The sequence below is a fragment of the Magallana gigas genome, chromosome 4 (genome assembly GCF_963853765.1).
Source record: "Magallana gigas chromosome 4, xbMagGiga1.1, whole genome shotgun sequence".
Lineage (NCBI taxonomy): Eukaryota > Metazoa > Mollusca > Bivalvia > Ostreida > Ostreidae > Magallana > Magallana gigas.
The window spans coordinates 4,887,167-4,959,255 of record NC_088856.1 but is presented as its reverse complement, the minus strand read 5'-3'; the positions used below and the strand labels follow the sequence as shown (position 1 = coordinate 4,959,255).

Below are 72,089 nucleotides of genomic sequence, written 5' to 3'. Positions count from 1 at the left end.
TTGCCAAATATAATTAGTTTTGCAAAGTATTAGAAGTTATATTTAACACATTTTCTTAGTTTTGGGGTGAGAAATAAAGGTAATGACATGCTCTATTCGACAGTTATACATACTAGTTTTACACAAATCTCCCTGATAACCAACATCACACCCAGTTAAACAGGTCCCGTTGGTATTGGAACACAGGTCTACGTCACGACAGTGTCCGCATGTTTCACTGCAGTTTTCACCAAATGATCCTTTATCACAAGCTGGTAAATGAGAAAAATGTTATATTATATAAATAGTGCCTGTTTGGGAGGGTAATAGTTGAAATTGACACCCCGAGGAAACCATTGTCAACCGACGCGAAGATTTTGAGGAAACCATTGTCAACCGACGCGAAGCGGAGGTTGATAATAATTTTTTTGAGATGTGTCGATTTCAACAGTTACTCTCCCAAACAGGCACTATTTTTTTTATTATACTGAATGTCTTTATTTTAGAGAACTTTTACTGCTTTTATATAGAAATGACGTGATTGTACGGTGAACCGTTCGCGCATAATTTACGCGCATGTAACAATTCGTTTTATTATACTTTCATGTTAAATACTGAAATCTGATTGGTTTAGACGCAGTTGATAATCTGTTCTATTACCCTCAGCCTTAGCAACACACTTAGCAACGGGTAACACAACGAATTGTTACATGCGCGTTAATTATGCATCTACTGTTTGCCGTAAAATTCACGTCATTTCTATATAAAAGCAATATAAAAATTCTCTTAAATTAAAGGTGTTATTTACTCAGGGTTTGAGTTCTCAAATTTCGATTGTTATAAAGTTCAATGTAATGAGTAAAATTTGTTCTAAAGGGTGTTATTTACTCAGGGTTTGAGTTCTCAAATTTCGATTGTTATAAAGTTCAATGTAATGAGTAAAATTTGTTCTAAACACAAAAAGTATTTATGAAATGAATTATTATTGACAAAACATTCAATAGTTTTACTTTATTATGAAATTAGGCTCAAACAAAAATTGACTTTTAGTCAAACAGAGGAAATTCGGACTAAATTTTGCAGATTTTGTTTTCTGCTAAAAGTTTTTTGGCAGTAGTCTAATATTAAAAGTTAGGATTTTATATTTAAGTGTAAGTAATTTTGCATATTTTCCGTTAGTTTTACCTCACTTATTCATAAAAATAATCTTATGGCACGAATAATAAAAATATTGAAAAATGCTTAAAAACGATAAAAGACACCATATCTCAAAATTTTGATCATTGACCTCATATAAATTTTATGCCAACAGAATAAGGTCAATATAAGTAGTTCAATACCATAAATGTTTTTGTATTATCATCATTCAATTTTTTGTAAAATTGAATCAAAAATGGGTAGGGATTTGAAAAATGATAGAGGAAATTCGGACTGAATTATTTTTAAAAATTTATGCTAAAATCTTAATGTTGTGTACTTATTTAGTGCCACTGCCATTCATAAAGTGTATCTTATTTTTTAAAGTGTTTAATTATTTGTAATATTTTTTTAATTAAGAAAATCTCAATCGTAGTGTAAAATTTTATGGAATTTTTCTTGATTTTTCAATAAATATTCAATGGCCATTAACTCAAAAAGTAGGTCATTGACCTACTTTTCTGAAAGTGAAAAATAACAATACAAGCAAAGGTCTATAACACACAATAGATGGTTTTTCATTATCATCAGTGGATTTTTTTTTCATTCTGAGTAAACGTCATCCTTAAGACATTCTCTATAATAAAATAAATAGTGCCTATTTGTGAGATTAACAGTTGAAATTGACAGCCCTCAAAAGCCATTGTCAACATCCGCTTCGCGTCGGTTGACAATGGTTTCCTCGGGGTGTCAATTTCAACTGTTACCCTCCTAAACAGGCACTATTTATATAGTGTTACCCGTTGCTAAGTGTGTTGCTAACACTGAGTGTAATAGAACGGATTATCAACTGCGTCTAAACAAGTCAGATTTCAGTATTTAACATGAAAGTGTGACAAATCGGATTATACCAATAATAGAAAATAGTGGGGTTCAGGGATTTGCCATGGTGATAACCTTTTTTCCCCTTGGGCATAAAGATGGACTGTGTCGATGCTACATAAACAACGGCAGTCGGCAGAATCAGTTGTTGTGATATCTGCAGCCATGCTGAGAAGTCTCTGAAGGAGCTGAATAAGCCGATCTTCTGAGAGACTGCTACAATAAGGCTGAATAAACCTTATACTGTAAGAAAGAAAAGGCTACATAAGGCTGAATAAGCCTTATAGTATAGGTTGCTCCAGTTGATTAACCACCGTAGCTTTGACACTTGGCAATAAAGGCTGAATAAGCCTGTACAGCATGTCAAAGTGAGCTGGGAATATCAACTGGTTATACACCTTGGGTCAGTAGCCTGGACCGTTTGTAAAGACAATCGTCTATAGGCATTGGTTAGAGGGTAGCTCAGTTGGGACCATTGGTTAGGTACATTGGTTTCAGATAAATAAGGGGACTTGTGGTTGATTATATATGGACTTAGGTAAATCACTGGGAAAATTATATTTGATTAATATGCAAGTCGTCGTAAATATCTTGATTAAGTAAATTTATTAAAGTAATCGTCCTAAATATATGGATTTGGTTTGTTTCTTTCAGGTCTTTGAGTAAATGGTATGAAATAAGGTGTTCTGCAGAATCCCGGGTGTAACCGTGTACGTGTCCACATAAACATAATAGTTACCGCTCGGCAGGACACACGTTCCAAAAGTATAATAAAGTAAAACACCATCTAAACGCTTGGTCGCATATCTTATAAATATTACTTTAAAATGATTATGCACGCTAATGACTAAGTAGTCGTTTTCGTTGTCAAACTTGTCAATTGGATTCATTTCAATAAAATATGTTCAAACAATTTTTAAAATTTATTTGTTTTAACTCGAGTCAAAGCATCGGAAATCGCCGATGGTCACATTAGTCTCTCTCTCTCTCTCTCTCTCTCTCTCTCTCTCTCTCTCTCTACATGTATATAACACACAGCTTCTTTTTACTTTCATATTATTTAAATGACTGTCTGGTAGCGGCCGATCATCATTACATAGTATACATACAACATACAAAATCTTCTTTACCATATTGGCATTCGGATCCATTCCATCCGGGGTTACACCCAGAATCACAAGAACCATTAAATCTGTTACAACCATCACAGGTGTCGTTACATCTGTCAGCACAATCTGGTCCAAAGAATCCGTACTGACAGGCTAAAATTTTAATGAAGAAAGAAAAGAACTGTATAACTCTAAACATAGAATGAAGCCCTGTAACCAACAAATTGAAGTATGCATGAAGTATGTATAAGACTAGAGCAGAGCTCGTTGCAAGCAATGAGGAGGTCTTCCGTTACAACTTCAAGTCAAGAAAGGATTGTCAATCAGTCTTAATAAAACCATCTACCGTCTCCTTACAGTTGTCAGGGTCTGAAAATTATTGATAGGAAGTCATTTTCACACTACCTTAACTACTGACCAATTAGGGCTTTAGAAAATCAATTTGAACTCTTTAAAATTAGTTCATGCCTATTTTCTTTATATTAATGTAACCCCAGACTGCAGAGTATTGAAGAGTTAGACCTCTCGTAAAAGAGATAAAGGTATGTCTGTGATAAGTTGGGGATATATTTAGACAAGAAAAGTATTGACTGCGGCTTTAAAACACAATTACGCACAGGAAGCTATTCCCTATAAGCAAATTGAAAGCGGGTATGCATGTCTTCATGTGAAGCTTTTAACTGTCATATTACGCAATATCCAACAATACTATATTACAATTAGATTGCTAAGATAATGAAGGACAAGTTTTCCAGCGACATCATTATGGTAGCATGTATCGTTTTTAAGCTATACAGCAAAGACTTTCCAGGCGTCTGGATCCCTTATTTAAGGGACCAGTCCCTTTTTTCTGGTCTTGAATAAAAGCCCTTTAATTTATGCACAACTTTTGTTCTATATGCATTTAAAAATATTTAAAACTTAAAAGTTAGAAATCAAAAACATGAGTAAAAATAAGCAATTTTTAAAACATAGATTTCGAATAATTCAAGTTGTAAAATTGGAAAAAATTAAAATAAAAAATTCAGAGGACAACATTCAAAGTGTCAATTTTAAAGATTTCTAACTTTGGATTATTTGGTACAGAAACGAACGCCCCTAAAATATTTTAAAAAGGTCAATAACTCGAACCCGGAAGTTACGATTTCTCATCTTTTTGTGACTTAAAAACTAAATCTAATTTACAATATAATACACCCTGAAAATTTGAATGAAATCGGATGACAAACAAAAAAGTTAAAAAGTTTAAAAACGTCTAGAAGAAGAATAACACTAATGCAGAATTACCATCAGAATCAGTACAAGTATCAAGAATAAATGACATAGCCATGTCGTTCTTGGTCTTCAAGGTGTAGTGGTTCACATTCATGCAGTTGTGTATATGTGTGTGTTGAGGGGGGGGGGGGGTGTTGTATTTGTGCTATGTGATATCATTGATTTAACATTAAAAACTAAACTAAAAAAGAAACTATCATAATAATTTGTCCATCAGTTGTAGTGAAGTTGGTCGATCATTAAATATGTCGCGTCGATTTGCATTGTAATGAAGTCAATACATCATATACGCACATGTGTGACACCTGTGTCCCGTATAACCAGCGCTACATCCAGTCAGGCATGTCCCATTGGTGTTGATGCATTTGTTGACGTCACGGCATTGTCCACAACTCTCACTGCAGCCCAAGCCATACCAGCCACTGTCACAAGCTAATAAGTGAATCATTAGTTAAATTGTTTAGGGGATTTTTTCAACAAACATATGATATGTGCAGTTTGTACAAATTTGTTTGATGCAAATTAATACAAAGAGGAGTGGGCAAAAGAGAGAAAAAGAAGAGGGATATTGCTGAAGCAAAGTCCACAACTTTCACTGATGCCCAAGTCATTCTATACACTGTCACAATCTAATATTTTGAATCAAAAATTAGACTTAACTTTTTTGTTGTTTTATTACGTTAGCATCTAGATACACATGCAAACATTGTTTATTTAAATTACCCTTTAACGAAATTTTAATAAAATGTGTGGGAAAAAATATGAATACGTAATGTCTGGAAAACAGATATAACTGTTCGAGTATTTCATTGGTGAGAAATTAATCACTTTTTGATTTTCTTAAAGAAATATTTTAACATCAGATTGTAACACCTTACAATACTTTCCTTGGTTGCGACTGCATAAAAAGCTGAAGAAGAGGTACTGTGAGCAAGATCACAAATGATACCACCATCCCCCAAAGAAAATATTTTAGCTCAGTATTTCTCTATTTGAAAGTAATAGATACACCGTTTCTCTTATTGTGATCTTACTTGACCAAATTACCAAAATTACCTAAATTATCTTTCAGTCAGCTTTTAGCTTTTTAATATTTTTCATTATAATATATGGCCTAGACAGGAATTATGCATTTTAAAACAATGACCTTGATCTGACCTTGGGTCAACTTCATGACACGACCTCAAATCATAAGCAATCTTTGTGTGAAGTAGAAACTTCCAATGTTTTTTAATAAGGGAGATATAATTCAGACACGAACCTTGCACTTTTCCCTCCAGTGACCTTGAACCTGTCCAAATGACCTTGGGTGAAATCATGACATACCTTCAGGGGATAAGCAATCTTTGTGTGAAGTAAGAACGTCCAATGTTTCTCAATAAGAAAGATATGGACTGGCAAGTTTGCACAGGCAGACGGACAGACAAACGGATGAATTGACAGACGGACGAATAGACGGACGGACGGACGTGCAGACGGACGGATGGGTGGACAGACAGACAAGGTGATTCCTATACACCCATCAATCATAGTTTGTAGGGGGTATAAATACATGAATAATTACAAAATTTGTATATCTTAACTTCTTTAAAGAAGTGTCAATATTAAACATCGTACATGTATGTTAGATAAATAAACAAGTTTTTATTGGCAGTGAAATAATCATATTAACGAAAATAATATCTAAGCATTTTGAATTGGTTTTTTTTTATATTCATGTATAACGCATATAAAGTATACTAGTACATGTATTAGAGGGATGAATGATTGAATATTTACAATAGCACATCAATTACCTAATGTACACAAGTAACCTTGGAACCCCGGTTTGCAGCCCTGACAGGTGCCCGTCTCTATGTGGCAGTAACAATTGGTATCCGGACAGGCGTTAGAACAGTTAGTCCCGTAAAACCCACTAGGACATCCTATGAAAAGAAAAAACTTGCCAGCATTTCTAACAAATTGCAGTCTTGTTAAAACATTAAAAAATATGAAGTTATCAATTATTCCCAATATAGTCTATAAATAGACTATAGTAGTATAATAAGGTTAGGTGTAATGTAATGTAATGTAGTGTAATATAAAGGGTCGGGTGTAGTATAATAAGGTTAAGTTGGTGGCCCAGTGTAAAAGGGTTTAGTGTTGGGTGTAGTGTAATACAGCTAAATGGACGGGAATAGGTGTAATAGGATTAAGGGTCGGATGTAGTGCAGTAAGGTTAAGGGTCGGGCGTAGTGTCATAGGGCAGGGTCGGGCGTAGTGTAATAGGGTTTAGTGTCGGGTGTAGTGTATTAAGCTTAAGGATTGGGCATGGTGTAATAAGGTTAAGTGTGGAGAGTAGTGTGATAGAGTTAAATGTCGGGTGTAGTGTAATATAATTAAAGGGTTGGGTGTAGTGTATTAGGGTTAAAGGTTTGGCATGGTGTAATAGGATTTAGAGTCGGGCCTAGTGTAATAGGATAAAAAAGGTCGGGGTGTAGTGTTATAGGGTTGAATGTCAGGGTAGTGTAGTACGATGAAGAGTCCGGATGTAGTGCAATAAGGTTAAGGGACAGGTGCAGTGTAGTAGGGCAGGGTTAAGGATCAAGTGTAGTTTTATAGGGTTAATGGTCTGGCGTAGTTCAATAAGGTTCAGCGTCGGGCATATTTTAATAGGGTTAAAGGTTGGGCGTAGTGTAATAGCGTTAAGGGTTGGGCGTTGTGTAATAATGTGATGGGTCGGGGGAAGCCTAAAAAGGTTAAAGGTCGGGCGTAATGTAATAACGTTAAGGGTCGGGCGTAGTGAAATTTGATATTCGATATTTGATATAACTCATCGGAAGTAGAATTAGATTGCTTATTTAACATTGTATAGTTAAAATATATCAGATCGTGTACTGATATATTCATTCCATGTAAAATATACAAAATAAGGGGAAAAATAATTTTTAAATGCTTCCGGTGACGACCGGAAGTGACGACGAATCAATCAAAATAAGGTAAACACAGATACACATTTTAAGCTTTTATCCAACAAAGTTTGGTTGTTCAAGTCGTCACCGTATTTGAGGTCTCGTGGAGTCATTTTTTTTTGTCTCTTGACAAGGAAGTGGACAAAACGGAAATTCTCAGTGAAAATAAAAGTTAGAATTTCATGAACATAAGACAATTGTATTGTTTATCAATTTTACTAAAATTGTCAAAAAAATAGTTAAACTTTCAAACAGCTTGATTTCTTTGAACCCTTCCGGTCGACAAAATGAAAGTGGTTTAACACATTTTCTATCTTTCTTAGTCTGATGTGTTGATCGCTTGACTTTCTGACATATTAATTGTGGGTAAAACAGTTATCTAAAAAAGGCCATCTGAGATATTTGAGATATCTCACCGGAAGTAGAATTTTTTTTATTTATTTAACATTGGAAATATGACATAAGTAAGGATTAATACTTATACTTTAATTCTATATGAAATAAAATTAATGCAAAAAATTTTTTTTAGAGTGCTTCCGGTGACGACCGGAAGTTATGACGAACAAAACAAAATAGTTTGAAGACATCTACAGCTATAGATCTATAATCCTACAAAGTCTGAATGCCCAAGTCCTAATCATTTTTGAGATCTCAATGTCACAAGATATTTGACGCAGGACAGGAAACGGAAGACAGGAAATGAACTTTGGAAAAAATGAAATCAATTCCTGAGGATAAAGTTATGTTCAATCAATCATGCAAATTTCAAGAAAATCTGTCGACCCATCTCTGAGAAATTTTGTAGACAAAAAATGGGAAACAAAATTCGTACCCAATTTTCGAGCCAAAGTGAGCTCCTGAGAATGGCGCCACTGGCGTAAAACAAAAACAATAGGCTCAACTTCAGACTATGGTCTACCTATCCTGATAATTTCATATTCATGTCTCTGATAGTTTCAGAGTTTTAGTGTGCACAAAATAGGTCGTAATAAATGGCAAATAAATCGGTACCGGAAGTGATGACAAGAAAATTATCAAAAATGTATTAAGTTCATATCAAGTCTAATCATCTGTGAAAAAATGGTGGAAATCGGTCGAATAGTTTTCGAGAAATCGTCTGCACAAAATTTGTGGAAAAAAAAATAATGATAAGAAACAGTACGAAAACTATAAGGTCTTCCGTTGGAAACGGAAGACCTTAACTAGATCTCGTTACGAGTAACAAGTAGGTCTTCCGTCCGATTTTTTTTTATAATACGAAGAAACATCAATACTCTCTACCAAATCTGAAATCTTTTTGAGACTAGGTTTTTTGTCTCGGGACCGGAAACGGACGAACGGAAGTCATTGATGGAAATAAAAGCTGGTATTTTTGTAAATTTGCCTAGTGTACATCACTGTTTTTCAGGCTAGATGAATCACCCAGGAAAGTCTGTTAAACCTGTTGTTCAAAACATGAATTGTTTGAACCCTTCCGGTGAGTACTGGAAGTGACGGTTGACAAAATAAAACCCATTTAAAACATCTTCAATCAATTCTCTATCATTCAAAAAAGGTTCGTGTTTCAATCACTTACTGTGACTAAAATCTCGCGGGTATCAAATTTGTAAAAAGGAAAGCTACCTAAGGTATTTGATTTATCTCACTTAAGTAGAATAGGTTTGCTTATATGACAATGTATAGTTAACATAGATAAGATTTTATACTGATATAATCATTCCTTGTAAAATAAATAAAATAAGGGAAATAATTTTTTAAGCACTTCCGGTGACGACCGGAAGTTGAGACGAATGAAACAAAATAATGTAAACACGTACACATACTTTAGACTATCATCCCACAAAGTTGTTCAAGTCATCACCGATTTTTGAGATCTCTTGGAGTCAAGATTTTTTGTCTAGGGACAAGAAACGGACAAACGGAAGTGCTCAGTGAAAATAAAAGTTATTATTTCTAAAACACTGGATAACTGTACTTTATTGTTTACGAATTTAACTAAAATTGTCAAACAAAAACAGTTGAAAATTTCAAACGACTTGGTCTGTTTAAACCCTTCTAGTGAGAACCGGAAGTGACGATTGACAAAATGGAAACGGTTAAACGCATTTTCCATCAAATGTCTGTCATCAATGTAAGTTTGGTGTCATAATCACTTGCACTTTTTAAGATCTCGCGAGTAAACCATTTGTTTAAAAAAGAATATCTGAGATCTCACTAGAAGTAGAATGTTTTTGTTTATTTAACATCGGATAGATGTTATATGTAATAATTTATACTTATATTTCAATTCTATGTTAAAATAAATTAAATTTGTAAAAAAAAAATTGAAGTGCTTCCGGTGACAACCGGAAGTTATGACGAACAAAACAAAATAGTTTAAAGACATCTACAAATATAGGTCTATAATCCTACAAAGTCTGAAGTTCTTATCATTTTTTTAGATCTCGATGTCACAAGCTTTTTGTCGCAGGACAGGAAATGGACGACTGGAAACAAATTTTGAAAAAAAAAAATATAGAAAACTTCCAGATATTATCATTTTTTATTATCCCTGCAAGTTTAAAGAATATCTATCGAGCTACTTTTTAGAAATCTTGTAGACAATAAATCGGGGGAAAATTTTAAAAATTCCTACCCAATTTTACCACCCAAGCGAGCTCCAAGTAATGGCACCATGGCGTAAAACAACATAATAGTGCACAACTTCAAACCATAGTTTACCTATCCTAAAAATTTCTTATTCATATCTCTTATATTTTCTGAGAACAGCTCTGCACAAAATAGGTCGTAAAAAATAGAAAATCGGCCGTAACTCGGTACCGGAAGTGACGATTTCAAAATTTCAAAATACGTCTAGAATTATGACCTCTGGCAATCATCTGTGAAAAAATTGTCAAAATCTGCCGAACAGTTTCTGAGAAATCGCTTGCACAAAATTTGTGGAAAAAAATAATAATAAGAAACAGTACGAATACAATCAGGTCTTCCGTTGGAAACGGAAGACCTTAATAATAATAAGAAACAGTACGAAAACTATAATTATAATAATAAATCAACTTCCATAGCATTATGATTCCAGGTTGAGTTCTAGAAATAAGGAACACTCACCATACACCTCCACTTCACAGAGGGCAATGCTAACAAAGTAATAGTAGCCATCAGGGTAGGTAACTCCTGATCGTCTTTCGTTGTAGTAGATGACGTACTGTCCATGTACAGGACAGGTGGTGGTGAAGACAGTAGGCATGGTTTCTACTGTAGAGTTGTCGTCTTTGTAACACAGTGTTCCCTGTAGTCTGTCTGTTGTATTGGAGACGTACACCGAAAATCCAAGGATGAACTTTGTCAATACAAAACGAAAATCTACAAAGTAATTACTATCAAAGATGAGCTGATAAAGAAGCTTGCTTATCTAGGCAACATCATTACTTCTCTGAGGAGTCGTTATTTTAAAAGAAGAGGATTAAACACGCCCTGTAGACCCCCCCCCCAAAAAAAAAAAAAAAAAAAAAGAAAAAAAGAAAAAAAGAAAAAAAAAAGAACAAAATTATTTTGGAATAATTGTGTATGAGTACTTTTAAACGATAAGCAGTGAAATAAACAACACGTTTGCATGTATTTAGTCCTTTATATGTGCATCAATACCTTATGTCTTACTATCGCCTTCCCATACCTATTTTTTTCGCCTCGTGAAATAGTTGCTGTCTTGGGGGACAATAAACTTGTTATTGTCCTCTTAGCAAGTAAATAGGTATATAACATAACATTTTTTAATAAGTTTTCTCGTTATGTCACAAATGAGATAATTTTAATACTATGCCCTGAACATTGCTGAATTACACCGGAAATAGTTATATTGCCCTCCCGGAAAAAAAGTTATATTTCACAGGAAACGGTTATATTGCCCTACCGAAACTGTGTTATATATATATATATATATATATATATATATATATATATATATATATATATATATATATATATATATATATATATATATATATATATATATATGATTGGAAAGTGAATGATGATGGAATGACAAAACGACGGAATGACGGAACAGGGTAACACTATGTGTCCCAGGCCATTTCATGGCCGGGGCCTGAAAATCATAATCAAATATATTTGTAAATGAAAGCGATGAAAATATGACAAATCATTGATATTTAAACAAAGATTGTTTAACGAGCTACAGTGTTTAAACAATGCACGACAGTGTAAAGAAATGAACAAATAAACAAGCAAAATAACTGTTTAACTAGTATAGTCAAATCGGGAAACGAGCTTTTACAAACACAAAAGGGTAATTCTTAAATATAGTAGTCAGTGGATATAAATATAATTTGAGTTTTTAAAGAAATGTAATCAAAGGGTTAATATAGTAGAAGAATATGTGACTATACTCCGTAGATCATTATCCGTCCCGAAGTAGATGTTGATGTGATGGATGCTGTAGATGCTGGTCAGGTTCACCCACCAGGTGGCGTTTTTTGCAGTATATGATACAGCACATTGACCTCCAGGTCCACTCAGGTCTGACTTACGTCCGTCTACAGCGTTACTGGCGTCAAATCTGTCGACTCCTGGTGCAGGGTACAGGTGGTACGCTGGTTTGTTGAGGGCGACATTAACTGTGAAGAAAAACACACAGTGTACTCAGAGTGTGATCCTCGTGATGTATATCAACTCATTGTGCAATGGTAAAGTATATATAATTGTACATAAAAAATAAATTACGACATCGGGAAATAAAGTATTATTTATGATAAATATGCCGCCATGCATGTACGAGGGTTGTTCGGAAATTATTGACACATTTTCTCTTATTCTTTTAATAAAAAAGATAAACTCTTGAAATTTCACCTAAGCGTAAATCAATGTGAAAAGTTTCCTGTCCATGGCATGAAAAGATCATTCATAGTAAGCTGACCAACGGGCCTTCGTCCAGTGACCCGGTGTAACGAAGAATTTTGACCCGGGTTGAAAATTGACCCGGGGGTATATTTTCAACGTTGAATATTGAGACCAAAGGTGTTGAATAAAGACCCTAATCTGTTGAAAATTGACCCGCATCGTGGAATTTTGATCATGAAACCGGTTCAAAATTCAACAGCAAAGAAGCACAAATTAACAAATCAATATTTACAACTTGAGTCTATTTGATTAAAAATTATCAGTTTTTACGTATTTATTCTTTAGATTTACATGTTTATTTATGGTTCAAGGTGGGGAATCATTTTTTAAATTAACGAATCATTTCTTTAAATATGTAATAACTATTTTATTCAAAATCCAATAAACCCCTAGCGTATAATGCTGTTTTGTCTGATATCTATATTTAAAACAATGTTTTTCAGAATATTTGTGTACATGGTTAGACGTTAAACTATTCAATACACTGGTAAAACTCCTTTTCTTTAATTAGCTGGACAAGTGTACAAATATAAATAATTTTTTAAAAATTACAATACGTCATGTTGTTTAATTTGGTTTTACATTCATCCAGTTAATTGAAAATTTAATACTGTTCATTGTAAATTTTTTGGGTGGGTGTAAATACAAAATCTACAGTATGTCGATTTGTGATTTTTGTGTTTGCACCCACTCAGTTTGTTGAAACTGTGATTATCTGAATTTTTCATTCACATCCATCCAGGCAATAACAGTGTACAGAATGATGAGACGCTAACATGTATTGTTATACACCTGTAAAACAGTTACTATATAACTCTATACGAAAAAAAGTCCGGCATTTCGACTGTTTGACTGGAACTGTTAGACTGGAACTGTTAAAATCGACTGTTAAAAAAGACTGTTGACCGGTGACGTCACATTCCGCGAAAACGTTTTATTGATTAGAAGGGTATAACAAAACAGTTGTTGACTGTGTCTCGGGCAACAGCCTGCGGCCTTGGGCAACAGTTTGCGAGCCGGTCCGACAGATCAACTGTTGCCCTCTACCCCAGTCAACAACTGTATACTCTTTCATGAATAATACTGTTTTAACTATATATCTTGATAGCCGATATTATTTTAGTGTTGTATTTTTTCTGTTATGATAGGCACCTACATTATTAATTAAATTTAAACGTTTTTTATTGAAATTTAAATCGATTGGATAACAACATAGTCTATGTAAACCCTTTGAAACATACAAAGCCAAGAAGTGGTGATATAAAATAACCTATGGGCATAGTATATATTATTATTTGTTTACAGAATATTTTTTAATATCGTGTATATAAGACAAGAAATACTTGGATATTAAATAATCATCTGAACATTTACCATATATAATTGTAAGACATAATGTTAAAAAATTATGTTATTTTATCATCAAAATATACAGTTTGATATAATAGTCTGTTCTCCATTATTATACTTTTTCCCATCTTCATTATACATTTATGCTTATTTACTAATTATCTACTACTTATCTATTCATTTATACAATGTACCTCTGACTTTTGAACTGTATATAATGATTGACCTCATATACCATTCATGGTGTGAGCGAAATAAACTGAACTGAACTGGTAGACATGTTCACTCACCAACATTAACAAAACTATCACCTTCAATTATACTTGCAGAGATACAAACCTCAAAAATCAGAACTACTATAATGTATATGAATAATAGTTAATATGAAAAGGTACACTTTTTTAGTTGATTAAAAACCGCTTCTCTTTGTTGAGTGTATTTTGGACATCCCAAAAAATCATAATTCCTGCAGATTCAAACCCACAGTATAAACATCGACTCTCATCAATTAACAAATCCTTAAATAAGTAAGTTTTTTTTATTTAGATTACTAGCTTTATTACGTAGCTGACGTAAAATAATAATTTATTTCCTATTGCCCCAAACTGAAGTGTTTGTAAGCTATTGGTATATTTTGTTTTGAAGTTTTGATGGATAAAGTTTATGGAATTTTCGTTTGTGCATGAAAATTATTCCAACATTTACATGAAGACGGAACAAAGCTATTGTAATAAACAGTACGATATAGTGGTAGACAGGAAAAAAGGTCACTCAACCTAAGATGATATGCATGTTCAGTTGGAAAAAAATTAATTGAATTAAATCTTGTGCTAAACCATTTAAAATTTTGTAGAATAGAATTAGTTTATGTTTATCCCTTCGAGATTGTAAGGTTTTCAAACCAAGTTCACTATATAAAATGGTGTTTAAGCACGCAATTCGGAGTTTTCCATGATAAGTTGCCCCTCACAACATCACCCCATTCCAATCTAGGTCGGATAAAAGCCGAATTTTATCAAGTGTTTCTCTATCAATTGTATACTTGAGTAATCTCAATCTATTCTTTTTGAATGCCTTTTCATATATAACATTACAACCGTACTCCCCCTGTACATGTAGATGCAAGCCTACTTGTTAAAATTCGTTTATTGTAGTATAATTTTTTATAGCCCGTTCCATTCCGAAGAAAACGGGTATCTCCTTACCTTTATTTACATAGTATTGTAATAATAAATGGATATCATATTTTCAGTCTCAAAATTAAATAATTAATCGGACATATCAACCAACAATAAATCAGCCATGTCCGCATATGTATCAGACTGAATGCAAATTTTAAAACTGAAACTTTCAAAGATGTTCATGATTGTACATTTAAACCGTGTAGAGTAAGTTCCAGTTCAGATCAAAGCTCTGAAGTTAGGGTCAATTCTCAACAGGATCAATTTTCAACGTGTCGAATTCATCAAAGTTTAGTAAAAAACATTTCACACCGTTGAAAAATGACCCCGGGTATAAATTTCTCGATCTTGGTCTCAATTTTCAACGTTGAAAAATGACCCCTCGGGTCAATATTCAACGTTGAAAAATGACCCCCGGGTCAATTTTCAACCCGGGTCAATATTCTTCGTTACACCGGCGCAACCGCAAACTTTTTGCAACGTCATTTTATCGCTTCTTATTGCTCCCGTGTTTTAAACACCTTATAAACAAACGGAAATAATAATCATTCTTTTTATTTCTCATCTTTTGTTTTCATTTCAAGATGTCATCATTTACATTTTCTCTCATTCTTGTTTTTTTTTTGGGGGGGGGGTCGAGTTATTTTTACCCGAAAGTCTAATTACTGTGAATGTCTCCTGTAGTCATTTTTTATATATATTTTAAAATTGTTGACAACGGTTAGTGTGTCAAAAGTACTTGATAATTAATCCCTAAGGCCTAATTCTAGTTAAACAATCAGTGAAAAAAAATATGATGAACTGAAGCTCTATACCTTGTCTTGTCATCGTATAGTTATTTTTCGCAATTGCGTGGCCTTAAAAGGTCTTCTACTGATATTTCCACCAGTTTGATGGTATTTAATGCGCCGCCATGACGTCAAAATTCAATGTAAAGTCGTTCTCAGATTTCTATTGTTTGGTAAATATGTGTGTACCATATTCATATTTCAACTCGAACATCAGTGAAACTTAATTAAAAGTTAGTCGCCAAGAATAGCAAAATGAACAAATTTAATTTGATTTCTTTAATCATTAACTGTAATTCTACGGACTCTTATAAAATAGATGTTAAAGTTGTTAAATCTCCAAGTTTATGGCTGCGCCGGGTACCCCGACCACCGACTTGTTTATATATCGTTGTAAACAAAATATTAAATATTCTTTTTATATTACTTTGTTTTATTATTTGTTGGCGTTTCTTCAGTGACTATACCAATTTTCACTAAAATTCGTCAATTAGAAAAGAAAATATTCGAGTTGTCTCAATAATTTCCGAACAACCCTCGTATATCATGACTGTACTGTCATGCGATTATAGAAACTCAATATTTAGAGTGAATCGCAATACGGCGTGAAAATGAACAAATTTGTACTTCTAAATTAATTTTTGGGATGTACATGCATATTAAGTCATTGTGCGATGAGAGGTTTACTCAGTTATATAATGAACTATACATGCATACATATTTTTATCTGTTTAGACTGATCTTTTCGTTTACAAATTTAAATGTTAACCCTTTATATATGCTAAACATTTTTGTTGGTCGATTTACTACTCCTTGTTACTGGTCTGACCTGACCGTTTGCTTTCTGTGCGGTTGTTAAGTAAAACAAAACCACACAAGCGAGTAGGCAAAGAAAAAACAAAACAACCATTACCCTCTAAAAAACAATTTTAAAAAGACTCAAGAACATACAGTTGTCCGTCGTTAAAATACTAAAATTAACTATCGTGTCGAGATACAAGTAGGCACCGGCACGATAAAAAACCCCCACAGTATGATCCATGGCCAGATAACCGAGATTTAAATGATCTTTAATTAAAACAATCAGTTGTATCTATTGATATACCTGTATATGAAAATAGAGTTGAAGGCAAACTTTGAAATAATTTAATGGGATCTTTCATACTCTTTTTTAAGATCGGCGCCATTTACCAAAAGTATCCCTCTAGTCAGGTGCTCTATCAACTTTGCTGAGGCGTGTTGAACAGAGCGAGCGCTTGAGCTCGCTCGCCAAAATTCACTTTACTTTGACGAGGGCTCTCTTTCTGCTGAACACGCTTCTGGTGCCGGTATTTGTACCGGTCTGGTCGTCACAAAACATTTGTCTATACAAGTTAACAGTTGAAGTCTATCCGATTATTTCACACGTGAAACATTCTAAGTCCAGTCACGTACACTAACATGCATACTTACGTGATTATTGTTAGAATGAACTTGTACGTTAAGTTTACTCACCATACGCCTGGGAGACTGCCAGCAGACAGAACCACACAGTGAGGACATCGAGGAGATACACAGATTGTCCGGACAGGGACATTATGGTAGAATGTTGTTAATCTGATCAAATTAGATTGCTATATTGTCCAACAGACATAACCAATAGAAAAGATCAAGCCGTCTGAGATTACAGAGATAAACAGATTATATGTATATAGCAACTGTTCAACAGAGAGGAGTTCTGGGTTTATGAGGTAGATAAGGCGCAGACTCTTTGGTCACGTGACAAGGAAGTAAAACAGAGTATATATAGCTCACTATAATAATCATCGACTAGCATGTCGGAAGTAGTTAAAAATTATAAGATTTTCCTTTCTAAAATGATATTGCATGAAGTTTTGATTTTCGTATTCAAATTCGATTTAATGCATACATATACATGTACATTTAAATTGTAAAAAATCTAACCATTCATAAAATCCATATTTACTTTTTTATATAATTATAGGACTTTATATATTAATGTGATTTGATGACAAGTTAATAAAACATCTGTGTTTTAAGCACAAATTTTTGGTGTCCATCTTACAACTCATCTATTTTGGTAATAATTTCGATGTATCTCTAGTTATTTCAATGGGTAGACTTAAAAGAAAATATATGCCTAGGAAGAACAAGTAAACAATGGTCCTTCAACTTCGTTTTGAAAACATTGATTGGTATAACTTTTTTATAAAAATACCAAGTTTGACAAAGATTACATACATGTAGACGGAATAACGCCTTACAGTTGCTCAGTACCAGAAACTGATAAGAACGTTTAAGACACAACCAACGATAGGAATTTGCAGGTCTCACAACATGGCTGAGGCAAAATAATTCCCGAATTCCCCTTTGTTGTTTTGGGTTTTCTGCAAGCGACATGGACTGTATTTTTTATGAGATGAAAAACAATGTGTTAATTACCAGATTTTCATTCCCACTTTTGTAAAAATATGAGGTCATTTGAATTTTTGATGCCAGTTATTTCGGCAGGGTGAAAAGGCTCGGACATGATGTTCAAGAACATGTGAAACTTTGAAGTAAACAAACTCTCGTGCCTCTGTAATTTTTGTTACTAAATTGTTTCAAAACTATTGTTATAGAAACTGTAAAGAGGGATTTTCCCAGAAATTTGTTTTAAAATCGCTTCCCGTGTCGAAAGTTGTGTAATTTTGGTAAAAATATATAATAAAAATTAATAGTGGGGAAATATATTATATAAATCTTTTTTACTTCTTAGTTTATGTCTAATATTTTCTTTAAATTTGAGGAAAAGTACTTTTTAAATTTTAAGGAAATATTTTTTCAGCATACAGGAAATAACGATATTATGTCATGATTTTAACCAAATCTATCGAATATTGTTTTTTAAACTGTCGAAAACTATAGGTGGTAACGTATGGTGCTTTATTTCTACAATCATGAAGGAAAGGGGCTCGTAATATAAAGGGTACTTAAGTCAGTGCTGAAGTAGGACTTACGTACATTCTTAGACTTAAGTCCGTTACTAGAAGAGTGCTTAGCTAGGGCAATTTACCTAAAACTTAGGCGGCCGGTAAAGGTATGTAGTGACCTACAAGTCTGCGAGCTCAGCTACAGGCCAATACAGGGCTCGGGAACCACGAGGGATCGATAAGCCAGTATCCGGTTGCAAACTCATTTATTGTTAGATCGTGCCAAATTGTTTCGTACCACACTCCTCCCCCTCATAATTTTTAAGAGATGTACAGTGCGTATTATATTTATGAAATAGTCAGCTGGGCCAGAAAAATCAAGCCACTCTGACTATATGCAAGTAAAACAGCACAAGAAGGGAATAAAAGTTCATTTGGAACACATCCTGGAAGAAAAAGCATAATTATACAAATATATAAAAAAAACATAAATTTTACAGAGGGAGGTGTGGTTAAGAAGGAAAAGATATTCAAATACATATAATTCGAATTAAAATTTCCAATGGCATAATGATTAATCGTCCAAAAGACAAAAATCCTTCATCCATTTAGGTGCCTGTCGTTTCCGAGCGGGTCTTTGGCGGATCTCCAGATCATCTGATGGTTCATTCTCAGGTCCTTCATTTGTGAGGCCTACGGCATCATCTTCGTAAGAACTGGACTGCGGTAATTCCTCCTGTACTTGATTTTGCAGTTTGGATTCCTTGTCATTGGTTCTGGGTGAAGGACTGAATGTCGTAGCCTTTTAAGCCATAAGGGTAGATCTCTGTCTTGACAAAGTTTTAATCTGTCATGGTGGACCACCTTGTTTACCTTTTTCCCTTGGATTCTGTATAGCACATGATTAAACTTATAAACAATGACAAAAGGGCCTATCCATGGCTTCCTCAATTTCTTCGATTGGCCTACTTTGGAAGAGGTATCCACTATATATACCACATCACCCACCTCATAGCTTCTTGTGTTTGATTTTATGTCATAGGTCCTCTTCTGACGGAGTTGTGCTTCCTCCAAGTTGTCCCTCGCAGCTTGATGACACACTGAAAGAGCCTCCTTCAAATTTTCCACATATCCTGCTGGTTTTTGTCCTGGTATCTTCCTTCCTAACATTATATCTAAAGGTTGAGAGACTTCTCTCCCCAGCATCATTCTGTTTGGTGAATTGGTCGACTATCATTAAAATGTACTTGTTCCCTTTGCTGGACTCCACAAATGGACCCATCAGGTCAATATGCACTCTTTCTAAGGGTGCTCCAGCATGGTATTGGACAAGGCTTGCTTTGGCATGTATATTGGCTTTCTTGTTGACATTACATACTGGGCACGTTCGAACATAAGACTCGCAATCTGAACTCATTCCAAACCAGATATACTTTGATTTCACCTTCTGTAGGGTTTTCTGCTGTCCCATATGGCCTGCTAATTTGTTGTCATGAGATCCTTCCAGAACACAGTTTTGTAGTGACTTTGGGACCACAAGCAAAAGTCGGGACATAGAGCCATCTAACCACTCATAGAAAAGGATACCATTCAAAATTCGTAGTTGCGATGAGCAGTTCCAAAAGTATTTGACAGCTCTACTGGAAAGGGACAGGTCCACTTCAGTTGGGACATAGTTTTCTGTCTTCCATTTCATTAGGGTCCTTGTGTTTAAACCTTGCATTTGTGCATCTCTGATTTCATCTGGTAAGGCAGAAGCCCAGTTACATGCATCCTTGTCTATGGTGTTAGGTGTTTTCTTTGGTTTATCAGTTTCTTGAAGGGTCCTAACTGCTAGGGGGATTACATCATCAACATCCTCCTGGAAGAGTTCCCATTGAGCATGCATCCGTCGACAGTAACTGCAGCCCCCACAAGGTAGTCTACCGACATCACATCCAGCATTGTAACAGTCACAGGACAGGCCATTTGTTGACATTCTGGAGAGGCCATCAGCGTTCTGGTGTTTCTTTCCACTTCGGTGCTGGATGATAACATCATATTGTGATAACTCCTCTAGCCAGCGAGCTAGTTGCCCCTCAATATTTTTGAACCCCATTAACCATGCCAGACTGTTGTGGTCTGTCCGCAAAATGAAAGGTCTGCCCAGTAGATAGTATCGGTAGTGACGAGTAAATGCTACAACAGCTAGCAACTCCATCCTAGTAACGCAGTACTTCCGTTGAGTAGATGTCAAGGTCTTGCTGTTAAAACTGATTAAGACTTCCGTACCACACTGAATTTGGGACAGTTCTGCTCCAATAGCCATGTCCGAAGCATCCGTGTCCAATATGAACATGCCATCATCAGTGGGATATCCCAGAACTGCAGGGTTAGTCATTGCCTCTTTAAGGGAAATAAATGCTGTGTCCTTCTCTTTATTCCAGATAAACTTTGTCTTTGGCCCTGTGAGAGTGTACAGAGGTGCTGCTATCTCCGCAAAACTCTTTATATGCTCTCTATGGTAGTTAACATACCCATACCTTCTTGCATTTGGGTGTCGGCCATTCTGCCATACATTTCACACTCTCGGTAGTGATGCTGACCCCTTTTTCTGTCACCAAGCGACCAAGGAACTGAAGCTCCTTCCTGAAGAGATGACATTTTTTTGGTTTTAGTTTGAGGTTATGGGTCCGAAATCTTTCAAATATCGCTCTTAGATTTATCAAATGTTCCTCAAAATTCTGACCTAAGACTATGACATTGTCTAGGTAAGCAAGGCATTCTTTCCAGTTAAGACCTTGTAAAACTAACTGTATCACCCGTTGAAAGGTTGCAGGGCTATTGCATTTTCCAAATGGCATTCGTACAAATTCAAATACGCCATATTTTGTGATGAATGCCAACTTGTGTCTATCATCAGGGTCTACCTCTATCTGATAATATTCCTGTGCCATGTCAAGCGTGTTCATAAAGTTGTTTTTTCCAAGAGTGTCTAGGCATTCCTCCATGTTCGGGAGTGGGAAAGCATCTTTCTTGGTGACTTTATTAACTCCCCTAAAATCAATACAATACCTAACAGTCCCATCTTTTTCCGCACCAGGACCGGTGCTGATGACCACTCAGAAACTGATGGAACGATGATACCTTTGTCTAGCATACTTTTCAGATGCTCCTCTTCCTCTGATTGGAATCCTAGTGGTGTGCGCCTCAATTTGGATTTCACCGGGTGGGCATTTCCAGTGTTTATCTTGTGTTGGATCCCCTTAAACAGTCCCAAGTCAAAGTCTCCTTTAGAAAAAATGTCTTGGAATTCCAGAAGAAGGTATTGAACACTTTGACTTTGCTCAGAAGTTAGATCTCTTGTTGATCTATCTGCTAGGTCTATCAAGTGGTCTGGTAATTCGACAGGAAAACGTTCATTTGTCTTGTCGTGGTCTTGTAGTTTTCCACCATTGGCGACTTGGTCCACTTCAGAAACAGTTCCAATCACTACATCTTTCTGAAGTTTAACTGGTCTTGTTGACAAGTTGCGCAAGAGGACTGGCACTTGATCGCTGTTATCAACTAAAGCATGTGGTGAAAGCAATCCCTTAACATTATGACATGGGTTGAAAACCAAGGTACCAGCTATGTGTTGGTCCAAATGGCCAAGAACCTGCACTGATGAAAATGGTTCAACTCTCACTTTTTGACTTAATTTCACTCTAGCTATTTGAACTTGTTTACCTCCTGCATCTAGTAGAGTTGCATTCATCCGTTTGCCACCAAGGACTATCTGTATTTCATTAAGGTCAATGGTAGCGTTTTGTGCCTTAAGGAAATCCAGACCTAAGATGACAGGATCAGATATGTCAGCTATAAGAGCAGTCCAGGTGATGGGGTCTTCTTGTGTGTTCCCAATACAAATCTGAATGTTTTTACAGTAGTTAGCTTCAATAAAGTCAGAATTTCCTGCACCCTTCATGGTTACTTTTTCTCCACGAACTAAGGGTGGGGTGAAGGTGTTGGCGAAAGCTTGGCTGATAACTGTTATCTGGGCTGCCGTGTCAGCAATAGCTTGAACAGGTTTTCCGTTAATAGAGATCCCTAGCATCAAGTTGTATGGATGTGTTTGACTGTTGTCATACATTCGTATGTCATAACTGGTTGGACTAGTCCTGGTTTCTCTCCTCGGTGATCTAGGGGATGGGGAACGGGACCTGTGTGGCCTTTGGCATTCTCTAGCAAAGTGACCTGGTTGTCCACAGTTGAAACACTGTGCTGCTTTGAGTGGTGAAGAGTTGGAAACAGAACTAGAAGTACTGTCTGTTTTCCGTGGTGGAGATTGTGACCTTGTGGAAAGTTGTTTATTCATTAGGGTGATGATTTTATCCACTTTAGCATTGGTCGCCTCCAGCCCACTTTTGAGTTCAGCTATTTCTTCTGAAAGTTTGTCTACTCTGCTTTGGGGTCGTATTGGTCTAACTTCAAATTCATTCAACAAGCCCAAGTCACTATCTAAGTCATCCTCTTCAAAACGAACCTTCCTCACCTCCGGCTTCTTAGCGCCTAAGATTAATCTCTGATTGTTGAGTGCAGCCTTAACCAGTTGTAAGGCTGTCTCAAGGTCAGGAGGATCTTTGTCCATTGTTGTAAGTGCTGCTCTTTTATTTTCGAGGCCCTTCAGGAAAGTGTCAGTAGCTATCGTTTCTTTTACACAGTCTGGAGCCTGTGGGTAACCTTCACTTACCATCTCCTGGTTTTTTTCTGCAAATTCATCAACAGATTGGTCACCTTGCTTGATATCCTGGAGATTCCTCCTAATTGTGTGAGGGAGATCTCGCTGGCCAAATCTTGTTTTCATCTTTGCACAAAGTGATGAGAAACTGCTCTGTACTTGGGCTGAACATGTACAGTAATAATTTAATGCTTTGTCACGCAAAGATTCAACTAGGCGTTCCAGTCGTTGGTCATTGGTCCAGTTATATCTTGTCGCTATCATGTTGAACTGCACAATGTATGGATTCCATTCCGATTTTCCATCGAAGGTAGCCACCTTTGGTGGGGGAGGACCCATAGTTTGAATACTGGTCATGAAATTAGGTTTCTGTCCACTTTTCACTTTTTGTGAATTTCCATCTGTGGTTGCCTTAGCAGCAGTGTTCCCACTGGTCGGGCCAGACAAAAGCCAGCCACAATTAGCAGTAGCACTGTCACTAGGTAACGAGGTGTTTTCCCTTTTGACGTCCATTTTAGGTTTCATCCATGGATTACCACCACCATAAACACCATGTGGAGCCAAATTACCGACAGCATTTTCATTTATTTTCAGTAACTTTTCTTCATATGTTTTTCTCAGGTTTTCCTCAAACTGTGTTTGCATGAGTTCGTAGTGTTCTTGTGAATCCTTCATTTGCTCCTTAAAATCGCTCGACATTTTGTCCATTCGGTCATCCCATTCCTTTTTAAGTGCCTGGAGTAACTGTGGTGGTGTGTCTAGAGAAACTTTTTCTTCATCCAATAGAGTTCTTATGGTACTATAGGTGCCCTGTAGGAATTGGCGTAAGTCATCCTCTGTTATAAAGCCCTTTTCCTCCCGTACTTTAAGGATAGCTGTGGCTCTGTGCTGACCAATTCCTTCGAGTTCAATTAGGTCCTCATAAGACGCAGTATTCAAGTTTATAGCAGGCATTATTCTATTGATTGTAAATCCTCCTCAGGTACATGTATGTCCAAAATGTCTGCTGGTAAAACTCTGAAACAACTTCTGTTAATGTCCTCAGTCAACATTCTGCTCCAGATCAAGGCCAATTCTGTGCCTGGATGAATGCCGTCGTAAAAAAACAGAAAATTTGTAAGAAATCCTTACACCGTTGTTCTTCTTCTTGCGATTGTCTGTGTCCTTGCGTCTGCGTGTTATGTCCTTATTAAATCGCAAAGTAGATTGTCCAATTTCTGAATTTATTGCACGAATATTTGCATTTAGAGCTTCCACTTGCCTGCAAATTTCAATGTCTTGGTTTTTGAATAAGTCTGGATTGGAATGACCTTTGTGCCGATTATATGCCACAATTGAGTAGCACGGTATTTCAATGAATTTCACTTTGATGTCTTGGAACTTGGATACAATTGTTATGGCTCTTCGGTATTGTGCCGTAATGGTATCAGCGATGGTATTGTCCCAGCAGCGAACTTGAGTAATTTTCCCCTCTTTTCTGGTAATGTCACAAGTCCCAAGCCAAATATAAATCAGTGCCGAACCAAAATCTCTGGATTCCAATCTATGTTCAAGTTGATCTATGGCCTTTTCAGTTTGCAGGCCACTTTGGCACCAAGACTCGACCAATCTCAGGGGGGGGGGGTCTTATTTTTAAGAGCAAAACCTTTGCTGTCTGACAGAAGAATTGGTGTGTGACACAGTGACCCTTGAGGTGTTGTTGGTGGCTTGCTGAGAAAAGCTTGTATTTTTGGTCCAGACAATGACATGAACAAAATAATATGCAATATGATTATATGAAGATTGAAGGGTTGAATACAAAAATAATATGACGTATGAAATTAGAAATTCAAACAAAAACTCCAAAAAAAAATATCTATCGCAATCGAATGATATCGCAACAATTTGTATGTAATGGAAAATAAAATTTCGAATTGTGACAGCTATGGGTTTCCGTACCCAAGTTTACAAATAAAAATCAACACTGGCGCTAAATGGAGAATGAGATAGAATTATAAAATTTTAAAAATTATTGTCAAATAGTAGCGTAGCAATATTGTCACACTTGATAAAATAATTTCTCCTATACTGCGAGAAACCAAGTTTGACAAAACGCGGGAATGTCCGAGTTTCCTCGACACTATTGCCTTACGCTAATCAAAATACAAGGGAAAAAAAGGATATGTATTGAAACGGAATAGGGGTAGTGACAAGCAGAGAAACACACCCATGAAGTTTAAGTAATAAAGCACACCCGTACACGTAATAGAGTACACCCATTGAAATGGAATGACCTGGTCCCCCCTTGGAAGTAAACTCTCCCAAGGGTATATAAGCAGACTCATCTAGCAGATAAGGCAGAGTAGGTCTGAAACCCACAGCTCCCAGAAGAACCAGCAAGACCTGGAAGGTAATAGAAACCTGATAGAAGTAATTTGTGAGGTTGTAAGTAGACAGACTAGGGGAAGGAATACTCCTCAGCGGTAATTGGAATTGGAATCTTAATTGGTTGTCGGGAGGTAGTAAGTCTATATGACTGAGGCGCCTGACTTCCTGTAATATTAAGAACCCTTTACCAAGGCACACGGGGAAAAGTATCCCAGTTGAACAATAATAAGTTATTTAAATACACCTCCAATCAATTGTAAATCAAGTTTAATCATTGTACTCAGGAAGAGTAGAAGTAAAATTAATATATTTATATCCCTTAAAAAGAACCCGATATTTTGTTTAGGTAAAACACGTTACATTTTGGTGGCAGCTGGTTAAGGGATAGGAACTGATTAAATTGTTGATTTATTTTGGTTTTGTTGTTTTATGTAGATTTGTTTTACCAGGTTAATATTTTACCAATTAATTTTTGACGGGTATAGTGGACCGAGTATTTGTGACTTGGTAAGTATATTAGAGCTTGTGTATAGTTATCCAAAGGTCGGTTGCGCCGCGTGTGTGTACAGCGTCACTTCGTTTATTGTTAGGCTTGGTATTGGTTCGTTTAGTCTCAGGGTAATGAGTATTACTTGGTGAAGTTTACCGAGTGCAAAGTTTACCGAGTGCAAAGTTAACCGAGTGCAAAGTTAACCAAGTACAAATTTTACCGAGTGCAAAGTTAACCAAGTGCATTTATAGGAAATTGTAACCCAGTAGAATATAATACCAGAATGAGTGAAGACGATTTGTTAGCCGACCTCAGTGTCATAGATGCCAGAAGGGAAAAGCTCCGAGCAGAAATTGAAAGATTACGATCAACTCCACAGTTTGCCAAACATTCGCCAATACCGGACTCCGGAGTAGACATGGGCTACAAAAGCAATCGCAACCCTGGCGACAGTTTTGAAATAAATTTCAAAACACCGAAGAACACGGGGTATGCACCTGGTCACTTTGAATACCCAACGCCTGGGTACACATTGTACGAAGATGAGAGGGATCGTACACTGCCAAAGGTTACAGATACTGAAAACAGGCTGCCGCTTTAGGAACCATAAGCCAACCAGTGTTCACCGAGACATATTTGACACCAAACCCTTACCTAAGTACTCGGTGTGCGGTGTCATCATCAGATTCGTCTACGGTTACGTGGTCAAATAATTGGAATCCAGTGCAGGAATCCGTTTACCGATCGTTTCCTACTATTACTACAACTAAAAATATTTCGAATGAACGGTCTCAGGACTATGGTAAAACAGTGATGAAACCGGCAACATATGACGGCACTGCATCATGGATTGATTACAAAGCGCATTTTGAGGCCTGTAGCGATATCAATTCATGGAACTCCCAGCAGAAAAGCTTGTACCTGGCAGCTTCTTTAAGAGGACAGGCCCAGACCGACCTCGGTAACATGAGATCAGGAGTGAATAGGACCTACGCAGAGTTATGCGAAGCTTTGGAATCGAGATTTGCACCCGCGAATCAAACTGAACTCTACCGGGCAATGCTCAGAGAGAAGCGCCAAAGACCAAATGAATCTTTACCAGAACTTGGTGAAAGTATTCGACGTCTAGCGCATCTGGCATATCCAACTGCTCCCAGAGAAGTTACAGAGATGATCGCCAAAGATCAGTTAATAGATGCTTTGACAGAGTTTGATATGCGTCTACGCATTCAGCAATCTCGACCAAAGTCACTCAATGAAGCAATACGTTGTGCAGTGGAGATTGAGGCATTCTGTAGAGCAGAACGTCAAAGAAGAGAAAATGGTGGATATGTCAGGACCACGAGCAATAACCAAGTTACACCTGATGCACAAGATCCTACTGTTAGGGAGGAACTCAGGCAATTAAGAGATGAGATACAGGCGTCTCTTAAAGATTTAGAAAAGAAAATTGTTAATGTCTCGTTAAAAGAATCATCTGCTGCTGCAGATACGGGTAATATAGCCAAGGAAGGTAGATTTCCATTTAAATGCCACCATTGTGGAAAGAAAGGCCACATGATCAAAGATTGTTTTCTGAGAAACAATAGAGGTGGCACTAGAATGCAAAAACCAGAGGTAAAGGATTCAACCAGTGTCAAAGGGAATACAGATTCCAATAAGAGGAATGATTCGAGAGTTTCCAGTACAACGGCCATGAAAGTTGACCAAGACAGCCATGAATCTGGGTTGTTTGTCAAGGCAAAGGTAAATGGCACTCAGTGTAATTTACTGTTAGATACGGGAGCCACTCTGACTATTTTGTCAGATCAACTGTATGCAGAAATAGACAAAATAAGCAGAACTTCCCTTTTACCGATATCACAGAGAATTGTAGGGGCTGATGGTGCGCCTCTTACGGTACAAGGAAAAGGAGTATTTAGCATTAAACTTGGTTCTCAAGAATTTGAGACTCCGGCAGTGATAGCAAACATAAAGGCAGATGGCATTATTGGATTAGATTTCTTACAAACGAATGAATGCCTCGTTGACGTATGCAAGACCAAGATGTATGTACGTGGGATAGAACATGAATTAGAAATGCAAGGAAATATTGGCTGCTTTCGGGTGAGCCTATGTGAAACCATATCCATTCCTCCTAAAAGCGAAATGGTATGCCCGGGTCAAGTGTTAGACCTACCAAAATTCCCACAGATACCGTTGTTAATTGAACCTTGTGCCAAGTTTCAGGACAGCGGAAGAGCATTGGTTGCTCGATCTGTAGTCAATTCATCTGAGAAAATACCAGTAAGACTGATGAACGTGTCCGGTCAGTCCCAGACAATTTTTAAGAACACAGTCGTAGGAATGACATTCCCGGTAAAAGAAATCATTATGCCAGAAACAGAAGGCAGTGTTAATCACGTCATGCCTGGGGAACGAGAAGAGGGCCTTCCGGAGCATTTGCAAGAATTATTCGATAGGACAAGACCTGAACTATCAGCGGAGCAGACGGCACAGGTGAAAAACATCCTTATTAAGTTTAGCAGCATTTTCTCAAGGAATAAGGATGACTTTGGTAGAACCTCGTTGATAAAGCACCATATCAATACAGAAGGAGGAAAGCCAACCAAGCAACCTCCAAGATGGTTACCACATCATGCCGCGGAGTTTGTTGACAAGGAAGTGCAGAATATGGTTGATAAAGGCATTGTAGAACCATCATCTAGTCCGTGGGCTGCTGGAGTAGTTCTTGTAGAGAAAAAGGACGGTACAAAAAGGTTCTGTGTTGACTATCGGTCCTTAAACAACAAAACGGTGAAGGACGCCTATCCTTTACCGCGTATTGATGACTCCCTAGATCGACTGAAAGGAGCGTCTTGGTTTTGCACTCTAGATCTTCACTCGGGCTACTCACGGTGTAGTACCTAAACGGTTGCTATCCGTAAAAAAACGACGTTCGCTGTTTCTATTCGAAAATTATACGGTTACTAGCTGAAAAAGATGGCCGACACAGTAAGTATTTTTCTTTTCAGATTGAACAAAATGCTCATTTTCTCAAAGATTTTAATTAACCTGCAAACTTGACAACCCTTACGGAACGTAACACACATTTCAACAATAAAATATCCAGCTACGTACATACAAGATGAAGAATTGACTTAAAACTTCGTGAATAACTGTCGTTGATTTGGGCACATGTGCAGTCGAATTAAGTTTTTGGACATGATTGCGCCAAAATCAAAGTGTTTTTTTTTAAATTGAAGCGACAGATTTCTTAATATTTATACACAGAATAGTTTGATTGCAAGAATTATCCATTTTCTTTGTTTGTATAAAAACTATGACGATTTTACTCGATAAGTCGTATGTTACGGCTACTATTAGACAACGACACCGGTTTCTATTGGAAATGTGCACTTTCTAACCTCAATGAAATAACATCCATGTATATGCATTGAATAATACAGTTATCTGTTATTCTATAGTAACCGTTTAAAAATACGTCTTTCTCAACTCTCCGACCTTTCCAACAGAGCTCGAAACCACCTCGAATGTATCACAGGTGCTTGGGGACGCCCCTCCCCCCCCCCCCCCCCAACCCAATATTCACCCCCTTCAGATTCCCGAGTTATTTTTTTATCAATTATTTTTTTTAATTACAAGTTGATAAATGCTGCACTAGAAAAAAAAATCACAATTAACGCGAAATAAGCAGTGTATAAAAAATATATACCACTGGTATATTTTTTATATATATAGCTTGTTTCGCGTTAATTGTGAATTTTTAGTGTAGCATACAATACATCAACATATAATTAAAAAAAAATAAATGATGAAAAAATAATTGGGGAATGTGGGGTGAATATTGTTGGGGGGGGGGGGGGGGTCCCGTTCCCATGCACCTGTGGAATGTATTACATAGTCGTTCATGACACCCCCGCCCCTTCTTTTTATTTTTTGTAGAATTTGATTTAAATACATTATGTTTTACTATCTGTCGTGATGTGAGCTAGCAGTGCCCGAGAGGTTGAGACTGTTTACTTGTATGACCTACCTATAAATGTACACATTTCATCCTTTATCAATTTTTTACATTTCATGAAAATACTATCGTTCCGCATGGGGTTAGTTAATGTTTGCGCAGTACTTGTAAAACAATCCATACGTACGTGAATGAAATTTTAATACCAATCCAAACATTTTTACATTTTTATAAGTATATTCTGTTTATGATGGTAGTTATGATACCTGTAAATGTGTATCTTTTCAGACATTTTCATCGGAAATGGCATTATTTGAAATGGAATTTATTGACGATAATATTACGCAAGAGGGAACCCTCTCCATTACGGAAGATGACCAGAGACCTACAGACAATTTAACAGTTGACTCAAACAACAACAGTTCTAGTACAAGTAAATCGTATGCATGCGATCAATGCAGCAAGTCATATACAAATATTACCAGTTATAGAAGACACATGGTTGCACACACTGGTAAGGGGCATCAGTGCTCCAGATGTGTCAAAATTTTTTATTCCAAATATGACCTTAGTGACCATTTATTAACCCATGATGATGTTAAGCATTTCTCGTGCAAGCAATGTGACAAGACTTTTCAAACAAGAGGGGGATTGAATTCTCATAAAAGGATTCACAACGCCGATTTCAAATATGTCTGTGATCACTGCGGTAAAGGATTTATCTACAAAAGTAACTTTGAAGGACATAAAGCTGGACACGAAAACTCTTCACCTTTTATTTGTAGCGTTTGTAGCAGACAATTTAGACATAAGAGCAGTCTTGCTAGGCATGTGTGTGGTGCTACGAAAAACTTTAGTTGTGACATATGTGGCCGTAAATTCAAAGCTAAGCGGTACTTGATGGATCACCTTCGTGCTCATTCAGACCCTGAACGTTTCCAATGTTCGACTTGTGGAAAATTCTTCAAATATAGAGCCTCTTTTTACCGTCACAAAAAACAATCTGGACACAACTAGAAATGGATGTGTATATGAACTGGTGTAACGCTGGCGAGAACACTATTCGCTATGTATTTACATTTGAAATCGGAGGGCGTTGGGGTGGAGTTTCATGATTTTTAAAAAATTGTTGTAAATGGGTTCAAGCTAGAAACTATAGGCTTCAACAGGATATTATTTGTGTATTATATGGGAGTGTTGAAGAAATCATTTTTTTATTAATCTGCTAATTGAATTCATTTTCAACGTTTACTTTTTGAAACAATGTTGTTATTATTTTTTTTTATTTCCCCTTGTTAACAACTTTAAAGGCTGACTTGTATTGATATCCATGTGTTTTATAAACACAAGTAGTGTTCATTGTTATAAGTTGAGTTAAAAGAAAAAGAAATTAAAATTATGAGTTGTTATTTCTGATAGCGAGACGATACAATAAGAGGTATTCTAGATCATGTAAAACAGTTATTATTTCAGATTGTCCTGCAGTGGAATCCCCAGGCGAGTTGTCGGCAAAATCTTTGATTCGTCACACCTATGATGTTGCCTGACTGGGAGACAGCCTCTACATACTGCACTAGGTTGAGATATATCAGATCGCTTTGATTTCCGCTGTCGTTTTCCAAAAAGTTTAGGGTCATCAAATGCATGGTTTCTACAAAGTGTTATATGATAACATATCATAAAATTTTTACACATTTTATTACTGCATTTAACACGAAAGATGCATACAAATTTATTTCAAAAGACATGAAATTGATAACATTTAAATATTTCATCTTTTCGAGTCAAATATACATGTATATACGGTACCTCGGTGATATCATTGTTGCAGAACCTGGGCTGCAGAATCCTGGAATTTCTTGTTTCTCCTTATCCATGGCTATTAGCAATTTATCTTTGGGATAAACAGACTTCCTTGTTGTACAAATATGGAACACTCTGTAAAATATATTTACTGCATCTCTCATTCTCTCAAAAAGTTTCGTCATGCATTATCAAAAATAAACAGAGAGAGGTGTGTGAAATCATGAATCAGAGCCAAATATAGATAAATACCTGTTGGATGGATCACATCGAAAATGTTGCATCTCCGTTACATTAGCCATAAGGCGTGGAATACTAACAGCCTTCGGACATCCAAGTTTTGTTGGTTCCAACTCACTTAATTCACCAAAGAATGTTTCGTTAACAAGGGACGAAAGTGATCTCTGATTGTAAGATTGCCCCTTCACTATATCGTACAATTGAATGGAAGTGTCTATTCTTTGTATAAAGCCCTCAAACATTACTTTTGGAAATCCTTTAATATACATTCCAGGCGGCGGGAAAATTCCAAAATCAACATCCTTAAGCAAAAACGATTTCAGCTCAAGTTTTCGTTGAACCCTTTCTATGGCAGCAATGCCCCCAGAGTCTTCAGACTCGTACCATTGGCGAATTAAGCGGCAAAAGTCTGCTTCTGTTGAATATTTAAGTTTGCGCATTTCATCTTCAACAGCTTTTGAAAATGTCCTTTTTGCAAAGGCATTATTTTGCTTATCCACTAAGTCAACGACGATAGCATTACTGATCACGGCATTGTTGTTCTCTGCCACTTGATGCCATGCCTCTTTTCGTATACCAACCAAACCATCTTTACATACTTTACATCGCAGATTTACCAACAGATGATGAGCGTCCAGACATTTAGGCTCGATTTGTTGCCTCTCTTCACTGAATTCAGGAAAGGAGAACCATTTTGTTGTGTCAGCGTTCTCAATTCTTGTCTTTAGCTTAAATGTTGACTCTTCTCTCCATTCATCGTATTTTGTATCATAGAGCATTGCTGCAACAGTATTATTTAATCGCTCTTTCGGTATTTTGGTCGAACTTCCACGAACAATGGTTGAGGCAATACACTTGAGGGGCATCATTTTTTTTTACTGTTTTTTCCCATGTTTCATCTTCTCTTCCAACAAACATTTTCTTGATTTGTTTTGCCTTTTCTTCTCGTGAGCATGATTTCCTAATCATTTTACTTCCCATTTTATGGAGTACTTTTGTTGCTTCAATTACAACATTCATTTCATCATGCTGCATTTTCATGAGTAGATGTCTACTGACTAAGGTTTCTTTCATTTCATTAATAGTTTTGTTAGTCCATTTCTTCGAAACATTTCTGTTTGAGTGAGATTTGAGATTAAGAAGAATTAGTTCAACCGTTTCTTCAGGTATCTTTGGATTTACAGTTCTTGAGTTGTTCGAATCGTCAAGAACTTCTTTAACTTCCTCTGCCTCTGAAGGATTTTGCAGGTTAAACATACTATTAATCTGTGTTGAATTATCTTCATCCAGTAATGTTTCTAAAGCTTCGTCTGGAAGGCATGATGTAGTATCATCTTCTTCATTTGGTGCTATACTTGTTTTTGTTTTCCTCAGTTTGTTTCTCAATGACTGCATAATACGTTTTAAACGTTGGCAAGAAACTGTCAAACCAAAGTTTGTTTTTTTAATTTGAAGATTACTTTTTTCCACATCAATAATTGACTCGGATGTCAGTTTTCTCACTAGTGCATCCCGTGACATTTTTGAAGCATCACCATAAACATCACGTTGCAACTGCATCTCCGTTAATGGTTTTCCCTTTTTGTCCCTAGTTGCCAGTTTTGTCCATTGTCCATCAAAGCAGCTTGCAACGACTCGCAAATTCTTTTCATAGCATGCTTGTAATACATGCTCGTGCATTTCTCTCATTACCTGTGTTCCGAGACTATACCCCTTCATGGCATAAGCAACAGGTAATGCATAAGGAATTCCTTTACTGAATATTCGATCAGTGTCTGCTAAAATCCAAACTAAAACCTCTGTGGCTTTTTTCCTACACACCTGGAAAGCATCCATAATACAGGATTTAACACTGTTTGATATGACGTCAATGTTATTGTTGACCTCGTCCGTAGGGTTAATTAAACTGCAAATTGGGTAGATGTAAGGAGATTCTTCAATGTCATAAAAAGAACCTACTCTGGTGCCTTTCACGGAGGATATTTCGCACAGAAATTTGCAATTTTTTTCTCTGTATTTTAACAAATTTTCCTTGATATTTTTTGATTCTGAAGATAATCTTGTTGGACGTTTTGGTTCATCCGGAAAGTAAACAGCATCAGCTTCCTGTATTATACTTGTCCACATGACTGCATCAAATGTAACTCTGCAATTTATAATTATGGTGTTATCGGCTCATAGGATTAAATATACATATTAGTAATGAATTCTATTTTAAGGAATAAAATTGTGACAAACCTGAACACTGTTGAGCTCTCTTCTGTCCAACATAAATAAAGCAGTTCACTGACATTCATACTGGCCATTTCACTTAAAACTTGGGGTAAATATCTAAAAAAGTACAGAGTATGATTTTGAAACCATGTACTACTTACTGAGAATCATGTGCATTTCGTGTTAAATTAATAACATACATATAAAAATACATACCTTACTGGTATCTCATAGTGTACAGGTGTCTTGTATTCGGAAGGTGAGGGACATTTGAATTCACACCCAATGAGTGGAAGTGGAATACCAGTCCCATCTAGATTGATTTTTCCTAGACTTCCATCGGGTGACACAAGAATGAAAGGTGCTTCGTTCCGGCTTATAACATGTGCTCCCTCTTCCACATATGTCAAATCGGGATAATAGAATGGCAGTATCTTTGCAATTAATGTTGCAATGGCATGCACTTCCGACATCGTACCATGTTCCATACGCTTTGCAACATCTTCTGAAATTGCCTCACTGGTTTCGATTTTTCGGACAACTTTGTCAAAATGCCTTTGCTGAAGCTTCAATGATTCCAGTCCTAAACCTTCATGCAACGAACTACCTGTCAGTCTAAACTGTTCCCGAACCTTAAACCACTGAGGCGATCTTTGCTTTATAAATCGTAATTCTTCTGTCATATTTTCAGGAAGATCTGAAAAATCTTTGAGAGTAATGATATTTCTCTGAGAAAATAAGTCAACAGTTAACGCACTTGTGTATTTATCAGAGGCTCCGTTGATTGATGCCCCAATAGATAACAAAGAATTATTCACACATAGCAGTTTCTTGACGGAACTCTGCAGCTGAAACAATTGCGCCTGTATGCTGCTTATAGCATAAACGTACTTTGAGTTGCGCCAGTCTGGACCACCTTCTTTAAGGAACTTTTTCAAAGCAAACTGCTGCTTTAAAACTAAGTGTCGCAAATCTTTGAGTCGACTTGAAACGAATGTAACGATGTTTTGTAATTTATCAATTTGTTCATGTTTTTCTAAATTACTCCAGGCGTCCACTGTTTTGTCAATGTAGTTTATTTCATGCTCTAATCTTTTCTTTGTTTCATTTAGAGATTCGATTTCCTCATGTCCAAATAGGTCTTGGTCGCCCCAATTTTCATTTAAGCCTGGTGCTAACTTTTTACCATCAAAACTTAGTATGTAAGATTTTTCTAGTGGCTTCATTGCCAGAGATTCACTTATGATGCCCGGTGGAATTTCGTTTGGCAAGTCTACTGCTGTTCCATCAAATGCTGTTAAACGCTTTTGCGACGGAACAGCAAAGTTGATAGAAGAAAATGCAGGGTCATATCCACCACAGTTAGCCGTATTTGATTCGTCGACATCTTCTTTGGACGACTTCATTCCACCCATAAACCGCAATGCTTTTCCATGAAAAAGTCTATACATCACTTTCCAAAATTTTAGACAGTCGATTGAATATTGCATGTTAGATGTGTTTTCCAAAGAGTACCAACGTACTACGTCGAGAAAAAGAAGTAAAGAAATATTTGTCAATGGTAACTTGTCTAAATGAATCAGTCGAAGCAAATTACAAAAATCACTTGATATCCCAGCTTGTCTGAGTTTTATAAGAACTGATGGTAAAATGTCTATCATTTCATTGATAATTTTGTCATTTACGTTTTCTTCATATAACTTTCTTTTTGTTTTCTTTAACTTGCGCTTGGCTTTTAAGGGTGCATTTCGTAGATTAGCGCTGCATGGTTGAACGCGATTTGGTGGAGTTGAAATCGTTGAAGCACTTGATGTTTCACATTCTGTGTCACATACTGTGTGATGTGTTTTCGATTTTTTAGGCTTGTGCAGCCATAAGTTTGATTTTCTTCTTCTAGCTGGAAAAGAAGTTTGTTTCATATAGTAGCCGGTGCATCGTATTCAGTTTATAGCCGGTGCGAACATATCAGTATTTCAAATAGCAACCGTAACTTTAAAAAATCATTTGTTGTCAAATTATTTCGATCAAAATATACTTTCTTGTTTATTTTGTATTACTTAATGAATCAGAATAGATAAATGCTTTTTTTCATTATATAGAACAAACAAACTCTGATTTGTAGATGAAAATATCAGCTTAAAACTTGGTTGTAACAGCCTTTTAGTTCGTCACCGACCTAGGAAATTTCTCTATTTCTGGTTATTCATAGGACTATTTTCCAAACTACATTTATAAAATATTATAATAATACCTTACATGTTCCGTGCACACGGATTATTTAAACACTTACATGGTTTGGGTACATTTTTCGTCAATTTTGTGACTTGATCCATGCGTTTCGTGCATGCTTTTTTCAACTAGCAACCGTTCAATTTTCGAATAGAAACACCGAACGCTGTTTTTTACTGATAGCAGCCGTTTAGGTACTACACCGTGCTACTGGTAGGTAGAAATGAACGAGGCCGATAAACCAAAGACTGCATTTGTGACCAGAAGTGGGCTTTTTCAATTTACCGTGATGCCATTTGGACTCTGTAACAGTCCGGCTACTTTTGAAAGACTAATGGAAGTAGTGTTGGCTGGACTTAATTTTAATGTATGTTTGGTATATATTGATGATATCATTATCTTTGGTAAAACGTTTGATGAAACGCTTCAAAACTTAGAACAAGTATTGACCAAGTTACAATTGGCAGGTCTAAAGCTCAAAGCTGCAAAATGCACTTTGTTCAAGAAGGAAGTTCTGTTTCTTGGGTATAAGGTATCTGGCGACGGAATACAAACAGATTCGGCCAAAGTAGCTGTTGTGGAACAATGGCCAATACCGATTGAGGTCAGTGAGGTGCGATCCTTCGTGGGTTTATGCAGCTATTACCGGAGATTTATAGCTGGATTCTCTAGCCTGGCAAAACCGTTATTTCGGTTAACGGAAAAAGGAAGAGAATTTAAATGGACGTCTGATTGTCAGAGTGCCTTTGATAATCTTAAAAAGTGTTTGACAACTGCCCCAGTTTTGGCACACCCAAACTTTTCAGTGCCCTTTATACTTGACACAGACGCAAGTCAAGTGGGACTTGGTGCAGTGTTGTCCCAGGATATAGATGGTACGACCAAGGTGATATCATACGCAAGTAGAACACTGTCTAAGAGTGAAAGAAAATACTGCGTCACCAGAAAGGAATTGCTGGCTCTTGTCTTTGCATGCAAACATTTTCGACACTACCTGTATGGTCACAAAGTCATTGTGCGCACTGATCATAGCGCCTTAAAGTGGTTAATGAGTTTCAAAGATCCCCAGGGACAAGTAGCAAGGTGGATTGAATTACTCAGTACCTATGACTTGGAAATCACTCATAGACCTGGTGCGAAACATGGAAATGCAGACAGTTTGAGTAGATATCCGTGTCGCCAGTGTGGGTATGGAGAGAAGGTTGTACAAAGTGTAACACCTGACACTGCTCCAGATAGTAGTTCTACAGTGCAATGTCTGCAAGAGGGTGATTCTGATTTGAAGAAAGTCAGAGAATGGTTAGAGCTAAATGATCGCCCAGAATACATCCAAATTAAACATGAAAGTAACATAATCAAATCTCTTTGGTCGCAGTACAAATTCCTGGAAGTAAGAGACAATCTACTCTGTAGAAGATGGAAAGGTGATCGAAAAACCATTTACCAGGTGTTGGTGCCAATGTCGGAGAGGAAAGAAATACTCAGGGAGTGTCATGATGCAAAAACATCGGGACATTTAGGTGTTAGAAAGACTCTTGCTAGAGTACGAGAAAGGTTTTATTGGCCAGGTTTACAGGCAGATGTCCGAATTTATGTAACCGGATGTCCACAATGCCGGAAAAGAAAAGTTCGTTCTTCTGGAAAGTCACACATGCAAATTGACCAAACAGGCTATCCTTTAGAACGTGTGGCCAGTGACATAATGGGACCTTTACCAGAGACTGAATCTGGCAACAAATATATAATCGTTGTATCTGACTATTTTACCAAATGGACAGAGGCGTATCCTTTGAAAAATATTGAGTCCCAAACCGTGGCGAAAGTTCTGGTGGAACAGTTTTTCTGTAAATATGGTGTACCTGAAATCGTACACAGTGACCAAGGCAGGCAGTACGAGAGTCGGTTGTTCAAAGACATGTGTGAACTACTCGGTATCAAAAAGACCCGCACGACGGCGTTCCACCCGAAATCGGACGGCATGGTTGAGAGATTTAACAAAACCTTAGCTACCATGTTAAGCGCTTATGTCTCTGACTACCAGCAAGACTGGGATAAGAAATTACCATATGTTCTAATGGCTTACCGATCCTCTCAGCATGAAAGCACGGGTTACACTCCGAATATGTTGATGATGGGAAGAGAGACTGCTACCCCAATTGATATCATGTATGAGCTTCCAAACAGACTAAAACCCACTAATGTACATGACTGGGTATGGGAACTTAGGAAAACTTTGGAAGAGGCGCATGCAAACACGCGCAAAATAACAGAACAATCTATGTTGCGCCAAAAGAGATACCATGATCAAAATGTGGTGAAAAAGAAGTTTGAAGAGGGTGACAAGGTGTTAGTATACTTTCCACAGAGAGCTGTTGGGAAATCACCTAAACTTATGAGTTTCTGGTATGGTCCTTACATCATTGTAAAACAGCACTCTGATGTTACTTTCAAAATCAGAAAAGAAACTGATACCAAGACACTTGTTGTACATGTTGATAGGTTAAGACCTTACGGGACTCAGGTCCTTAGAGATGAAGGCGATAGCGAAAGTTTAGAGAATCATGATCAGGTTATAGATGCTAAGAATTTAGAAAACCATGATAAGGGTAATGATGTCACCTCTGACGATGAGTCTCAGGTGGTACTGTTAGGAAATTCAGAATTGAATGAGATAGAGTTAGCATATGCTGGTCGTAGACAAAGAAAAAGACCAACTTGGCATTCTGACTATGAGTTCGATTACAAGGTTTAATGTCATTATGTTATTTCAGATTGAAGGACAGAATGGCGAAGACTAAAGTTACCCAAAGAAAACCTGGATTCCTATGTTCCATTTGTCTGGTTCGACTGCCAACTAAAGACAAGTGGAGTGAACACCTGTTAAAATGTGGAATGGCAGATATTCAGAAGAGAAGATTTGAATGTAATTTTTGCGACCATGCCTTTGGTAGGAAGATTGTGTTGGTGAAACATATGCAACGATTGCACCCTGGTCAGGACCATTGTATTACCCCACTGGAGTCCACTGAACCTGAGAAATCTCCACCAAGACGCGTGGAAGATGAAGAGGATTGGCAGGAGGATCCAGGAGAACTCTTGTTTGAGGAGGAGAAGGACAGAGAAGCCGGTAGAACGTACAGGAAGAAGACGTCTCCAGTTTTACCAGGGGTGAAAAGAAGAAACACGGAGACATCAGAAACGGTGACCATAGACTTTCCTACTAATGAAGAGATAGAGAGAGAGGAACCTAGCAACAGTGCTTTGGTGGTGCAGAAGGCGCCCTTGGATGACCAACACTGCTCACGCTGTTCTAAGAAGAGCAAGAAAGCTGACGCTGAAACACAGACTGATACAAATCTAAAGGCAGGAAAGAGTCACCAGAAAATAATAAGAGTCACCAGAAAATTTCAGAAAGATGGTGAGACAGTGGAGCGTTTCGAGGAAGATATCTGGAATGACTGAGATTTGTGATGTTCTTAATGAATGTGCTTTTTACACGCAAATGGTGTTTTGCTGAAAAGAAGATTCTTTTGTTTTACCTAGTAACAGTTGGTTACTTTAACTATGTAAATTCACAAGTAGATGTTCTTTAAATTGTTTGATGGCTGTCAAGTTTCATGCATATAGTAACAATTAGTTACTATGAACTATACTTTGAACTATGTCTCCTTATGTAAAATTAAAAAAAAAAAAAAAAAAAAAAATTATTTGATTCTCATTGATTTAGCGTGCGGGACGCACGGTGTTAGAGGCGTGGGTAGTGAAACGGAATAGGGGTAGTGACAAGCAGAGAAACACACCCATGAAGTTTAAGTAATAAAGCACACCCGTACAGGTAATAGAGTACACCCATTGAAATGGAATGACCTGGTCCCCCCTTGGAAGTAAACTCTCCCAAGGGTATATAAGCAGACTCATCTAGCAGATAAGGCAGAGTAGGTCTGAAACCCACAGCTCCCAGAAGAACCAGCAAGACCTGGAAGGTAATAGAAACCTGATAGAAGTAATTTGTGAGGTTGTAAGTAGACAGACTAGGGGAAGGAATACTCCTCAGCGGTAATTGGAATTGGAATCTAAATTGGTTGTCGGGAGGTAGTAAGTCTATATGACTGAGGCGCCTGACTTCCTGTAATATTAAGAACCCTTTACCAAGGCACGCGGGGAAAAGTATCCCAGTTGAACAATAATAAGTTATTTAAATACACCTCCAATCAATTGTAAATCAAGTTTAATCATTGTACTCAGGAAGAGTAGAAGTAAAATTAATATATTTATATCCCTTAAAAAGAACCCGATATTTTGTTTAGGTAAAACACGTTACAGTATAATTTTCAACTGGACGTAGAATCGGTCACTTCTGACACCAGTTGTAGTGACCTATAAGTCTGCGAGCTCAGCTACAGGCCAATACAGGGCTCGGGAACCACGAGGGATCGATAAGCCAGTATCCGGTTGCAAACTCATTTATTGTTAGATCGTGCCAAATTGTTTCGTACCACAGGTATATGGCTTAAGTATTGTTTTCATACATTAAGAAGTTCCATTGTTTATAATTTCAATTACAGTGTATTTATCACATATTTACACAAAATCAATATCTTAATGTTCACCAATATAAATGTTTTGATTTAATTAATATAAATATTAACAGTGGTCCTAATGAGTTGTAACATTTTCCATATAGTATGCAACTGGGCTGCTGAATAGGTTGTCAACACGTAATGGTCAGTTAAGAGGAAGTAACTATATATGTAAACTCGCGAAACTTGAGAAATTTACAAATAAGGACAAACCCTTTGCGATTTTATAGACGACGACTGCCTCATTTCATTACAATGTCTATCGACTTCACGATGAAAGTATACTCAGAGTAATATGTGAATTGCCGTATTGGTGAGGTAAGATGAATAACAAAAGATTTAAAGAAATCCACTACTGAGTATATTATTCTATCAAGTTCTAACGGCATCGCCATATTACGCCACAGGCAGCCTTCGAAAACGGCTAGTGAATATTCATCAAAACAAAGAAGTAACAACAATAGACTGAATACATTGCCTAAGATCCATCGCTTTGAGCTTTTTAAAAAAAATTAGGTACATGTGTATGTATATTCATGCCAACTTAAATTGTGTCTGCACATTTACATCTACCCCATCTAATATCAAAGATATCAAGAATAAACAAGCTATAAGCCTAAGACAATAATTCTATTACCAATGTATTCCAATTCGACAAAAGAAATGAAAATTTTGATTTTACCTTTTAGCATAACGATGCTAAATACGCACGGCACACTTTACTTAAAAAAAAACCCACGTTTTTCTACACGTTATCGCGAGTGCGCTGTGGGGAAAAGGATAACGTCATACAACAAAAGTTATTTTTTTGCAATGTAATATTTTGAGAATCATTGAGCATAACAATGTTTAGTTTATAGTACCCTACTATTGTTCTTATACCATATATATCTTATATCATTGAAGAAAGGGATGTACAACAATAAATACATATAAAGACATATTCATGATACATCTGTACACATATGCACAGAAAATTGATACATTGATTAAATATTTTTGCTGTGCAATTTGTTTTTTTTATTTTGGACCTACAATAAAAAAAAATAGACATTATCATAGAACATTCATCAAATAGAGACATCAATAGAAACTACCTCTTCTCAGTACTCAGAAGGTGGAAGGTCACATGCTGCATCACGTTCTAAGTCTTGTTTGCAGTCTTTCGACCCCAGTGTTTTGTCCTTGACCTTTGTAAACGACCTCACTTCCGTTTTATAACAACACCCACTGAGCACTGAGTCACTGAACATTCTGACACCGTCATCCAGTCACTGTATACACATTGGGCTTCTAGAAACAAAGATATAGAACCATTTTAACAAGAGTTTGGACTTTCGGTAGTTGTGTCGAACGGCAATGTGAGGTAGGCCTGTCTATTTCACTTCTGGCCACTAACCCATGGCTCTTTGAAATCAACAAGATTTGTCTGGCTTTTAAGCTAACACTACGCAATCGGTACATATTTCGCTTGAAACCGCGTCATTTTTTAAATTGTTTCGACGCAAGAAATAGATAACTACGTCCAACCGAAAGTCCAAGGTCTTGTTAAGATGGTTCTAATAGAAAACTTTATTCAAATGTTCCGTGTAAATGTGTAAATGTAAATGTGTAAATGTAAATGAGTAAATGTAAATGTGTAAATGTAAATGTGTAAATGTAAATGTTTAAATTTAAACGTGTAAAAGTAAATGTGTAAATATTCTATACTTTATCTTAAGATTGGATAGTCTGCCCTTGATTACAAATGCTACCGAGCTAGAAATGGCGCTTCGGTAATCATTGACAGCGAACTCTGGCGTAGGAATACATACATGTATGCCTACAAAGAATATCTAATTGCTAGTACCATTCAAAATCTGACTATTTTCAAGGTATTAATAAAAAAGTTTTCTTGAAAAACAACGCATCTGAATACATCATATCAAATTTATCGATTATGTTAAAATACTAAGTATTGTCAGCAGTGATGATTTTTGCCAAGGTCCAGAAACTAGGTGTTTCACTTCCGTTTAGCCAGAGTAACACCAGAGTAACACCAGATTAAAATCAACTAATCAACTCCCAAAAATGACAAGAAACATCGACGTTCTGTGATTTTAAAGTTAGGCCATTGTGAACAGCAATAAACAGATTTATACCTTTTAAATAAAGCTTAACCCATGAAATGGAAGTAATTTGTTACTTATAGGGTTGATGAACTCTCTGTTTACAACATGTTGATTTCAAAATCCTTTTTTTTCTTCTCAAAGAATTGTTGGTTAAGAAAAACCCACTGTACATTGTTTAGATCACAGAATGCACAAGTCTTTGTGCAGTTCTTTGTCGCCCTTGAAACATACAGGGCTCTGCATGCCCCTGTGCCATACTCATCACAGTCTATAATGACGTCATCACAATTTTTTTTTTTCTGACAAGAGATCATTTTGGTTTATATTTTCTAAAGATAAAGATAGAGTACAGTTTGTAACCTAACTAGTTTATATTACATGACGGGGGATGTGCGGCCATCTTGTACATTTGAGGATAAGAATGTAAACAACTCTTGAACTGGCTTGTTTCTGCCCGAAACTGACCAAAACTGTTGTCAAAAGATATAAATCAATAAATATGAGATTCTACATGTTGTTTTGTGTGCAAATCATACATAAAAGAACAGGACAATGCCTTATTAATCACTTAAAACAGATGTCGAACTGCGCAGATACAGACCTATTTTGAAGATTTAAAAATCTGATAAAATATGAAAAGGTGTTCATTAGTGTCCTCTCTACAACCATTTGTTTATAAAAAAAAAAGTTTGAATCTTGCACATTTATGTTGTTACTTTACCTCAAACTAGGGTACCCTATTTTTATCAGTCAGCATGGGATCTATTTAAGAGCAGGAAAAATTCAGTCTATACTTAGAACTCTTGTGTTCATGGAGACACACTGACCTTATATTTTCATGGAAAAAAATAAATGTCAATTCAAATCAATCCCTGTTGAATTTGATACAATTCACTTTACCTGTCCCATGTTTGTTTAAGCTCTATAATTATAAATTAAAGTACATTCCTTTTGGAAGTGGTGTAGTGGTCCAAAAAAGGCCAATTTTAAGAAAAGGGTACACAACTTTGAAACAAAGTTACAACTTAAATAAGCAAGCTTAGACCTGTTTCTCAACAAATGGTTGTTGAGAGGACACCAATGAACCCCTTTCATATCTATTTTTAGATTTTTAAATCTTCAAAAGACGTCTGTAGCTGCGCAGTTCGCCACTTGTTCTAAGGGATTGAAAAGGCATTGTCCTGTTCTTGTATGCATATTTTTGAAACATAATAGCATGTTGGACTTTATATGCATTGATTTAATATCTTTTGACAACATTTTTGGCCAGTTTCGGGTAGAAACTAGCAAGTTCAAGAAATGTTTACATTCTTATCCTCAAATGTACAATATGGCCGCACATCCCCCTTAACATTTGCATGACATTATCATTATGTGAATTGTTATGAAACAAATTTTAAGATTCTCTCTCAACTTCTCTCCCCATCTCCTCTCTCTCTTTCTCATTGTGTCTTTCTTACTCTCTCTCTCTGTTTTTTTCGTTCTTTATTTCTTTCTCTCAGCGTTTCATGCCTATTTATTATTACATCATGAACTTAAGTACATGCTGTAAATAACTTCGTAAGTCCGATTTCTTACACTATCCATGTGTATCTCTTTCTGTCTATCTTTTTCCTTAATTCTTTCTGTCTCTCACTCTCTCTCCCTCTCTCTCTCATACAAAGATAAATTAAAGAACCGATCAGACCCAACCTAACAGAAAGTAAACCCTAAATAAACCCTGGGGTCACTTTCTGGGTTTACTCTGGGTTTACTATAGTGGACCCAGAATAAACCCAAAGTTAACCCACAGTGGACACAGAGAGTAAACCCCATCAGAAGTATACTCCTGAAAGCAGACGCTACATGTGTATTCGGAATATACAAGGAGCAGGGATTACAAGCAGTAAGATGGTGAGATAAAATACAGATCTGCTTCACACTTCAGTTCGTACAGTTGACCCCAAATGCAATTCTTATGCAAACCTAAAATTAACCCTGAGTGGACCCAAATTTTAAAAAAGTAAACCCAGAAAGTAAGAGGTTTAGTTGTAGTTTACTCTGGTGTTATGTTGGGTCTGATCGGTACTGTATTATTTATCTCAGAATCCAGAGTATGCAGCACCGTTTAGATACGCCCATTGTCGGTAGGGGGCTCACAAGCAAAGAGCGTGTACTCATGACAGTTCGGAAGAACGTCTATGCATGCGTCACTATGACAGCTGTGAACTAAAAAAGGTGTTAATATATGTCTGTCGGCCTGTTTTGTTTAATTTCGTTTTTTTCCTAAGATTTTTTTGTCATTCTTTTGTTCTTTTTTTTGTTTCTGGTGGTGGTATTTCTAAGTCTTTTGTTTAAGAATTAAACAATTTGCTACATACATGTATGCAAAGAAAAACTTACTGATTTGAACTTTTTTTTAACGCTAGAATGATAAACCGGTACATTATCAATTTGTTTTTCTTATAGCGAATTACAGAAAACCGTATAGTATTCAAAAGCTTGTTAGATTGTTCAATATGGTATTCAATTTGGTCAGCAGATCATATTAGATTTAAATCTAGGTCATGTGATTACTCAGGTATGACAGCAACAAAGAGTTATATCTAGTCAACATCTGCACATTTTTGGGCTTTTTTGTTTGTTTGGAATATTTTCTCTATGTTAACCTACTTAACTAGTATTCTATAAAAGTTAGAGCTAATTATAATACAGCAATCACAACACAAAAATACTATAAGTGTTGTATGTTGCACCAAGAATTGGGGAACCAAAATGTCATTAATGATTTTTTTTTGTAGGAAATAATCACTATTGTTTTAGGTTATACTTTTCTCTTTTGTTTGTTTCTTCGGAAATGTCTTTTGAATCACATTTTTGAAAAATAAAGTTATAATTACTCCAAGCAGAATTGATGCTCTATTGAATCCAGTGCTGTCCGAGAGAACGTTCTTTTTTAAAAGTCTATGAATAGAATGACTAACAATAGGAAAGAGTGCTCTAAAGGTTTCCTCTGTGCAATTAAATCGCTTGAATGTAAAATAACAATCTTCACTTCAGTAACCACATAACTCAGATTCAAACCTAATGTGATACCTTAGGAGGCCTGTTTAACAAAGCGAGCGCTTGCAAAAATTTGTGTTGCGGGTATCTAGGAATGTTCAAGATAGTGAGGTAACATGCAAGAAAACAAGTGATATTGATCATTGTATGTCCAATGCCGACTTTTTAAGATATGTACAAGATTTAAGAAAATTACCATGCACTTTGTTAATTTTTATCAGATGTCCATAATCCTATTGCAATACAATTAGCACTTACGGACCAAGATAACCAGCATTCAATACATCAACAGGCACAACAAGAGAACTAGCAAAACAAATAATGGAATTCTGAAATGAAACATACATATCATAACCACGTAGAAGATAAGACAATATTTCAATGTTAATAAATGGACTATCAAATATTGGGCGTGCAAATATATCACAGAAGGTTATTGACAATGATATTGTATAAAATTTATGATATTTTGGTTGGAAGTGCTTTAGATGTTTTTGGTAAGAAACTAATTTATACCAATGTAAGCAAAAAGAAAAAATGTATTTTAAGAAACCATGGTTGACACAAAATTGCTCGACGTAAATTTAGAAGAGCGAAAAAAGTTTATAAACACTTTGGAGGAGATGTTTTTAACAGAAGATTTGTATGAAAAGAAAGATTATAGAAGAAAAAATAAAAAGTGCTAATGTAATGCACAGAGTGGATATGAACAGCCTGTAACTGAAGAACAAATATTCTAAAGAGTATTGAATTTTTTTTAACTCAGATGTTGAAACAAAGGTGTAAAAATCTTGTAACATTTTATAAATGGGGTTGCGTACATCAAAATAAGATTGTAGTTTCACAAGAAGAGCTTGATATGTTAGCCAATATTGATCTTAGCACTGAAATTAATCTACCTTTTACACATGATGACATTTTTAAAAGTATTAACATGCTGAAGTGCAATAAGGCATGTGGAGATGATAAAATATTTAATGAATGTATCAAAAGCACACATGACTGTATGCTGAATTTATATGCTGTATTCTTTAACAAAATATTTGATTCTGGCGTGACACAGTACCGATCAGACCCAACATAACACCAGAGTAAACCCCAACTAAACCTCGGGTTTACTTTCTGGGTTTACTCTGGGTTTACTTTTTCAAAATTTGGGTCCGCATATCATACAAATGTATATTTTTAATATGGTATTTGTATATATAAACACCTTTGATTTCAGTGGTAATTAGCTTTCTAGCAATTTTCTTGAGGTTTTGCTGAAATTTTGACAGATTGACCAAACTATCAGGGTTTTCTTTGGGTTTGCAGAAGAATTGCATTTGGGGTCAACTGAACGAACCGAAGTGTGAAGCAGACCTGTATTTTATCTTACCATCTTACTGCCTGTAATCCCTGCTCCTTGTATATTCTGAATATATATGTAACGTCTGCTTTTTGGGGTATACTTCTGATCGGGTTTACTCTCGGTCTCCACTCTGGGTTTACTGTGGGTTTACTCTGGGTCCACTATAGTAAGCCCAGAGTAAACCCAGAAAGTGAACCCAGGGTTTAGTTGGGGTTTACTTTCTGATCGGTACTGTATCTACACAGTTGGTTTGAGGTAATTTTATTCCAGAGTAAAGCAATAAGTAGGGTAACAAGGATTCACAGAACTATTGACTTATTACACTACTGAGCTATTTGGGAAAATTATTCACTGCTATAATTAATGTAAGACGTAATATTTATACAGATTGAGTTTAACTTATTTTAGAAAATCAAGCCGGTGTTTGTAAAAAAAGAAACACTGTACCGTCGACCATTTGTTTCACTCTACTCTCTTATTGAACTTTTAAAATACAAAAATGAAATTATAAAGTCAAAATTATTGGCCAATGGAAGATGTTTTAAATTTTCGAGTAAAAAGGGTTTTTTGCTAAACTTAAAATAGCAGTTACAGGAATGAATTGTAGAAACTTACGCGAATATGAATTTAAAGCTTAGATAACAGGCTAATATTCTGATATTGTATTATTTCGATAGTACACACCGTGTTAGTTTGTTTAGTGTCCAAACCTTAAAGTTTTTTGCCCGAAAATTGCATTAGAAAATGGCTCAAAATTCTTCATATTGCAATGTTTTTAAAGAAAACAAGACTGGTCATAAAAAAAACAACTATATAACTCTACTTTTAACCAAATATTATAAGATTAATATTTGTTTAAGATTGATAATAGGAACATTTCTTTCCTCAGTGAACGTCTGCTGTCCAGGTAAACAAACAATTTTGAATGCATCACACTGCACTTGAATGAAATGATTCAAAAGCGGTTGTACGGTGTGCTATAAGGTATCAGCGACGACAAATTTAGGCTAGCTACTAAATATCCAACAATAAGTGGTGGGCCTTCAAACTCCACTGCTCTAAAATTGATAATGCAGCAAGCGTCAGTAATGAAGCAGTCTATGCACCTACCATATCATACCTTAGCCACGTAATGCTTCTCTTTTGAGATCTACTATAGCTTTTCGGAAGCCACTTGGAATACCGCGCATAAGTTGTCATAACAGCCGGGTCTGTTGCAATACAAAATCCCCGTAGGCATCACATTTTTAAGCCATGTATTGAAACCTGAAAACCACAGGCGGGCGCTACAAAAAAGAAATCTTGGACATTTTTCATACTTTTGAAAGAACATCGTTTGAGCCCAGGGGTATTAAAAGATATTTAGTAATAAAGCAAAATATGAATCGAGGATATCTTTGGACAGTATATAGGGGATAGAACGCTGCGGCGGCAATGCGCTCGTGTCAGCTGACAATCTCAGACGCAGAAAGCTTGATTGCTAAGCGCCTACATGTATACAAACCCAGTCAGCATATACCGTATCGTATGATTAACACATAATTACACATACTCATGCTATAACACATTGAAGTGTAACAATTTAATAATTCAAATATTTAAATAAGTTTAAATTAGTGTGGAATTTAGAAAATATAAATGTGTCAATATGGCACGATAACGCCTCCGTAAGAGGCCACTTAAACTTGAAGCCATTTTAAAATTACATCGCTCAGAGTTTGATACGGATGATCAGGTTACATTAACACAATTTCCTCTGCACTATACTGTTGGTGTTGTCGGGACGGTTAACATGCACAGTATTGAATCTTAAAAACCGGGTGTACATCTTGTACGTAAGTATTGATATGTTATACATGTACTTTTGATTTCGCAAATAATCCCGACCTCTCGTAGATAATACAGTGTATAAGCTAACGATCCCCCTAACTTTTTTAATGTACACGTTGTTTAATTCAAGTCTTAAAAAAAAGACAGATATATGCACTGAACCTTTCTGAAAATGGCTTTAAAGATTCATGTCGATAGGTAATGCTAACATAGCTTCAATTTTTATCAAATTCTATGACTCAGTGCTGTAATCATTACGAAAGCCTATTAAATAGTATCAGTTATGTTACTGAAAATAAGATTTAGGGCGTAATAACGCACACAGGCGTAATGACGCTTTCTCAAAAAGCGTTTAAATGCTGAAAAAATCCATTAATGACGCCTTCAGTTTCTGAAAGACTTTGTAACACCTTTTCAAAATAACGCGAATAAAGGGGTAAAACACTTTTAAAACGTTTTTCGTTGTAACGCCATTAAGAAAGGCACATTAACGCGACGAAAAGCCGGTATGATCCAAAAAGGGCATTATAAAGTCTTTTTCTACAGACACTATTCGCTTCTCTGAAGGCGTAGTGACTCCTTTTTTCTACGGAAGCGCATAAGGGACTAAAGTTTTTGAGTTTATTTTATGACATATAACATTTACATACTTTTTACGCTATTACCAACAGATAAATTAATATGCTTTTTTATTCAAACACATATTTCGTACTGTATTGATGTGGGTTTACATTAATGAATCACCTATCGTTATTGATCTGTTTTCTTGAGATCAACAATAACGACTTAACAAAATACAGATTGAGAGAGTTAAAATAGTAATGTTAGAAAAAGATATAGTCATAGATGTATCAGGAAAGAAATTTTGACAAAAATTCAAAGATAATAGTGATATCGACTTCAAGTTCTGTTTTCATTTTTTATATATACATTGCGTTTATTATTTGCGAAAATATTGTCGAATAAACTACATAGGCGTTAGACTTCTGATGAATCTGTAACCAGCAGACCAACTTTGACAGACACATTTGCAATCATTGCATTTTTTGGCTCAATTTCACAAGCGCTTAATTGTGTAAAAAAAATCCAATAGTGTAATTATAACACGCAATGGGGAAAATGCTAATACATGTACAACTCTCTTTTACGATCACACACAATCATATATGATATGTTGGCATTTATTTACTTCTATAAACCGCGTCTGAATATTGCTTGCCGACCAAAAAATCGTTTAACATCACAAAATACTACGTACTAGTTTCGAGTAACAGGCACGTAGCATCGTTTTTGAAAGTGGGGGGGGGGGCAGACTCATCCGAAAAATCTTGACCCCCCCCCCCCAAAAAAAAGGTGGGGGGGCCAACTCCATGATAATTCAATTACTAATAAGTAAATTTTAAAAAATTTGTTGCTTGGACAAAAAGTGTGTGTGTGGGGGGGGGGGGGGGGGGCTGATGCTACGTGCCTGAGTCAAATAAGTGCACATCATTTGATAACGTTTAACGTATGGTGTTTTGGGAAATCTTTAAATATTGCAGGTTACGATATGTGAAACTGAGCTTAAATTATCTGTTAAATAAGGGGTAGCTTTCTGAAATTTGTTTGATTTTAATTTTTACATTCTGCACAAGACTGGTTCATAGGGTTTCATAATGTGAAACGACTTTTCCAGTCGGCGAGCAATATGTGGTCACTGTTTATGCACATAAAAGAAAATAAAGGATGGTATATATGGAAAGATAGAATTGTAGTTAGCGTTTCCCCATTGCATTTTGTCTGAAAGTAAATATTTTTTCAAATGATAATTAAATCACATTAATTAAATGCGTAGTTAGAGGTAACAGCAGTGATCATAAAACAATAAATCTCAGTCAGAGTGCTTATATATTTTCTACTTTTCCTTTAATAACAACTTTAATGATAAAAATATATTTAATTTTTTTTTCTTATTTTAGACATTTAAATGACTTTGCCAAAGAGTTTGAATGGATGAAAATCATGAATAAAAATAAAAGTGATATGTACACATTGATGCATAATTTTGAGACTTTGAAGACCCATCTCAAAATTCACTGTGCAAGATTTCTAGGGAATATTTTGGAACAGTGGCATCATGATATAGAGAATATTAAGAAGAGTGAAACCTTTGGACTACTCAATGAACACTGTCAGGAAGAAATAGTGAAACGAAATAGTTTTGTTTTAAGCATACCTGTGTTGTGTGAAGTTTTGCTTCAAGGAAATATGTGCACTGGGCATAAAAACATACACGAAACACATGAAAACTTTCAATTGAGAATCACTGACATGCAGCCTTTTTATGACGATATTATTTCACTAAATCTAATCTGGAAAACTCATATTGTTGATAACCACCATGAAACAATGACTTCAGATGTGATGAAACAGTTATGTGAAAAATTTTGGGAAATAGGAGTGAGAATGGCTGAAAGATTTCCTCAGATTGGAAAAACGTACTTAGATAGTATTCAGCCACTTAGACCAGATGGTAAATTAAAAAACAAACAAACAGAAACACGCTTAATTGATTAATCAAGCATTTTAACAAAATATCAAACCAAAATGGTATTTTTAGGACAAATGATAGTTGTTTTTTTTTTTACCTCCGGCACTGCAGAGTTCCCATTACAAGAATATTTCTGTTCGTTTTAAATAATGTTTTTAAATAAATTAAATTAGGTATTAAATAATTTTACAATATATTTTAACTGATATGTATAGTGCTGATAAAGCTGTGCCCCGTGTGGATGTACTTCAAAAAATTTATCAAAGTCAATACTTATCCTCATTTCTCCTTTCGATGAAATTAAGTTTAAATACTGAAGATTAGCTCAACTTTACAGAATGTGTGCTGTTTTTGAAATTTAGACAGCCAACATGAAAAAATATTGAAATTCTAGTTTTGGTTTCAAATATATTCTATTGAATCTAGAGCAAGAGGAACAAAAAATTTTTAAAAGAAAGTGTGATGAGTTGTAAATTTTTTGAGATAAAGTAATTGCCAATACGCAAGGAAATTGTTTATTTTTTTTTTATTATACCTTTACATAAGTTTCACTATATAAGAGATAATCAAAATGTTTTCCGATAACTTATACCCTGCTAAGCAGACTGATTCGATGTAAAAAGACACGTCTGTCAAATAAATTTATACACATCTGACTAGTTAATTAGTCTTTGAATTAGGCTTGGAACCATATTACCGTACGAAATGATAATTGAAAATGGCGACTATCAGTTATATTATTAATATGAACTTGTTTTATTCATAATTTGTATAGCAGTTATACCATTAAGGACGCAAATAACAAGAGCATTAGCCAAGCCTCTCTCCTGAGTCCTTTAATAGTATACTTGTATCTCACATTCCAGTCATATTTTAAGTTAGTTTGGCAAAACTAGATTTTTCAATTTTGCTTCTCAAATAAAATTAACCCCAGGAGAAAAAAAATCATAAATTTTCTTTGAAAACTGTTGTTTTTTACTATTGGTGAAATATAGAAAATAATTCACAGTCCTTCAAGGTAGGTATTATTCATTTTAATAAAAAAAACCTTAATTGTATTTAATTGTATTGAATTGAATTGTATTCCAAAGAAAATACAATGATTGTATTATTTGTCCTTAAGTTATGAAAAACGAATTGCATGAATATTGAATATTCATGATGGGTTTTTTTATGTTTTTTAAAATTTTGTTTAAATATCAAAAATACTATTTTTTTTCTCAAAGAGTGACAATTATTTATGTTCGTTTATTGTAGACATTCAGCATACATATAACTTAAAGATCTTTTTAAATATCAATAAACCTCCTTAACAAAGTCATTCATTTATTTGACAGAAACTACAAGTGAGATTTTGACAGCGCAAATAGGAAATCGAAATACAATGAGCATAAAATTTGGAAAACAAATGGATGCACCTTTTTTCATTGAACAAATTGGAAATAAAAACAAAATGATAATTCAGCTCGATGATCGCCGTCAGTCAGAACAATTAGAGCTTCAATCAACTGGAGAAGGTCAATTAGTATAACATTTATATTATAATTTACACCCACACACCCACCCACCCTGTAATAAAGAAACCGTTTTTTATCATTCTACATGTATCTTGTCGACAATTATATTATATTTACTGAGTTTTATGGGGGAACTGATAATACCTATTTGGTACATAATATTAAGAAGCCAATTTCTAATGCCAGTCGACCGATAATTTTTTTCAGTAAGTCTGAGAATGGTTTTAAGATCCAACGATACACCAGAATGGAAAAAAATCACGGAAAACGCGATGAAAACCAACCTTGTCAATCTCAATTCTAATCCTGTGCTAAAGGAAAACGACATTGTAGTTGACAGTTTTGAAAAAGGTTGCCTGGTTGTAAGCTTTAACAAAGCATATGGATATCCAATAACGGACTGTCTCAAAATACTCTTCAATGAACTATTTCAAGTTCTAGATGTCGAAGCTACATTGCAGAACTACAGTATCTCGTCAATACGAGTTAGTGGATATATTTATTACCCTGAGAATTTTCCATATGGTAAAGCTTTTTATATCTATCTATCTATCTATCTATCTATCTATCTATCTATCTATCTATCTATCTATCTATCTGTTATAAAATGTAACAAAAATTTACACAAAATTGATTCATATGCAATTTTAATTCCAGGCAAAACATGCCAAGATATGTTCATCATTCGGCATATTTCGTGGAAAAACGCTTCAACCCTGTGCGATATAGACATATACGTCAATAATATGATGAAACACCTTATTCAAAACAAATGTTCAACCGATGGTAAGTTAACCAGAGACTAAAAGACAGAGAATTGGACAGAAAAACAATACATTACAAAGAACAAATTGAATGCTTCCCTGACAACATATATATCTCTGTTATATACAAGGTCATGTTCACCCCTGTTATTTTCACCCGATTTATACTATAAACAGTATTAGAATTCTGATGACTTGTTTGAAGTTTATGTATTTTGTCAAAAACCAATTGCAGTTAACGAACAACTTAATCTTCAAATCAAATGGGATCAGGATTTAAGCATGGCTGCATCCATCATTCCATTCAGTTCCACTGCAAATCGACTTCTATTTGAGGAAATGAAAACAGCTAAACTGGAATTGCAAAATTGGACGGAATATGACAATGCAATATACTTAATTTTCAAATGTACTGGAAAGTTTTCCTATCTGAGCTACGTTGAGGAAGGAGGAGCAATCTACAACACCACGAAGTTGCTTTTCAGCAGTGTGTCAACTTTGCTTTTGCGATTATCTGTTTTTCTGGATACGACTTTTGTCAATGACTCAGGATTTGGCCAAGGTAGAAATTATAAATCATAGAAATAGGATTGAATACATGGTTAAGGGTTAAATAAATAAAACGTAATGATAGTTCTCACTCATTATAACTAACTAGTATCTCTTCAAATGATGTAACATGTACATTGGTTTTAAATGAATTGCTACAGGTATATAATGCATAACCAAATAAGATTGCTTTCTTGATTTAAAAGGTCTGGTATTTCACATCAACCCGTCGTCAAAAGTTTCGGAGGCTTTGGCTTCAGGGACATTTTCAAAAGTCGTTACGGCAATGATAGGAGGCAAGGACACATCTGTTTTCAGAAACGTTGAAGACTTAAAGATTAAAGCTATTCTTGAATATTGCGACGGTATGCTCTTCAAATTAAGTACTTTAAGTAAAAATATTAGAATATGATCTTTAGCATAAATTTACTCAAGTAGTTTGAATTAACTATTCTTTTTAGGGCGTCAATTAACTGTCAATAATTTTTCTTAAACAATAGCACCAAAAGAAGACATATTGTCGTCAGAACAAAAAGAAAGTTTAGTAAAAACATCTAAAGATCGTGATTTATCAGGAGACGCCATGGAGGAAGAATCAATCATTGACCCTTTTTTCCGGGCTTGGGAAATAGGAAATCCAAACATAGTTCTTCGGTTACTTGAAGAAGGAAGGAATCCTAATTTACGAAATAAAAAGCTTCAAACTCCCTTACATTTAGCATCAGAAGGAAATTTTCTTCGTATTACCGAGAAGCTATTACTTTGTGGCGCTGAGATAGATGCCACTGATAAGAATCTTGATACACCACTTATTTTAGCTGCTCGCAATGGACATTGGAAAATAGTATCAACTCTTTTAAATAAAGGAAGCAATGTTGAACTCAGTGATAAAAATAATCGTTCCCCTTTGTACGTTGCGGCTAAATATGGACACCGTTATGCTTTAACTACTTTATTAAAATTTGGTGCATTAGTGAATTCTACTGGGGACAACGAAGAAACTCCTTTACATGTCGCATGCAGGAAGGGACATGATGAAATAGTTCATGACTTACTGATGTACGGAGCCGATGTTAATAGCGTCGATAAACGTGGCAACACGCCCCTGCATACAGCATTGCTAGGAATGGCGAATGAATATCACGGTAGCGAAATGGTGGAAAATTTGTTAAGCAGAGGTGCCCTTGTCAATAAGAAAAACAATACTGCAAAAACACCTCTTTGTATTGCTTCAGAAAATGGTCTAATAGATGTAACTCAAATTTTGGTGAAAGCCTTTGCAGACACTAACCTTCAGGATAGTGAAAACGATTTACCTCTCCATTTGGCAACCAGAAATGGGCACACTGATATTGTAGAAATACTATTAAAATCTTCAAATAACATTGATAGATGTAATGCGAAAGGAATTACACCAAGAATGCTAGCGAAAAATCATGAAGATATCTTAAAGATCGTTGATGCTTTTGAAAGGACAGAAGGTAATTTTTTATCATATATTATCATACATATTTCAAGTTTTATGATATACCTCATTGTAATTGAGCAACTCAACCAAATTAATTTTTGTAGTTTTACATCAGATTCTGTAAAATCAAACACATCGCATGTTTATCTCTCTATTTTTTTCTGAGCTGAACGAAAAAGGTGTAATATATTACCGGAAATCTACTTCAAATATATGAAAAAATTATTTAAAAACAAACTGAGACCCTTATTTATTTTAAAGGTTTTTTGAGGTGATAATTAAGGTTTAATTAGGCAATGTAAACAATGCGAACAGTTTCACATTTTAAAATAAACATTGAAACACAATTATTCTTTTTATTAACTATAATCTGTTTAACTTTACAGATATTTCCTTTACCCCTGCAATGAATTTTGCAAGGAGAGGTTTGGTAGGCGACCTTTTACCTTACATAGAGCAGAATGAGGAGTTGGATACAAAAGACAACAAAGGAAGATCTCTCTTGTATGCTGCATCCTGTAATGGACATACAGAAATTGTTAGGTTACTGATTAATGCCAAGGTTAATGTAAACGCATGCGATTTCATGAACAAATCTCCGTTAAGCATAGCTGCGGAGAACAAGTATTATTCAATAGTGGAATGTTTGCTTGACGCAGGGGCAGATGTAAACATAGTCGACAGTTTTGGGAGAACGTTACTTCATTATGCTGTAGATAGTAACGAAATTGTAAATATAATACTACAACAAAGTCATTATATTTACAAAGCAGATGTGGACGGAAAAACACCTCTTCACTTCTGTGGAATATATGGTAATGCTAGTATTGCAAATGATTTACTCACTGCCATGGCTAGTATTGATGTTAATCAATGCGATCTCCAAAAGAGTTCACCTTTGCATGAGGCAATCAAGAGCCAACAACTTGATGTAGCAGACTTCCTTTTATCGCATGGGGCAAATTCTAATTTTCCAGATTCTAGTGGTAGAACACCATTGCATTTAGCTGCAGAAATTGGTAGCCTTGCAGCTTCAAATATGTTGTTAAAAAGCGGAGGAAACGTCAACGAACGCAATAGTTTACTTCAAACACCTGCATTTCTTGCCGCAAGTTTGGGCAGAAGTGTTCTATTAACCTTAATTAAGAATGGAGCAGATATCAACGTGCCGGATGAAAAAGGTCGAACCCCTTTGCATGTCTCCCTAGAAAATGGGCATATTTTTGTCATTAAAATTCTGATCGAACACAATGCTACTGTGAATTCAAAAGACAAAGAAGGAAAAACCCCTTTACATTTGGCATCCAAATTGGGCAATTTAAACGCAGCATCTATTTTGCTTAAAGCAAATGCTATCGTGAACGCGGCGGATAGCAATCGGTGTACACCCCTTCATTATTGTACATCGAGTGTTCTGTTAAAATTGTTGATAAAAAACGGTGCTTTTGTAAACTCCAAAGATGCTGATGGAAAGACTCCCCTTCACAAAGCAGTTGAATTTCTTTGCAGGTCAGACTTGACTTCGAATGCAACAAGTGAATATCTCACAATCGTTAATGAGCTCTTGTCAAATGATGCAAATATTGTTCTAAGAGATAATGACAACGAAACCGTCATTCATAAGGTTGTACACGCATCCAACTATCATTTATTGATAGAAGTGTTAGGGTTTGATTTCGATCCCGACGAAAAGGATCCCTTAGTAATTATAGTAGGCGACTGTTTAAAACAAAGTGACAACAGTGTTGTCACTGATATTCTCAAGCGATGGGTATGTATTCAACAAACAAGAGAAGAAAGTGAACAAACTGGGAGTATATACACACAGGAGGAAGAACTTTGTCCTTCTTATTTGTGGCACCAGCACGAAGAATGGCTTCGAAAACATAGTAAGAACGCATTGTGTGTAGTGCACATTTATGGCAATTCTGTTCGTAATACCTAAATATAAAATGTATGATGAACACTAATACATATAATGATAAAACTAATGCATATATGATACTAAATTTTTTTCTTTAATTTTAGAGAATGTAAGAAGAGCCAATGTTCTTCAAAGAATAATGTCAATTGAAAAAGGTAAAACTCAAGTTTTTTAATCTCATACGCAATGCATATTCCTGTATTCACGTGAACCTTCACCTCGGGGACTATTTTTACTATCTATAAAGACATGCCAGTGCATAATGAATGGATTTTTTTCTAGCATCGTTTTGCTAAATAACCCCCCCCCCCCAAAAAAAAAAGAAAAAAACGAAAAAAAAAAAAACCAGAAAACAATGCATCACGAACTTTGTTGATGATGTTCAAAAATATGCTTTCGGTCTATCCCTTCTCGTGATACAATTACTCAAGAAGAGAGCATACGATATTTGAAAACTGATAAATTATTATCAGTTATGCAAAACAATTACTTTTGGAATAAGCAGATTCATTATGAAACTAAAACTGTTTATAATGTAGTTTATAATGTTCTTTTGTATACTTTCTTGTAATTTATTTCTTTTGTCCTGAAGAAAGGACTGGTTATCCCGAAAATTTGACAATATCTATTGTTCGTGTCGTTAGCCATTTTTAGAGCTTTATATATATATATATATATATATATATATATATATATATATATATATATATATATATATATATATATATACTAGACTTTGACCCGTGCGTGGACGGGTTGACATTGGATATCGGACATTTACGAAAAAGAGATCGACACACCTTATTATTGACATTTACATAACAAAGCTATAAGCCTACAATAATGCTATCAATTTTACTACACTTTCATTGGTTTGAATAATCTAACTGTTTCTCGGGAAAGGTATGGTGTTCCGATGGGGCCACTTCGACCTTCGCACTTTCGCCTTTAGGTTGAGGTGCGCGAGTGCGAAGTTGCGAAGGCGAAGAAGCGATACTACTATTGCTCTCCGCCATCGCAAATTCGCACTCTCATCTTCGCGCTTTCGGCATTGTGGAGCTCTCTATTGTTTAAAGACAATTTTAGCTGTATATTCGCACTCTCACACTTTCGCCTTCGCAACTTCGCACTCTCGCATCTTCGACCTAAAGGTTAAACTGCGAAGGTCGAAGTGACCCCATCGGAACACCATAGAAAGGCCCTTACCACAGTTACCCGTAATGTAGCAGACAATTGCAGAATCGCTCCAGAACGATTTTGAAGAGAGTTAATGATGTTGCCTTGAAAATAACAGACAAATTCATCACAACAAACCTTTTCGAGACTGCAAATACCTTTCAAATAAAAAATTTAATCCATAGGACTGGGTCCGTAGGACATTGTTCATTTTAACGATAAAACATATTCGATCTTCACTCTCCTAACAAATTTAATGTAACTTTTTTGCATGTAATCAAATATTTTTTGTCATCACGAAGACAAAAGTAAGTACTTAGTTGTTATTTCATACTTTCTCTCATGAGAAATCAATAATATATATAAACAGAATATATAGCAAAAGTCCAATGAAAGTTTACCCGTATTTGTATTATCATTCCTGAGTTTATTCATGCAGATGTGATGGTGTTGAAACATAAACTTGAGATCCCGTTAGCGTGAATGTATTGCGCAAACGCAAGATTGTAAAATTCAAAAAACCCAGGTGATTTCCGGGATTTATTGAGGAATTTTCGTTGATTATTAATTAGCGAAGATTACCTGAGAAAAAATAAAAACAAATTGGTAATCTTCAAGTACCAATGATGTTTAAAATATATAAAACAAAGGACAGTATTCTTCCGATTTCTCGGTATAAAAGACCAAAAATTCGAGTCTATTATTTTAATATAGTAGTATATATATATATATATATATATATATATATATATATATATATATATATATATATATATATATATATATGTTATATATATGTTATATATATAACATATAGGTTGTAAAATGTGTCCAATTTCTTTGATACATTAAGTTATACAGTCTACACAATCATGTAACATTTAAGATCTCATTTTGATATATATCGTCAACTCATCTTTTTATATATATATATTACAAGACTTGAGTGGACTGGAGGGAAGAAAACGAAAGGACTCTATAAAGGAATCAGCTCTTGTTGAACCTTTGGAAAAAATATTGAAGGTGGAAGGTGAATTAAAAGCTTTATAAATTAATTTAGTGAAAATAAAACAAAAGAAGAATTATTTTAAAATATTAATGATCAACACTGAAATACCTTTCTTGTGTTGATACATTAAATGTCATGGAAGGGGAACACTGAAAAGCCTTGAATTACATGCTTGGCATTACAATAGTGTATCTGAATTATGTTAATTTATTTAGAAGAGCTAAGGCATAATTTTGAATGAATACAGATCTATAATTACACAGTTTTGAATGAATATATTTGTATATTATTGGTGAGTTGATTTTAATTAACTGTCTAATACATCAACTGTTTGCACCTCAGCACAAATTATGATTAGAAAATAATTATCATTTGCAAGACAAATTCGATGTACTGTTTTTAGAAATATTTTTTGAAAGAAACCTTATGATTACCTTGAAAATAGACCTATGTAAAATGCTACGAAAATGTTTCTTCTCTATTCGTATATAATTTATCGCAATACTTAGAAAAGCTTGTTCAATGACACTAAACTAATAGAGAAATAAGACTAATTCGCAGTAATTTATTACGAAAGATCCCCATTCTACAGATGTAACAAACTGAATCGAGATCAGACTATCCCACTTGAAAATAGAACCAGAACTGGCCTAAACTCTATTAAATGATTTGTCTGTAAAAGCTATTTGTGTTTGTTTAAAATACTTGGGTATAATATAATTTAATAACGCAAGAATCTAATTTCCAGCTCAAATATTTCAATTACTGATACACAATGCAACGTAGAGTTTGATGACGTTAATTCTGTTTTTTATTCAAAACAAATTTTGGTTTTTACGTTTACAGCTCAGAACTCTAATTGGAAAAGCCCGATAAGTGAATGCTACTATTTATATCACAACAAAGAAATAATTATTAATTCAATAAAAGCTTAGAAAATACTTGCCATGCGAAAATACAGATTGTTGATTTAAAAGGACTATAGTTTTTGGAATTGGCATTTTTACATTTATTTGTGTTTCAAGTTATTAACGCAAGTTTTAGCTCATTCTTCTGTATAAGGATTTATTATGCATCAAACATTGATATCATGAAAGGGTGTACATTTTTTGAATTACTTTTTCTATACTTAATATGTAGTTGTAAATGTGTAGTATGTGTTTAAATATTAAAATATGCAAACTTAAGTATTATAATTTTAGTTGTTTTTTCCGTTTCATTTACTCATTTTTTGGCTGCATCTCTTTCCAAAAGCCACGGTATGCCAAGAATGATTGGGTGATGTTTTGCAGCCATATAATTTTTAATCCCCTCTCTTATTAGAGAATGGTTTAATATTTCGCAGCATTAATATTTTGAACCCCTTTTTTAATGAAAATTTGGAAGTAGGTGGGGGGGGGGCTTTAATATTTCGTGGCCGTAATATCTTGAACCTGCTCTCTAAGAGCAAATAAAATCAGACAGAGCGAAGGGAAGGGTCAGTATTTTACGGCCATGATATTTAAAACCCCCGCCCTCTCCAATAAGCACTGAAAATAGGAAGGAGGGGGGTTTAAAATCTATATATCTCGCGGTCGTTAATATCTTGAAATTTATGGATTGAATATCGTTTGACTTGCTGTCAAAGTGTACGTTTATCGTAACTTCGAATAATTATACTTCGCTGTTTTAGCATTCCTGATCATAGATTATTTTTATAGCAATCTCTTCAAACAATTTCTTAATGCACAAAAATCATAGAGAAAAAAATTCCTTTTGATATTTTGGTCTCTGTTGTATATTTAATGATTTCATCTGGACATTTAAAGCGTCTGAATAATATTAACTATTCTTTAATTTGTATGATACACTTATTTTTATATTGGAAAATGTTCCATCTATTACCTCAGTGATATGATGTCCTCAGCAACGAGTTACATTTCCTGTACAGGGGGTAAATATCTTTTTCTTGAACAAAAAATTGGTTGCTATACAAAGAGATACATTCATCAGTTGCGAATTGATTAGAAAATTCCAACATTTATTTCTTATTCCGTCAAGCCGCGTTCCATTACTATTAAAAGGCGTACATCTGCCGTAAATACTAGTATCGTAGTGCGTTAAGGCCTGACACATATCTTTGACGACAAGCTTATGCACATACGCATACAAATAATAAGATAGATAGATAGATAGATAGATAGATAGATAGATAGATAGATAGATAGATAGACGCAAAGTATTTTTGTTTTGATAGTTTACAGGACATTGGTTACATTTCTGTTCCTGTTCAGTGATAAATCACAGAACAGAACTTACTGAAATGTTTAATTAAAATTTAAAGGATATATACTGCATTATAGCTAACCGGATATGTTCAGAAGTAGGGTTTAAAATATTATGGCCAAGAAACACTGACCTTCTCCCTCTCCCTGACTGATTTTAATTTGCTATTAGAGTTACCTAAAACATCTGATGCATCAGTATGGACCATATATTTTGATCAGGAAAAAAGTCTCCTGAACAATGACATCCAAAACATGTAAATTTTCATATTTGTCCTGGAATTTCTTTTTAAGTTAAAAGGACAAAACCACGCATCTAGCATCAATACCTGTATGTATTTAGGCGCGAAATATTGACTTATTTTGCACCCTATCTCTCCAAACATGATAACTGTAGATATTTGCATACCACAATTATTTCGACTTTATTTTATATAGTCGATAACTTCTTTATTTGATGGGATGAGATCCATGAAATCGAACAAATGTGTCAGGATATAACGTATTTTATAAGGAAAATTATTTAAGACTTCATAAAAAATTAGCACTAAAAACGCCTTTTATTCTTTAGCAGATCTTGACATTGTAAAGCTTTGTTCTAAATCAAATATGAACCGAGGTTATTGTAGAAGTATATATTTTTTACAGAAATAAACTGATTTTGGCGTAATAAATATAAATATGTAGAGTTTATAGCACTATTTTGTGTACTTAACCAATTCAAACATATTTTTGCATGATATATCTACATTGAAGTAACATTAAGAGGAGAATGTCAACACTATATTTCTCCAACTTCCTTTAATTTTATTATGGTGTTCCTTAAGGATGCGACGAGGAAGCGTGATGATGCAAAGGCAAAAGGGCAAAGCTGTGAAGGCAAAGGAGCGATACAACTATCCCTCCTTTGCTCTTGCAACTTCGCTTTTTCCGCACCTTCGCACCTTAATGTACGTGGAGGTCTTTAATATTGAAAAATAACTTTTTTATCTATAAAAATGGCGTCTACAAAATAGAAAAGATATTTTGAGAAGATATTTTAAACAAGTCTCAGTCTAACCTCTTTGTGCACTAATGAAATTAGAATGGTTTTGTTTAAACCATAGTATTGAACAAAGGTAAGCAGCCTTGTAAGTGTCAGATGTCTGGGAGTGCACACACATAGCAGGCGTTAAATCTAATATGGAGTATATAATAATTGGGCTTAGCCAGCACTGGAGATAACCCAGTAAAATGAACTTTTAGAAATACACGATTGTCGTCACACTGTCTAGCGCATATGTACCATTTACATCATACAGCATCAGCAGACTCTAGCAAGTAAATCCCTGCATAAAATTATATGTACGAACAAAAAAGAGGTGAAGAGCGAAAGTGTAAAATTGCAAAGGTGAGAGTGTGAAGTTTTAAAAGCGAGGAAGCGAACATAGTATTGCACCTTTGCCTTCGCAACCTCGCATCTTCGCACTAAAGACGAAAGTACGAAGGGAGAAGTGGTCCCAAAGAAACACTAATTTTAAACATTTAGTTTCGAGAAATTGATGAGTTGTTTTCTTCAAGATGGTACATGCAATTGCTAATAACTTTCATTACATCTGCAATGGTTCATTTAATTTTAATCACAAAAATTTCAAATTCATTCTTTTATGTTTATTCAATTTCGACAAATCTCGATTATTTGATGACTACAATTGGCTTCATGGTAATCAGTCTCATCTTAATACTCAAATTCAACATCTTTTTCTTGTACACTTCTCTTTGCACTTTTTCCTTATGGAACCACAACCTGGCCTGAAATTGGTGTGACAAGAAACATAATCTGCCTGACAACCAAGTTTACACGCGTCGCATACCCGTTTCCTGAGCCATTTGCCAACTTTTTTCAGAAATCCCTCCGAGATATCCACTGTCATCAGTAAAACGGAAAGAAGAAGCAAAATGGCGACCTTAAAAAAAATGATGTGGTTACTCGGCGTTATCTGTTTAACGTGTTGACTGTATTCAAGACTGTATTACTTTAATAGTAAACAAACGAAGCGTGTTTCTGTCCGTTTTCTTTAACCCTTTTTTGGCGTAGTAATTAGCAAACATTCAATCTTTTGTTGGAACGTTTTTGTTTTGATTCAAACTTATTTTTAAAAAAGTAACCCAAATGACTAGGGTTTTTGCCATGTACTTCACTTTGCTTTGAGCATACATCTTTAATGTGTTGACGATTGCTCTCATTTCTTTTTTCTGTTTTTATTTTTCAAAAGCTATTATTTAAGGAAACTTATCAGATAAAATGGAATTTATTACTGTCAATCTATGTTAATTAGATAATGGCCTCTCGATCATTATTATTTGCAAGATCCCTTATTATTTTCTCCTAAGATTTTGCTCAAGTAAAAGTTCTTACTGACAAAAACATTACCAGAGATTGAAATTGAAATTCACTGTGTGAATTCACGTGTAAAGAAATTGGAATAGAATTCAAAGAACGAATTACATATGAAGAGTCAATATGTCTTAAAATCCAGATACTAACAGATTTCTGCATGGTGTTCAAATTTCTCTTAAAAAGAAAAGTATTGTTTATGTGTATCAAACTGCATTTAATAATGGAACAATTGGTAATACAGAGAGAGAGAGAGAGAGAGAGAGAGAGAGAGAGAGAGAGAGAGAGCAATATTTACCTTGCAAGAGATTGTGCACGTTCCTCGGACAGTTTTTCTGTGGCAACTTTTAAGTATATTTATACCAAATAATTTTTATGTATATTTTTTTTATGTTTGAATAAGTCACGATCAACACGCGTTGAACATGAGCCTTAGGTTTTTTAATGATTGATCGTTACTTTACAAGCAACAATACTTTCCATTTTAACGAATGATCTGATTTGTCCCGAGTAGTCATAAAGTTAGAGTGAAAAAGGTTGTCATTCTCTCTCTCTCTCTATCTCTCTCTCTCATTTACGCATTTGTTACCTTTAGTGTATGGATCGTATTTAAAGCTAAAAAATGTAAGCCATATTGTTATTAAGTTGTCTGTTTCTTTAACATGGGTATTTGGGACTCTTCCTTCAAAAAATTTAAACTGACAGTTACTAATTAAAAAGTAAAATAGGGTCACATAATGGTTTACTTGGAAAACCTATTTTGATTGGGTTTTTTTCCTGAATATAAAAAAACCCAACAAAATATTAACAATTTTTTATGGAACGTTAAAATCTTTTGTTATGAAAAAAAATATATTATGTATTAATGATACAAATATATGAATGATATCCTGCAAAAACTAGGGAGTTAACAGTAATTCACATTAATGTGTGCCTAAAATAATATTGATGTACATTAATAATAATGCATTGTTCATTTTGTGTGTACTTTCTCCTTAACATGGAAATAAAAAACCATCTGCATGGCTGAATATTTAGAGAAGTGGGCAGTGATGAAAATCTAGAACTTGATTTTCTTGTTGTAGCTGACTGGATGTAGTTACAAACATAAAGTTTATTTCAAACCAGAAATTGGATGTATAGTAAGTTGGATCACTTTTAAAAATTTTGTTCTATAGGTCAGATTTTACTATAATTTTATTCAGTGTCCCAAATAAGAATTTCATATAATAAAAGATTGTCAATTAACCCCTCCCCTTTCGAATTCAACCTACGTGCCCCCCCCCTTCGAATTCAAAACATAAAGAAAACAAGAGGTCTTTCAACTGAAAGGTGGAAAGACCTAATTATGTTTATACGAGTTATAATAGGAAGGTAAGGGTTTTTTTTAGTCCCCTACCGGTTTTCACCAGAGGGGACTATAGCTTTCCTGTCTGTCCCACTTCAGTTTTCCACACTTTTCTTCTTTATGCGTTTGAGGAATAATATGAAATTTGCTGAACAGCTTCAAAATGTCAAACTACAGATCAAGTTTACACTTTTGAGAGAGAGAGAGAGAGAGAGAGAGAGAGAGAGAGAGAGAGAGAGAGAGAGAGAGAGAGCGAGCAATATTTACCTTGCAAGAGATTGTGCACGTTCCTCGGACAGTTTTTCTGTGGCAACTTTTAAGTATATTTATACCAAATAATTTTTATGTATATTTTTTTATGTTTGAATAAGTCACGATCAACACGCGTTGAACATGAGCCTTAGGTTTTTTAATGATTGATCGTTACTTTACAAGCAACAATACTTTCCATTTTAACGAATGATCTGATTTGTCCCGAGTAGTCATAAAGTTAGAGTGAAAAAGGTTGTCATTCTCTCTCTCTCTCTATCTCTCTCTCTCATTTACACATTTGTTACCTTTAGTGTATGGATCGTATTTAAAGCTAAAAAATGTAAGCCATATTGTTATTAAGTTGTCTGTTGTCTGTTGGATCACTTTTAAAAATTTTGTTCTATAGGTCAGATTTTACTATAATTTTATTCAGTGTCCCAAATAAGAATTTCATATAATAAAAGATTGTCAATTAACCCCTCCCCTTTCGAATTCAACCTACGTGCCCCCCCCCTTCGAATTCAAAACATAAAGAAAACAAGAGGTCTTTCAACTGAAAGGTGGAAAGACCTAATTATGTTTATACGAGTTATAATAGGAAGGTAAGGGTTTTTTTTAGTCCCCTACCGGTTTTCACCGGAGGGGACTATAGCTTTCCTGTCTGTCCCACTTCAGTTTTCCACACTTTTCTTCTTTATGCGTTTGAGGAATAATATGAAATTTGCTGAACAGCTTCAAAATGTCAAACTACAGATCAAGTTTACACTTTTGTAGCGTCTGATTGACATATTTGCGAGAAAATTAATTTTTCATATTCCAATTTTTTAATGTTCGGGTTCGATATTCTGCATAACAGTGCATTGCTTTCACATTTTCTACAAACCGGTAGGGGACGTGTATTGCTTATGCAATACTCTCAGAATGCTTGTTTCTAAATGTATTATGATGAATCAAATATAATATAGACCATGACCCTATGGGATTGTTGTGACTCCAGGAAACAGGAAAATACCAAATGTCTTGAAAACTGTTGAGATCCCCACCACTAAACCATATATCATAATTCTGTAAGCGATACCTTGAACCAAACGTTTTGTATACTTGTACCAAATATATTTTAACAATAAAGGAAATAACATTGAGCCGAGTATAATACTTAGAACTAAATGGTAATTTATAATATTATTCAGAAAAAGACTAATTGTTTCAATTACAAATTGTCTTTTGCTGATTGAAAGACCTATTACATTTCAAAGTGACTTCCGATGTTTAAGATTTCCTACTACTAACTAATATTTAGTCCACCAGCATGTTGTGAATGCAAAAGCAGTATACAACTCTTTATTTGTATTCTAACTCTTTATTATAGAAAGGACCGGGTGATAGGTATTTAAACACGATGTTTTTCCGCTTAAAATGGAATGTCATCTTTCTGACAGTTTTCAGATATATTTTTTAAAAATCTGACACATTTTGTTGTTACGAAAGTCACGAGCAACACGTGTGCTTGCTTTGAGCAGTATATTGACTTAGATTAATGATTGTACCATCAAAACATCAGTATTTTTAGACACCTGTCCTTTAGATGCGCGAACGACTTCCTAAAGGTATGCTGCTCTACCCACTAAATACGCATTTAAAGTAAAGTAAATGGGAATGACGTGGAATTGCCATATATATATATATATATATATATATATATATATATATATATATATATATATATATATATATATATATATATATATATATATATGCATTGCAACTGATGAGATGGATGCAGTCGTCTGTACGGAAAGACGTGTTGCCAAATATCTTGCAAGTGCGACCAATGATGGGGCTTTAAAACTGACTGTGTTGGTGCACAGGAGACATCTTGCATCTGAACATGTTTTAAAACCGCCATTTGGCAATTGATTGTCTTATCTCGCTCTCTCTACCATTTCCTTTCAGTTCCTTGGATTTAAACATAGCCATTGGCGGATCATTGAAAAGGTCAACCACTCTTTTGTTAGTGTGAAGAATAGGCAGAATTGTTTAAGGATGTTGTTAAGGTTCTTAAGTGCGGGGCAATTGGTAGTAACAAGTGTAAGCCTGCTTTTGTCTGTTTTTTCTTTGTTTTGCAACAAAATTTTCCTGTCTTTTGTAAGAATTTCATCAATTGCAAATTGCACTGTTTGGACTCTATACCTTCGATTACACCCCTGTGATTTTAATATCCTGCTCTGTAGTTCAAAGATTTCATCAGAAGAACAGATCCGTCTGTTTAGGAATTCCTCTGAAAGTATTGGGAGGGTGGCAGCTAGATGGCAAAGTAGGTAAAGAAGGTAAAGAATTCATTTAGGCAGTCTCGGTTTTCGACCCGTTTCAATCTTCCGATAAATATGTTGGTGTAAGGGGGAGCCATTTTGGTGCACATAGCTTGTCCACTAATTTGTATTTATTGTTCGGCATTACACATAACATTGTTCAGCTTGAGGGCATGTTCAAGGAGCTTAAGTAGAGATTCGGTTGATGGCGTTTCCTCAGCCGTTTGACAAATCATTCAATAACTCCCTTTGGAATATCTACTGTCATAAGTAAAACGGAGAGGAGTAGCAAAATGGTGACCTAAAAAACCTTTATTTACATCTTCAACTGTCTTTGTCTTTGAAAACATTACGAATCAATTTTGAAACTTAAAACCCAATAACTTCATAAAAGAAGAGTGACACAAAATAGGCGTGTCTTATGCATAACAGAAAAAGGCGCCGCGTAGTAATATACAGCATGTGATTCATAAATAGTAGTGGTTTTAAAATAATGTTGTTTGAAAGTTTACAAATTGGAAATGATATAAATATATGTAATAAAGAATCATTTTTGAAAACTATGAGGTGACAATTTCGGACGCAGCGTGGCCAAATCTATCATCAAGACCTTCGGACTTTATTGACCGAAATTAGCACCTCATAAAACTCAAAGAATAATTGATTTCTTATTCCTTAAGTTATACGTTGACCTGTTATTTGATATTCATATTCTCATGGCTTAATAAAAATGCGTAAAACTTGATAATTTCCCCGTAATCGAGTAACAGGGCGAAGGAAGATGTACGTCCACACAGATGAGACCTCTACAGTGAAATACTTTGAACTGTTAAGAGGTCTGTGGCTTATATAGGGGTTATGGGGAAAGCTTTGCTGAAAGAGAAATATGGCGGACAGTGCCTATTTACGAGCGGTGTTTAGCTTTAACGATATAACATACCCTATACTGAAACAATAATTACCTTTTCCTAAACTTATAGATATGTTCACTAATACAACGAAAATAACAAGAGACCACATCCACGTAAATACACCATAAAACTAATAAAATATCTACAAAATATTTCCGACTGGAGAAAAACAGATTCCCAAACAGATTCATAGTATTTCTGGGTACCAGTCTACAGGACTGGAATTCGTCATAAATAACGAACTGGGGAACAAAGTCAGCAACGTGGCCGCACGCTGGCCAAACAACCACGACTCTCAAACTGGCCAAACAGGTTATGTTAAATATAAGTATGGACTACAACTTATCCTAAAATTGCAACGATTTGCCCAAAAAAAAAACAACAAAACAAAAAAAAAAGTAAAAAAAAAAAACTGAAATAAACTGATTTCAACTTCATCACAAAGATAATGATTGCATTCAATATTTTAATAATTTTTTGTTGGTAAACACAATTAATGTGTTTTGTACTCTTGTTTACCCCCTTTTTAAGTGAAGTGAATATATGCTTCGAATTAATGAGGTTATTAACCGTGTACTTCACTTTACTTTGAACTCCCATATTAATTGTGTTGGCGATTATTTCCATTCTTTCTTTTTATATATATCATAAGATATTATTTTTTATAAAAGGGAACTTATCAGAAAAAAATATCAATTTTATCATCAACAAGAGGCCCAAGGTACCAATTCGCTCACCTGAGCAACAATCACTTTAAATGGGCGTCCAAAACATATTGTGTCATATGACCCCTTGGTAGAATAACAAAAAATAAATACTGTAACGTATTTAAATTTAACACTATTTTGCAAACACGTAATCTTTGACATTGTACCTTTATGGAATACTATTTGCACCGAAAATAAGAAAATCCTACGCTAGATATAAAACTAAACATTTGGTAGTGGTACACTGATAACTTAAATTCCAATTCCCTACCTTTTCGTTCTGCCCCCTACCCCTACCCCCACTTTATAAAGCGATCAAAACATATGAGAGCATGTAAGTACATTTTCTCCCTCAACTATTTACTAGATATTGTATTTTTAAAAGAAAATGTATTATATTAGTTATTGTATTATATTTAAAAACTTTCTATAGATAGGAGAAGAAAATTGTACCCCAGTGCGCTCAATTTCTCAGACTAAAAGCATTCAAACATTTAATTTGTCTTCCCCATTATAATTAAACGACCGTTGTTTAGCTGGCGTAATTTCGTGTGGCTTTCTAACCCTATTCACAGTTGATTGATGGATACACTGGAATGAAAAATGTTGTCACGTAACATGTTTAAGAGCTATAAAAATCAATATATTCACAGGCATATCACTCTATATTACTACGGCCATTTTCATCTTCATTCAAAAAAAAGAAATGCCTACAAACCATGATAGTTTTCTGCCGTAATACTTTTTAGGAATATTGATCATGCCTTTATTCCCGTAACAGAAATGTTTCAAAACTATGGAATACTGGATTAACGGTGCCGTTTTTATTTACTCGTGTCTGAAAAACTATAAAAAATGATGTAGATTTCATATTATTCATTGTATAAAGAGGGGCCCCCAGAGAGTAGATACAGCATATCATCGTTTAATTTTTTTTTGTACAAGTATTTGACGTTTAGCGAGACATTTCAAATGATCAACAAAAACTTCAGCATCAATCGTAGAATTAAAAGCAAGATACAGAGCTCAAAATTTTGCTAGGTTTGAGCCATATTTTGTTCAAATGAGTTTATTACATTCAGCTGAAGATTTTTAACTTGGTATTTTCTATTCAGCAGTTAAAATGGAAACCAAAACAAATGGCCTCAGAACTGTGTACAAACATAGAATTGTGAGCAACGGTCTGTATCTTGCTTATAATACGAAGTTCAACTCTCAAAAAAAGTAAGTAAATGGAAATTGTAAACAATTTAACATAAGAAACATGCACTATAACAAAAAAAGAGCACAATTTATTTTTCAAAATGAATCATATATATAAACCTACATATTTCATTCAGCGATATAAATCTCTATTTAAACTGAATAAACTTGAGAAAATGCTGAGCGTTTCAACAAAACACCTTGCATTAGCCAACCATTACGCAAAAGATCATGCCGAATTATACATGTATCGATAGAATGAATTATATTTTAGTCCTTTGTTGATACATCAGATTTTGCTTAATCTGTGCAGGTAAACTGTATGACTTACCAAAGTCTCTGTTTGATTTTGGTACGTAAAAATTACAAAATACAGGCAA

At 35.2% G+C, this 72,089-nt stretch overlaps 3 protein-coding genes and 1 long non-coding RNA gene across 6 annotated transcripts in view; 1 reads left to right on the top strand and 3 right to left on the bottom strand.

The window, feature by feature from the left end:
* LOC117682262 (multiple epidermal growth factor-like domains protein 10) overlaps nucleotides 1–17,145 on the bottom strand; it is a 24,124-nt gene extending 6,979 nt beyond the window's left edge. The window contains exons 1-7 of the mRNA XM_066081980.1: nucleotides 17,064–17,145; nucleotides 11,740–11,967; nucleotides 10,442–10,696; nucleotides 6,179–6,307; nucleotides 4,677–4,814; nucleotides 3,129–3,260; nucleotides 114–251 (exon numbers count right to left, since the gene is read on the bottom strand). Of these exons, the coding sequence (XP_065938052.1) occupies nucleotides 114–251; nucleotides 3,129–3,260; nucleotides 4,677–4,814; nucleotides 6,179–6,307; nucleotides 10,442–10,696; nucleotides 11,740–11,967; nucleotides 17,064–17,145 (1,102 nt within the window). The remainder of the gene's footprint in view (nucleotides 1–113; nucleotides 252–3,128; nucleotides 3,261–4,676; nucleotides 4,815–6,178; nucleotides 6,308–10,441; nucleotides 10,697–11,739; nucleotides 11,968–17,063) is intronic.
* A 14,320-nt stretch (nucleotides 17,146–31,465) lies between these two features.
* On the bottom strand, nucleotides 31,466–34,175 carry LOC136274639 (uncharacterized). Its single transcript, XM_066081979.1, has 3 exons — nucleotides 32,057–34,175; nucleotides 31,811–31,939; nucleotides 31,466–31,652 (listed from the first exon to the last, which is right to left on the bottom strand). The coding sequence occupies exons 1-3, from the start codon at nucleotides 32,911–32,913 to the stop codon at nucleotides 31,466–31,468; spliced, it is 1,173 nt and encodes a 390-aa protein (XP_065938051.1). The 5' UTR covers nucleotides 32,914–34,175.
* Nucleotides 34,176–49,251: 15,076 nt separating this feature from the next.
* Nucleotides 49,252–61,639, top strand: LOC117682263 (serine/threonine-protein phosphatase 6 regulatory ankyrin repeat subunit B). 3 transcript variants are annotated; one of them, XM_034449484.2, is made up of 11 exons: nucleotides 49,252–49,402; nucleotides 51,360–51,913; nucleotides 53,269–53,448; nucleotides 53,656–53,973; nucleotides 54,106–54,234; nucleotides 54,448–54,774; nucleotides 54,968–55,126; nucleotides 55,262–56,242; nucleotides 56,616–58,118; nucleotides 58,258–58,308; nucleotides 60,270–61,639. In XM_034449484.2, exons 2-11 carry the CDS (start codon nucleotides 51,394–51,396, stop codon nucleotides 60,377–60,379), a joined length of 4,278 nt encoding a protein of 1,425 aa, XP_034305375.2. In that variant the 5' UTR covers nucleotides 49,252–49,402; nucleotides 51,360–51,393; the 3' UTR covers nucleotides 60,380–61,639. The 3 variants fall into 3 exon arrangements, with proteins under 3 accessions (XP_034305375.2, XP_034305374.2, XP_065937071.1); XM_034449483.2 differs by having other exon boundaries at nucleotides 49,252–49,406; XM_066080999.1 differs by lacking the exon at nucleotides 51,360–51,913 and having other exon boundaries at nucleotides 49,252–49,406; nucleotides 60,270–61,638.
* Nucleotides 61,640–64,213: 2,574 nt separating this feature from the next.
* On the bottom strand, nucleotides 64,214–65,334 carry LOC117682264 (uncharacterized). The gene is made up of 3 exons (XR_004596709.2): nucleotides 65,278–65,334; nucleotides 65,130–65,156; nucleotides 64,214–64,548 (listed from the first exon to the last, which is right to left on the bottom strand). It is a non-coding gene; the product is annotated as an uncharacterized lncRNA (long non-coding RNA).
* Between the last annotated feature and the right edge of the window lie 6,755 nt (nucleotides 65,335–72,089).

Bases quoted from the DNA above. Each gene is read 5' to 3' on its own strand.
- LOC136274639 (XM_066081979.1), bottom strand. From the start codon at position 32,913: ATGATGCCCCTCAAGTGTATTGCCTCAACCATTGTTCGTGGAAGTTCG. The intron at 31,940-32,056 runs GTATTTATCTAT...TATATTTTACAG, and splicing joins CGATGTGATCCATCCAACAG to AGTGTTCCATATTTGTACAA. The intron at 31,653-31,810 runs GTACCGTATATA...AACACTTTGTAG, and splicing joins GCAACAATGATATCACCGAG to AAACCATGCATTTGATGACC.
- LOC117682263 (XM_034449484.2), top strand. From the start codon at position 51,394: ATGAAAATCATGAATAAAAATAAAAGTGATATGTACACATTGATGCAT. The intron at 51,914-53,268 runs GTAAATTAAAAA...TTTATTTGACAG, and splicing joins TCAGCCACTTAGACCAGATG to AAACTACAAGTGAGATTTTG. The intron at 55,127-55,261 runs GTATGCTCTTCA...CTTAAACAATAG, and splicing joins TATTCTTGAATATTGCGACG to CACCAAAAGAAGACATATTG.